General features: G+C 45.2%; 3 protein-coding genes and 1 long non-coding RNA gene across 8 annotated transcripts; 1 reads left to right on the top strand and 3 right to left on the bottom strand.

The window, feature by feature from the left end:
- Positions 1-11,040: 11,040 nt before the first annotated feature.
- Positions 11,041-13,961, bottom strand: LOC135370481 (zinc finger protein ZFP2-like). The gene is made up of 4 exons (XM_064604230.1): positions 13,890-13,961; positions 12,655-12,784; positions 12,403-12,534; positions 11,041-11,876 (listed from the first exon to the last, which is right to left on the bottom strand). Exons 1-4 carry the CDS (start codon positions 13,959-13,961, stop codon positions 11,041-11,043), a joined length of 1,170 nt encoding a protein of 389 aa, XP_064460300.1.
- Positions 13,962-37,150: 23,189 nt separating this feature from the next.
- Positions 37,151-37,912, top strand: LOC135370177 (uncharacterized). The gene is made up of 3 exons (XR_010415237.1): positions 37,151-37,284; positions 37,626-37,766; positions 37,879-37,912. It is a non-coding gene; the product is annotated as an uncharacterized LOC135370177 (long non-coding RNA).
- A 1,519-nt stretch (positions 37,913-39,431) lies between these two features.
- Positions 39,432-65,542, bottom strand: LOC135370176 (zinc finger protein 883-like). Of its 5 annotated transcripts, none has more exons than XM_064603880.1 (6): positions 65,209-65,540; positions 62,333-62,414; positions 61,971-62,203; positions 60,308-60,460; positions 46,737-47,732; positions 39,432-40,331 (listed from the first exon to the last, which is right to left on the bottom strand). In XM_064603880.1, exons 3-6 carry the CDS (start codon positions 62,104-62,106, stop codon positions 40,267-40,269), a joined length of 1,350 nt encoding a protein of 449 aa, XP_064459950.1. In that variant the 5' UTR covers positions 62,107-62,203; positions 62,333-62,414; positions 65,209-65,540; the 3' UTR covers positions 39,432-40,266. The 5 variants fall into 5 exon arrangements, with proteins under 5 accessions (XP_064459950.1, XP_064459948.1, XP_064459949.1 ...); XM_064603878.1 differs by lacking the exon at positions 39,432-40,331 and adding an exon at positions 41,216-43,067 and having other exon boundaries at positions 65,209-65,542; XM_064603879.1 differs by lacking the exon at positions 39,432-40,331 and adding an exon at positions 42,910-43,063 and having other exon boundaries at positions 65,209-65,541.
- A 2,220-nt stretch (positions 65,543-67,762) lies between these two features.
- On the bottom strand, positions 67,763-68,341 carry LOC135370479 (uncharacterized protein K02A2.6-like). Its single transcript, XM_064604228.1, has one exon. The coding sequence runs from the start codon at positions 68,339-68,341 to the stop codon at positions 67,763-67,765; it is 579 nt and encodes a 192-aa protein (XP_064460298.1).
- Between the last annotated feature and the right edge of the window lie 3,166 nt (positions 68,342-71,507).

Genomic DNA, 71,507 nt, shown 5'->3' with positions numbered 1-71,507 from the left:
ACTGTTTTCATCTCGGTTTTCACTCTTTTTCCTCAAAGCCGGGAGACTTTATGTCTCTATCTATATGACCAAAACGAAGCAACTCCCATGCTTTATCACTCAAGGGGTTGGGGGCTATATTCATTCCTCCAGCAAACAGGGCGCTCTCGAGGTTTTCGCAGTGGCTAGCGTTACAACAACAGTAACACGCAACAACAACGGGAAAGCGAATTCTAGTCACACTCTCGAACAACTGCACGATGCATCGCACCGTGTCGTCTGCATCCAGAAACTCGGACGCCACTCAAAAAAATATCCAAAGCACTTAAAAGCAAATATAGTTAGCTGTTGTATTTTGAAAATACCAACAAAACGTTGTTTTCGTGTACTTTCAGTAAGAAAAAGCGTGATTTTGCTACATTACATTCAACGTTCACAGACTTGTTTATCGACGTGCACATCACCGACAAAATGCCCTCACGGATACCGTCTGGCAGCTCCCCAGAGCTTAAGGCCGTATGTAACTTACGGCCATTTCTTAATGTCGTAACTTTAAGGGCCGTATATGTGCCCGTCGGACAGAGGTATTAGTCAGTAGAGTTCGCTGTGAGCTAGTTACAGCCACACGTCAGTGATTACGTCATATCCGTTGGAGTCATGGCGCCGGTGGCGCTTGCATGGTTGCTTGCTGCCGTACGACGTCGCTTGTGTGCGTATACCAAAACGAAGTTTAGGAAGTCGGTACCACGGTTTTGTCAGAGGTGCCACAGGAAATGAAAATGTCCAGTAGCATATCGAATGCATCGCATATTCTGCATGGAGGCATATTCAATATGCATATATGCTGTATAGCTCATGTACATATTTGTGCCTGTACACACATAAAAGTTGTGCTGTTCATTCATACCATATTCACGCCACATTCATTTCAGTTCAAACTTATGTAGTACATTCTGCATGCATGCAGTAAAATTGATTTTTTGTTGTGGCTCATAGGTGCGGACAAGTATTTGGGGCAACAAACTGCGAGCAATACATGACAGGGGGCTTGCAAGGCTTATCTTGCTGATACACTGTCAGCAGACTGCAATCATGATACCCCTGTTCTCAGTGGAAAAAGAATGGCTATGCCTCTTGGTTTTTTGACATAGCTCACTGGTGACCACCGTAGAATTAATTTTGTGGCTACACCTTGCGCGTGGGATCGGTTCTCTGGTACTGTTCGAAATCTGCGATGTCACTTTAGAAGCGCTGCTTTAGAAAGTAGTCAGCAAAGGCAGACGACAAACCTAATCCAATCTAACCTCACAAACACTCAGCCTAACCTTGCCTAACCTTGAATGTTTTTATAATATATTGCACTTAAAAAGAGACAACATAAGGAAGAAAAATCAGGCAACGGAAATAGTGGACGTTTCGTAAAGTTGGCTTCACCCACATGCACCCCGGAGTTAGGTGAAGCCGACTTTCAGAATGGCAACGCCTACGGGAGGAATGCCGTGGATTTTTGTTGCAACTCTACAACGACAATTATTCCCTTTGAAGTTCTGGGTTAGAAAACGCAGCGACGAAACAAACAAAAATAGTATCGATGTCATCCGCCCCCCTCGCCTATTTTTACAAAAGATGCACTGACGTTTGCTCGAGCGTACTGTTTGCGGCGGTTGTTGCGGACGCCGCTACTGTTGTCGTAACAAGCGGTTACCGTTGTTGTAACGCTAGCCACTGCGTTTTTTTAAAGATATAGATTAAAAAGTTGTGCATATAGTCACACATACTATACAAGATATTTGATTGTGGCTAAAGTTAATCGATTCACATTCAGGAGAAGTGGTGACTACCACACATCAGTAAGAGTTTAATTAAAATTTGAACAGGTCTTGCGATTTACGATCACAATAAGCAAGCTTTAGCTCGCTCACTTTGACGAGCACTCTTTCATGATGACAGAGAATTTAATCGAATGGGTTGATATTTTCTATATACACTATAAGATAATGCGAATTCTCTATGTCGTGGACATTAAAAGTTACGAATATTTTCCGAACGAAATTTACTTACAACTCGAAGAAAGGGTCATCCGCGTCCTCGAAGACGTTTCGGCAACACGCCGGGCCGCGTTTCCCCAACGCCGTACCAGAAACCGAACGCGATTCAGCGCCCGACGCGTTAACGCGGTACCGCACGCGAGCGTGTTGCTTTTTCCGGAAACGGGTTCGTCGACGCGGATGACCCTTTCTTCGAGTTTTAAGTAAATTTCGTTCGGAAAATATTCGTAACTTTTAATATCCACGACGTAGAGAATTCGCATTATCTTATACCATAGATTGAGAAGTTACCCCTCAAAAAGAACTCGTTAGAAGTTAAGTTACCGTGCGCAAAATGTAACTAAGTTAATAACGAAGTTCTTCAGCCTGAAATGTAACTTGCAGTTACTGAGTTACTTAAAAAAATGAACTGAGTTACTTCCAAGTTACTTCAGACACAAAATAGCATTACGCAGATGCAGCGCGCATGAGCAGTTGAGTTAGTTAGTTGCCTGCGGAGGAATGCAACACGCTTAGATCGTTTTCGTTTATGTCCAACAATAGACCTCTCCTTGTTTGTAAACAAATGACTTCATAGTGTTCAACAGCGCCAAAATTTGGTAGAATTGAACTACGTTCGTGGAACCAGCCCTGTGATGTGATGTGATGTGAATAAAGAAAAAAATGGGGATGTAAGTTTCGACGAAGTCAAAGAACCAGCCCTCTCCTTCCGATTTGTTTCGGTTTCAGTCTGTCTACCAATGTCATGGTGACATTTCTCTGGTAGAGGTCTATTGAAACGCTTTGCATCTTACTTCCTGTGGGCGCACAATGGTTCAGCTTCATTTCAATGGCAGCGGTTCTCACTTCCTGAATAGAATACTGTCATTGATTGAATATCACGTTTTATGGCAAAAAAAAAGCCACGAAGGAACCGGAGAGAAAGCAAGCAAATATGTGGACGTGAGCGAAAAGCGAGTTAAAAGTAACTTGGAACTTCACTTAAGTTACTTTGGCAAAGTTACCTGAAAAAGGAACGAGTTCCTCTGAAAGTTACCACGGCGCAAAAGTACCGAGTTAAGTTACAAGTTACCAAAAAAAGGAACTTAGTTACAGTAACGAGTTACTTGTAACGAGTTACCTCGAACTCTGTCTTATACTGTATATAGAAAATATCAACCCATTCGATTAAATTCTCTGTCATCATGAAAGAGTGCTCGTCAAAGTGAGCAAGCTAAAGCTTGCGTATTGTGAAATTACATATTCTACAACACTGATCGTAAATCGCAACACCTGTTCAAATTTTAATTAAACTCTTACTGATGTGCGGTAGTCACCACTTCTCCTGAATGTGAATCGATAAACTTTAGCCACAATCAAATATCTTGTATAGTATGTGTGACTATATGCACGACTTTTTAATCTATATCTTTAAAAAAATGCAAGAAATAGCGTGCAGTTTTGACTAAAATGATCTTTAGTGTGGAGTTTGCATTTTACAACATTATGAGCTAACAGCTTATAATATTAAAGTATGGCCTTTCCATTTGTAGCGCCCGGATGCTATGACACTAAAATAATGTGATAGTTTTTCAGTATGGCTACGGGAAATCTCGAGTATATTTTGTGAATTGGATCAACGTTTATGTGTGGCCTGTGCTGATCTGCTTATTATAATTTATATAACATATATTCCATTGTGTTTATGCATAATGCTCATCTTCATTGTATATTGGTTAAGCATTTCTGATGACGGTTGTGTGACCCGCTTCTCCCAAACTCTGATTGCCACTTGGAAATTATTTCATATACGTTTGTGTGCCGTGTCTTATGAAGATTACGTGATTAGAAATGTAGACTTCGCCTGCACATCATGCTTGTAAAATCCTCCATTTGCATCGCGGCATTTGATAATATATTCGCTTTTCGCTAAGGCTTCGTATTATCTCGCAGGCACTGAACCCGAATGCAATTGTAAAGGTTGATGACAATGTGTCGCGAACGCTCTTGCTTATCCCGCCGCAATGGGTTATCTTGCCTTATTTCCCCCTTAGCCCTATCTCGGACGGCTCCTTTTTCCTATCCAGTCGTACAAACGGACAACTGTGTTGACGAAAATATTTATTCCGCACTCCAATCGAGTTGCTTGTCAAAGACGCCTTTTCTTCTTCTTTTCCTACGTCTGGGCTAGTGCGACTGTTTGAGAAATATACATGCACTGTGGAATTTAATTCATGAAATATGATAAGTTTTCACAAAAGATTAGTGATCCTTTTTTTTTTTTTGTAGTCATAGACTGATGTAATGACCGATCCTTCTCCGGCAATTCTATCCTTCGGGTGTTGAACATGTACAGAGTGTAGTCGGGTAAAACCTTTTTGATTGTCAGCTCTGATTCCATATGAGAATTCTTACACACAGTGTGGAATATTCGTTTCCTTAGCGATCACTGTTCTCAGTCTAGCCATGCTAAATGCAAAGTGTTTTTCATTGTGATGCGTAGAATTCATTATAATGATGACAAAGATTACATTTATTGTTTCAGTTATATGCTTGTTTATTCCGATAAATTACAATTGTCCTATTCCAATCTTTGAAGTTTTCGTTCGTTGTCTTGATTGATGAATTAGGAATGTATTACATAATGATGTCTTATTATCGGTCGCGTGAATCCAGCGTTGATTAATGCAATTGTTAAGTTGTCGCCGCACTTATATCGCTTCAGTAACTTGCACTTTGTTGCGACGAACTTGCACAATCTCTTATTGATGTTTCCTTCCTTTGTATGAATGTTCTTGAATGGCGTACAAGACAGTATTAGAGTGAAATGGTCCACCGCAGTTGATATGTTCGTTGAGTTTCAATAAGTGATGATACATCAGACCTTGTACAACAATATTGAACTTCTGCTCATTCGACATCGTTGCAAGAACTGGCAGAAGAAAATAATTGCGTTGCCGTGGTAGTGGAACATATCATGTGATAGGTAGAAATCCAGCGAACCGGTAGAAATGTAGGAAGGGAGTTTCCTTCCTATACCATGTGATAAGATTTTATGTACTTTCCGTCTCAGATATGTGTGATTTCAACAAATCTGTAATGAATCGTGCGATATAGACCACTTGTATATGATAATTTGATCTGGCTGCTTTCTTGATGAACGCAATGCCCATTGCAATGATTACAATTACATCTGGTCTAGTGTATTTCAATTCTTCGTTAGCAAACCTCAAAAACTCCGCCATCAATCCCAGTGGCCCTTCCGACGTTGATGTGCAGATATTTTTATAAGTATTGTAGATTCGGCATATAAATTCTTGCACCTTCAGTTCTGTAGTTTGTACCATATCTCCGAATACGACCATGTCTAGGACGTATTGAAATGCAGCGATAATGGAATCGTTTCGCGGCTCTTGCTTTTCGAAGCAGTTTTTTATCACATCTTCCCATGACTTATGGTAGCGAGTACAAAATCTGTCCATCTCTTCAATGTAGAGGAATTGTCTCTTCTGTTTTCAAGTGCGCGTCTACACTTAATTAAAAGCATATCTATGCTCATTTTATTGTTTAAAAATATACTATCTGGTTTAGAATGTTAATAATATGAACCTGCCATGAGAATTATAGAAATTTTAAAAAACGATGCGACGTGTAAGAAAAAAACGTGTGCTTTCAATGATTCTGTATTCACGCTGCTTGCTTAGAAATGATTTGTCTGAATTAATTATTGTTTTGTTTCAGGTGTTCACTCGATTGATATTCTGTGAGTTGGGAATTATGTATGCAGGATGTATCAGTTGTACCTGTTGATTTCCTTTGTAGGAAACTTTTAAATATTTCTCCCTTGATTAGAAAATGGCTGCCTGAAATAATTGTTGCCTTGTATGTGTTTCAGTTGTTCACTCGACTGATATTCTATGAGTTGTGAAGTTACTACCTGAAATAATTATTGTCTTGTATTTATTTCAATTGTTCACTCGATTGACATAAGTAAAAATAATCTCTAAGATGGGAATGCCTCACAACTCTGAGTTGCATTTCACATTTGATATTTCTGTGTGGTTCATCTATATAGAACTTTCTGTTGCAAGATATTACAAAAATTGATGTAATTAAATGTGTTTCTCGTTTTTTCATTGAGTATTGTTGCTATCATTTAATAATTTGGACTTTCTCTACATGTTCAATAAAAATATCGCATCTGTACAAACTTAGCCGACTTGTCATCCACTTTGACGAAAGACTTCCGTTTCAAGGAAAAGATACGAAAAGATCGTGATCCCCGCGAATAATATCGGCATCTATTTGCGCTGCACAATGCAATATATCGCCTTTGAACTATCTTATCTGACCTCGAGAGCGCCCTGTGGAGGAATGAATATAGCCCCCAACCCCTTCAGTGATAAAGCATGGGAGTTGCTTCGTTTTGGTCATATAGATAGAGACATAAAGTCTCCCGGCTTTGAGGAAAAAGAGTGAAAACCGAGATGAAAACGGTGCATATTTTCTATGTCTTGGATACCTCCATCAAGGTTTGCAGCGTGCGTTAGAATGAAAATTGTATCGTGTTCAATTAGATTAAGTCATCAAGATGATTTTATGATGGTTCAATGATAGATGATTTTCCTCTGTTGTTGTTTACGTGGCGCCGCTTAGAGTGTTCGTCTGTTCTTCAGCGTTAAGTCTGTATTAGATTGTAATGTTTCTTGTTTTGATGGCTGGGCTTTGATGGCTAGGCTTTGAGGCTTTGATGGCTTTCTTGTTTATGTGATGGCTAGGAGCTGCAGGTGTGGCTCTCTATTAATGCTAGCTGTTCATTGTGTTGTTTCTCATTATTTCCTTATATCTATGTCTATTCCTTTCCTATGTCTATTTCCTTATGTAATAAGAAATTGATTAACTAAAAGTTGTGTAATGTTAGAATAATCAACTTATCTTCCCTATTGCGCTGGAAATGTTCATAACTGTCACAAAATAGGCGTACGCCTCCCGTCTTCGACAAATCAGGGCAGACATTATTAGAGCTGGTTGTTGGCTAGGAGCGTGCTATGCGGTGAAGTTCATTTTTTAATATATCTATTTTCGGTGTTGGATTCATAAAACAAAGTAATGTTTGTAGTGTCTCTTAGAACGAAAATTGTATGGTGCTCGACTAGATTAAGTCACGAGGATGATTTTATGATAGTTAAATGATAGATTATTCTCCTGCGTTGTTTGGTTAAGAATATCTTCTTTGGTTAAATGTGGTGTTATAGATTTTATTTCCTCTTGTGTTCGTGTCGTTCGTGTCCCATGGTCTTCCAGGGTCTCTGCTGTTCACAATTAATTACATACATCTATCAGAACTTGTAATTAAAGGTCCACTATGGGGTCACGTATAGGAATATTAGACTTTTTATAATAAAATTTGTAATTTTGATTGCAATTTTGTTTAAATGTTGTGTTATCTATTTTATTCCTCTTGTGTTCGTGTCGTTCTTGTCGTTCGTGTCCCATAGTCTTCCAGGGTCTCCGCTGTTCACAATTAATTACATACATCTATAGGCACTTGTAATTATAATCCCGCAAACGCAATGACGTTGGTCACGCTCTCGGAAAAAATTGCGAAAAAAGTCGGCGCAGACGCGCTAGGCTGTTGCTAGCGGCCGGGGGGGGGGGGGGGGCGTTGCTATGGGCTAATTGGACCAGACCTATCACTACTCTCAAAACGTTCAGTACTTCCACGGTCTCTTAAGACCGTGGTACTTCTGTTATATTGAGCTTTTGTCAGCTCAGCGGGAATGTACATTCAACCTTCTCCTCCTCCTGAGAAGTGGAATGCAACAATGCCTCACAGATTGTGATGTCGACGGCGAACTCCTCAGAAAACTCGAAAGGTCAATGTTGCGGCCCCAAGCAGCACAATGTACCGAAAGCAGAGTGCAACAGGGGTGGACGGGTAGGTGGAAGGCCTTGAACAGACTCGTGATGCTAAGTAACTTTGATAAGACACATACCGTCCACACCTATTGCACTCGACTTTCAGTACATTGTGCTGCTTGGGGCGATTCGGCCATCCGTTCCCTATCAGTGGCCTCGCTATCACAGCGTCCCTGTTAGATTCCAGAATCTGATGATAGTGGAGCACGTTCTGGCAGGAAAAGGGCGCAACTAAGGCAATCTTTCTGGCAGATCTGGTGGAAAAATACTGCGAGGAATCTGATTTGCCAACGTCTGCCTCTGGGGCGGAACCCCCACTGGGATGTCTAGCCCACCTAGCCGGAAGACCACTCTACGTCCCAGTTTCTCGCTACTAGTTCCGTACGGGCTGAGTGTGCCACGCGCTACCTGGTTCTTTTGTCGTGCCCTTTCCTGAATCTGACAGACTGTTAGGGTTCTGGAAAAGCAGAACAACGTGAACTTCCATGGCTATCGTACAGCTGGAAGCAGACTTAACTGGAACGCCGCTTCGACAGGCGGAGCGAGAAGAGAGCCACCCAAGCGGCGCTTAGGAGATATAAAGGGAAGGAGTGTTTCGACTGTCCCACTTGTGCTGCGGGGGTGTCCGCCTTGCCATGAACTGTTCAGTCGGCATTGTGGTTATCATCGTGACGTTTGTTTGAGTCCGCGGCGATATCGCACGGATGCGAGGCCGTTATCTCACTGGTACACGCGAAGGTTGTCGCTTTCGCTGAGTGGGGCATCTTCAGCATTGTGATAACACAAATGAGGATGCACGGAGTCTAGTGGCAAATTTATTGGATTTGCTGTCCATCTTCGCGTGCATCAATAAGATAACAGCATCGCATCTGTACGATATCGACCAGCATACACCCTTACATAATCGCCGCGAACCCAAACAAACGTCGAGACGATAAACGCAAAGGTAACACCGAGTCAACAGCTCACGGTAAGGCGGACACTCCCGCAGCATAAGTGGGACAGCCGAAACACTCTTTCCCCTTATTTCTACTAAGCACCGCTAGGGTGGCTCTCTTCCAGCTCCGCCGGTCGAAGCGGCGTTCCAGTTAACTCTGCTTCGAGCTGTACCTTGCAAAAAAAAGTACTGAGTATTCCCGCGACAAGCACCCCTAAAGCGAGCGTGTTTTCTCGATCGCTGGGCTACTTGTGCAAGCGAAGCGGGCAAGCTTGCACCCACTGACTCTCGACAAGTTGATTTTTGTTCGTGACAACTATACCGTCTGTAAAAATTCCTTCTGAGGGTACAACGCGTGTACAACCACGTTACTGTGCACAGGTTACGGGCTTTCACGGCTTGTTCTAGTCAAAATGTGATCCAAGTAGATCTATTGTTTGTGATAAATTTCTTGCAGTTAGTCCTTTCTATCCGAATAAAAGGTGGAACCTCTTTAAGATGTGGTTTCGACTCTAGTCTAGGCACATTTAAACCACGCAGTTAGTAGGGTCCATCTGTCACCTTTCCACAGCACAATGGGCCATCGGGGACTCGTGGGCAGCCGTTGCTATACTCTGTCAGGCTCTCCATTACCTTTTAAACCGCTGTGACCTGGAATCCGCTGCAGGAATTGTGATATCTGTAGCGATTACGCGATAGCGTGTTGACGGTTCAAGGCCTTCCGCCGTCTCAGCGTTCCTGATAAAAGGGCGCAGCTTTCTTGTGTACGCGTCTTTTATGTCTGCGACACCAACCTGTCAGTATGCAGACAGCGGTGCTGCCTGTCGTTTTTGTCGAGCAATAAACATTGCTGTTAAGTACGCTTTTGCTGGCTCTCTGCGAATAGAAAGACACTACATATTGGCGACGAAGAAGATGGATTTTTACGCCAGCATGGATGGACGCTGTTAAAGAAGATATCGTCCAGAAGAAGGAAGTGGTGCCCTACACGGAACCAACGGCAGGGACGAACATGGCAACTATTGGGCAAGTGGAAAATTTTGACGAGACTATCTCAGATTGGATTTCCTATGAAGAGCGACTCAGTTCATTCCTGAAAGTGAACAAGATAGGAGATGATAGGAAAGTGGATGCGTTTCTCAGCATCATAGGCCCGAAAACGTATACGTTGCTAAAAACGCTGCTCGCACCTGAGAAACCGTCAGACAAAACTCTCGATGATTTGATGAAAGTGCTACGTGATCACTTGTCCCCGAAACCATCAGTGATTGCGGAGAGGGCGAAGTTCCACAAATATATACAAGGGGAGGCTCAGACTATCGTCCAATTTGTTGCGGAATTAAAGCGACTTGCGCAGGACTGCAAGTTCGGAGCGAATCTGGAAGAGACTTTGCGAGATCGGTTTGTGTGTGGACTACACCGACTTGATATCCAGAAATGCATTGCTACGTGGCTCTCGTGGTGTTACCCTGCGACCGTGATCTGCTGCTCTCAAAATCCAGGATTCCACAATAGCGGTGCCCAAAAGTGAATTCGCAGCGACTCTCCTTTCGACCCGGTTTGCTGTAGTCTGTGACGTAGAAGGACTCACATACGATCACGACCCCAGCTTGCAGGTGTCACGAATTCAATAAACAGAGGAAGTCAAAGGAACGATGACTTGGGCAAAGAACCACAACCGCTGCCTCTCGGAGAGCAACAACCTGACCAAAACCGGCTCGGCCATTCTCCAGGTCCAGCCAAAGAGCAATTCTGTAACAAACATTGTTTGCCACGCTCGAATTCACCACCAATTTCGGTCTCGTGGTCATTCTAATGCGTGCTGGCTTGCATGGTGCACAGTGGAGTCTCGTGTGAAATGAAAATGCCCTGTGACATCGCTTGTGTGTGTGCGTGCTTGCTTGCGATGTCACAGCTTTTGTGCTGTCGCTGAACAACTCGACAGGTCAAAGGTCAGACTTTGGGGCTTTTCGCCCCTATGTTTTTCGACTGCGATACAGCAGGCTAGTGTCATGCCCGAATTCTGCAGGGCCGAGGTCACGTTTGTACGGCTCCTCGACCCCGTGACTACGCTTGTGATACGACAGGTTAAAGTTACGGGTGAATTCGGCAGGACAGAAGTCGCACTTGAAGCGCTTCTCGCCCGTATGTTTTCGCCTGTGACACGACAGGTTAGAGTTACGGGTAAGCTCGGAAGGACAGAGATCGCACTTGAAGGGCTTCTCGCCTGTGACGTGACAGAGTTGTGCTATTGCCGAATTCTTTAGGACAGAAATCGCACTTGTATCGCTTCTCGCCCGTATGTTTTCGCCTGTGGCACGAGAGGTTTGTGCTTCGGACGAACTCTGCAGGACAGACATCGCACTTGAAGGGCTTCTCGCCTGTGTGCAGTCGCTTGTGATACAGCAGCACTGCTCCTTGGGTGAAGGCTGCAGGACAGAGGTCACACTTGTAAGGCTTCTCGCCCATGTGTTTTCGCTTGTGACACGACAGGTTTGCGCTTCGGCTGAACTCTGCGGGACAAAGTTCGCATTTGTACCGCGTGCCTGTGTGGGTTTGCTTGTGATTCCAGAGGCTCGTGTGGTGGCTAAACTCTGCAGGACAGAGATCGCACTTGTAGCGCTTCTTGCCCATGTGTGCGCGCTTGTTACGCCGCGGATAGATACTGCGGCTGACCTGTGCAGGGTAGAGGCTGCACTTGTAAGAGCTCCCTTCTCCTGAGTGATGGTGTGCATGCACTCGCAGAGTCGACGCACGACAGACCATTGCGGAACATGTGTTGCAGGTAAATGTCTTTGTTTTTTGAGTTTTCGGGTCAACTTCCAAGTGACCAACGTCAATGCACGTAACTGGACAAACGTCGCACTTGTACAATTTGTCTCCCTGTTGAGTCTCAGTCTGATCTGATGGTTGCTCTGTGGGTAGACTGTTCATAGTGATTTGTGCAGTGTTTTTGAATTGTGGCTCAAATGGTGCTGTGCAGATCTTGAACTGTGCATCTGAAGACGTAGAACCTGAAGACGCATCGTCACAAGCGCTTCTGAGCTTGTCCTTAAGAGGGAGCCTACCAGTGCTTTCTTTTGCTCCCGAAATTCAAGAAATCGGACATTAAGAGTGCAGACAACTTTGTAGTCTACTATACTAACGCAAGTACAATATTTGCTCACAGAGTGAAAGCACAATACTACGGCACAAAAATGGCCACAAGATTAAAATGGACAAAACAAAAACTGCTATGACGTATACTCTCAGACCCCACCCCTTACAATTTCTATCGCTGACGCATGCTTCATCGCCTTATAAAGTTAGAGCTCTTTTATGAGCAGTGGAGAAAAATGTCGCTGCATGGCTCCTGTGACGTCGCCCTCTGACGGTGACTTCTGCTGTAAAATGCCAGGATTCCACACTCTGCTGAACTCTTCAGGGCATAGGTCACACTTCTACAGTTTCTTCCCCGTGTGTTTACGCTTATGGTACAATAGGCCAAAGTTACGGCTGAACTCTGCAGGACAGAGATTGCACTTATATAGGGCTTCTCACCCATGTGTATTCGTTTGCGGCACACCGGGCTTTTGTTCTGGCTGAATTGCTTAAGACAGAGATCGTACTTGTATGGCCTTTCACCCATGTGTGTACGCTTATGAACCCACAGCTTTGTGCTCGCTCCGAATTCTGCGGGACAAAGATCGCACGTATACGGTTTCTCGCCGGTATGTTTTTGTTTGTGATACGACAGGCTAAAGCTATTGCTCAACTCTGCAGGACAGAGACTGCACTTGTAGGACTTCTCACCCGCATGTTTTCGCTTGTGATACGACACCATTGTTCCATAGCTGAACCCTGCAGCACAGAGATCACACTTGTAGGGCTTCTGGCCCGTGTTTTCGTTTGTGATACAACAGGCTTGTGCGTTGGCTGAAGCCTGCAGGACAGAGGTCGCACTTGTATGCCCTTTTGACAGCGCATGTTCGCTTGTGATGCCAGAGGCTCGTGCTGTGGCTGAACTGTGCACGACAGAGATCACACTTGTTAATGTCGCAGGCACATACTATGGTTGACTGCTGCACGGTAGAGACTGCACTTGTACTTGCACTTTCGATGCAGGTTCTTGCAGTCAATGATGTACAACGTCTCATATACGATCACGACTCCAGCATGCAGTTTCCAAGAGTTGAACACACGAACGCAGCCAAAGGAACGATAGGACTTGGACACTGCGGGGAAGAATCACGATTGCCATCTCTCAGCGAGCAACAACCTGGCCCAAACCGGCTCGGGCATTCTCTAGGTTCTGCCAAACAGCAATACTGTAAAAAAAAAACATTGTTTGCCACCTTCGAATTCACTACCAGAAATTTTGTGGTCATGGTCGTTCTAATGCGTGCTGGCTTTGGTGGGGCACAGTGGAGTCTCGCGCGAAATGAAAATGCAGCAGACCCCACCGTGCTACGTTCCCCACTGTGAAGCTTCCCTGGGACCGCCACTGGAGCGAGCGACCAAGTGTTGTAGATGTTGAGGACGGACGCCTGAGGGTGTGTTTGTCTTATGAAGGCAGCACCAAAAGGGCGTTCCATTGGGTCAATCCATTCAATTCCAGTTCCATTCCGAGGAGTGGCCGAGAGTCGAAATTCCACTCCTTTTAATTCCTCGGAATGACGACACAAGGCTCGTTCTCATTCCACCCAAGAAACGGACATTCCCATTCCCACTCCGGGGCTAAAGTGGTTCACCACAAGTTATTAACTGGTGCACCGATCAGTGCAAAAAAAAAAAAAAAAAAAAAAACACGTAACGGGATACTAGATATCCCTCCAACAGCCAACGCACACAAAAACCGTATACTGCTTTAATTTGACAAATTTTATATTCCTCCGTTTCCGACATCAACAACCTAAAACAAGAACGACGAGTGTTCACGCGCACGTACAGTGCACCTGCACGTACAGTGTCGGAAGTGCGGCCGTTTTTCTTGCGCTCTAATCCGAAATTATGGACGACCTTCACTTGAATGGTTGCCAGACACTTACTTTGAGTGGCCTCCGCACAAAACCCAGCGTGCAGGAGGCCAGCAATTTAACACCATTCGCTGGCCATTCCATTCCGGCCCCAAACAGGTCTAATTCCATTCAAATTCCATTCCCAACTGCCCATCCCCATTCCGTTCCGGTGCGCTAAAAACGCGGCATCACTCCGGAATCATTCCAATTCCGCAACTCTGGTGCCGACACTCTACGTAGCATGATTTCAGACGCACGTTTCGAGCGCAAGGGACAGTCAACGATCTACAGCCGACTATTTATGCTAATAAAAGTTGCGGAAACCCAAGTTCTCACAACCTGGGGTGTCAACCCGTCCATTCCGCGTGCAGAGGAACAAGCAGCACAACAACCAAGTCAATGCAACATAGAGCAAGGTTTATTTTTACCTTAGAGAAAGCGTGCCAACAGTCCAACCAACAACCAGGCAAAAACTAGACAGTTTTCCCTTCTGCACCACTTTTTACCGCCTGTCCACGAGGAAACGCTTCCCCCCAAACACAAGAGGTTCCTACCGGTGCTGCCATCTAGGCTTCTGCCGCAGGACTACGCCACAAAGTGACGTTGGCCTTGTTGACCTCGTTATCTGTTCTTTAAAGGGGCACTGAAATGCAAAAACAACTCGCTCTCAAATCAAGGTCTATGTTTCAATTAGCGCAATTCAAATAAAATGAGTTCACGCAACAATGCCATTTAGAAGAAAAATGCAATGGAAACAGAGCTGCCTTTGCCAGCAATGAATGGGACCCCCAGGGGCAAATATTGGCGGCAACCAATGAGATGTTAGGAGAAGCAGGAGAAGCGTGCGCATATACCCATCTTGGATGTAGGGATTTGGAACGTGTCCTATCGTAGTGTTCCATATATGTGCGGTGTGATGCCAACTGGGGCATTTTTCCATACTGATTCACCGAATTGTAGCCCACAACAGTTCTCACAAATGTCCCACTGACAACATTTATCTTCACGTCCTTCCAACAGTGACGCCAGTCCTCTTCACAACACGCACCATGTTTTTCACTAAAAAAAAAACACCAATGCACGAGCCGAAGCAAAAGCTCTCTGCTTACAGCTATCCTGTATGACTCTGATTGCATAGCTTCATAATGGAATCAAAGCTCTCAATTATAATAACAAGTACAAAATTAACGAAGTATGTAAAACAATTTTGAGGTGACGTTGTTTTTGCGTTTTAGTGCCTCCCAGTTTGACCACAATTTGATATCAACTTTTGCGTCGCTGTCAACGTCAAAGTAACGGAACCCTACTGTGATTGTACATCTAATGGATCCTTTTTTCCCGGCTCCAAAGACCGAATGAAGACTAACGGCAGTTCTCGTTGACATTTTGGCTTTACCAGTGATGGCCAGTAGTTAACTACGTTAAAACTACCTGATTGTAGTTAAAAAGTAGTCCAACTACGTGCAGAAATGTAGTGGCACCTACTAGTTAATCTACTATTTTGAGTAGTTAACTACAGTAGTTAGGTTACTGCAGGCGCCAACTACTTCCGACTTTGCCGCAAGCTTTACTTGTCTAGCGAAGCTTCATTTGCTCTGAAATAATTCCGCAACTCAGCTTATCGGGTAGACACAGCAAGAATCCCGCCGCAAGCTTTGTGTCTGACGATCGTAGCAATGGCTTGAGCCGAAGTTTTATCATTGCTCGATTCATATTTAGGTGTCCAAGAACGCAACACGAGACTTATGTTGATGGACAACGTCAAGTAGTTATAGATGTATAGTTGAAATACGTTGCAGTAGTTAAAGAAGTAGTTTTAACTACTCCACTGAAAAGTAGTTGAACAACTAGTTAAACTACTCCATAGTAGTTAGTAGTTGTAGTTAAACCACTGTAGAAGTAGTTAGTGGCCATCACTGGGCTTTACGCTGACTCCTTGTGCGTCTGCAAGAGGTCTCATGTCGTTTTTTTGTAGACCCGAAAGTTAGTCCTTGGACTTTCATGACGAACTAGCACTGGGAACGGGACAGAGAGAAGAGACGACAGGACAGGTGCAAGACTTCCAACAAAGGAATGTATTGGCAACGTAGTACAGTCTTTAAATATCGCACTCGCACGGCTAATACAGTGGACTCCTCTTAAACAAAACTCCAAGGGAATGGAAATATTGTTCCATTTATCGGAAGTTTCATTTAAGCAAAGTACACAGATGTAATGAAATGCAACTTTATTTCAAGATAATCAACTTCCACTACTGTAGGTAGCAAGGAAAAAAAGAATTAACAGCTGTTAATTAAACAAACAAACAAACAAACAAAGTTAACAAAATATACCGCATGCCTGAGGCTTGGAAAAAATTTCACGCGCATCTCAATCGTCTGCAATGAGGTTTACCTTTCTGTTCTGCCGGGCAAACTGTGCATCCTCTTCCCGCGTCCAGGTTTCCGATATTACCTGTCACTATCATGTGTCATCATCCACATGACCATTCAACGCACGGCCTGCTATGACGACAGCGTTGACTTTGGCATATCAAATTTCATGGTTTCTATCGTTGATTTGCTCCCGCGATCATGTCCCCGAATTATCCGCAACATTGACGCAAGTGAAACCTCTTCATGTGGCTGTTTCTTGAAAGACTTGATGAAGACACATGTGGATGCAAGCTAAGCCTAACATTGTACGAGTGGACTGATGGACTAGATTGCACTGGCTATGACTTCCGCCCGGGTTGTCAGACGTGGATGGTAATCTTCCAGGTTCGGCAGCATCTCGGTACCTCCACTTTATTCCACTTACCAGAAGTACATAAAACGGGTTGTTTCAATTATCCGAAGGTTTTTATCATTGCATATATAGGAAACCAACCAAAGGTGACCTGGCTGTTCCGTTTATCCGTAATATCCGTTTAACCGAGTTTCGTTTAGTGGGAGTCCACTGTACGTCATCCACACACTCGGTATCCTTTTCCCTGTCCTTAGGAATTTTACTTCATTATGAAACAAAGTGATAGAAGCTGTCGTCTCTTCTCTCTGTCCCGTTCCCAGTGCTAGTTCGTCATGCAAGATCCACGCCCGGTTTTTCGCTCTCATGTTAGTCCTTGAAGCTGCCAAAAAGGGATCCGTTGGAGGTACAAAGTTGCAATCGACGAATTTCGTGTCCTCGTATTCCCTGCCGCAAGTTTCTCGTTGACACCTCGGCTCATAATTAAAAACTGACTAATTAATTTCGCTTAATTCATTAATTACAAAACAGTTTTTGTTCGCATCATTTTCTCACTTAATTCCTTTGGTCGCGTCTAGCGTTAGTCGTCGTCGCAATTACAAACATCATGCACGCGGCCAAACTCTGCACAAGTTGAAAACAACACGAAACTTGGTAAAAGAGTCTGGGTGTGTACTTTGCTTTGCTTTGAGAATCTTCCACAGGAGTGAGCACGTGCTGGAAAGGTGATACATGACGAACGGACAACGAAAAAGCAGAATTTCTGTTGCATCCCTTTTTTTTTTTGTCTGTATCGCCCCATTCAGTTTGGCGTTGACTAAATCTCCTCGACCGATTCGTATTTACCTTCTGATGTTGAATTGCAGTTGTGTCCCATCTGGTCCTGCTCTGAAAAGATTTCGACGTTGTAAGGCTCCGTTTTCACTTCTAGGATTGGATGCTCGTTTGAAGATTCCTCTTGAGGTTCTTCTTTAATGTCACCCATCCCAGCTGTCAGGCCTGAATGTAAAACAAGAGCAGGGGAGAAGTCAGCCACACTGTAATGTATCAACTCATGTAACAGCCACCTCTACCATTTCTGAACCTAGTTGTGCTCTATTCAGCGGCGTAGCACGGGTTCCCGATGGGTTCCGGGTGCCCGGGACGGGACAAGTATCACACACCCCAAACACACAGCCCGTTTGTGCACCCCTACGCCGTCCTCCTGGTAGTAATTGAGGCCCTTACTTCCGATCATGCACATTTTGTGGTTGTTGGTTGTCAAACAGCTGAACAAGGATGCATCACGTCCCATAGCTCCCCCTAGTGATTCATCCAGACCCACCCACCCACCCCCAAAATGTTCAGTGACACTCGCCTTTTTCACTGCGTTCCCCCTACAGGGGGCGCCCTCGCGATTTCGGCATGCGCCTCGCGCATCGCGATTCGCGGCGCATCGCGGCGCATCGCGATTCCGACGCATGTCGGTACTGATACGTTAAGCTGAAATTTTTTCCAACGCCCCTCCATGGTTGGGATTCTGGGTAAACCACCGTGGCGCTTTTTGGTTGCTTTACTTTGTTCGCCGCTGTCTAAATGCGCACACTCCACTGCCATGCACGCAGGACACAATTTTACGCCGGCGTGGTATATCGGACCTCGCTTCAATCACCTTCGTCTTTGAGGCACACGGGTCATTCCAACAGCGCCCGCTGTTAAAAAATTGAGATTTTTTTCCTAGCGATAAACAGTTCCGCTGTTTTTATATTGAACTTTTCGTTCTCGCTGTCGATAATTTATGAAAAAAACAAAAAAAAAACTCTCGTGCCTGGGGTGACTGCCCCTATGAGTATGCCACTGGCTCAATTGCAACTAACATGTACACACTGCATACAAAAACATTAGCCGACAAGACTAGGAATCTTCGTTGTGGCGATATGATGCGGCACAGACAGACGTACGACATCTTCTGTAGAAACATATGGCAACAAAATCTTACTATACGACATGTTCCCTGGGGACATTCTATAAATACGGTCAAACTTTTTTCAGGTGAAACACAATTCGACCCGATTATCTGTCCCGAACCTGTTTAGTACCAATTCGGGTCACGCCGGATTTCTCCCCGAATTCCAACCATTCCTCAGGTTGTACCACGTGCACTATTTACTAGAAATTCACGCGAATGTGTGATGTAGATATTATTCGAGTGCAATAATGAACTATGCAAAAGTGAGTTCGTGTTACAACATGACATGCTGCTCCCTGTAAATCGTGAGGTGTGCTATGAGCGTACTCTTATTCGATAGATTAATTTTTCGCGAATCGCGCGTTCAGTCGTTTGCAAAGTTATTCGCATGCCTTTAATCTCGCGATTCCGGTGCGGTTTTACTTTTCACGGGATAAACGTCAAGCTGCGTCCACAACTACAGCTTTGAGCAATTTATTACTAATCAATAATTCTTATTAATTACGATTGATGAATTAACAGAATCAATACACCACGATGAAAATACCTTTACAGTATACGCTTGGCCCCTATAACCATTTTAAGAGGCCATACCAGTCGGGGAGCAACTCCGATTCACGATTTTCCCGATTCTAGATGGCGCCAAGCTCGCCGATCCTTATCACGCCGTTCGCCTCCGACTCACGAAATAATCTCCATTGCGCATGGTTGACCTCGCGAGATTAAGGCGGCCCGCGCCCTCTGCGCTGTTTGTCGAGTGGTAATGTGTCGGATTTTGCCACGAAAGGTCCGCAGTTCGATTCGAGACATTCACGTCTTTTTGCTTGTCTCCTATTGCTACATGAGTACTTTATTTTTATTTTTTTGTTCTTATATATTCATGCTACAATTATTGTTTTCACAAGTCACTACCGCCTGTACTGACTGATTATGGAATTTTTAGCTGCTCTTCGTATTGTTTTACTAGTGCATACTTACTGTATGCCGATATACAAGTGTGATCGGATAGTACGGATGCCGGTATCTCGGAGGCTCTCAATTGGATCTACCAGCGGCTGTAAATTAGGCTATAAACATTGCCTACACACAGCGCTTACAATGCCAGTCTGGAAAATCTGCTCGAAACGGTATTCCTTTTCTTTTTTTTTTTTTGCACTCGCTTACATAATAATAATGATAATAATTTTACTCAAGAAAGCAAACTACAAATATAATAAAACAGGCCCGTCTAAGCGGAAAAGCTTGTGGCACTGGGCCTGAAGCAGTCAGCGGCATACAGTTTGACAGTACATGAACATATAAAGGTACTACATCCTATGATAAAGTTGCCGTAGCGCTTTTTTTAGTTTGTACTTCGATTGTCGAAGGGGAGCTCATTAAAGATACGAGGTACATAGCATTGCCTGCGACAAAGTCCATAATTTGTGTGTCAGAAATGCACAACAGGGCAGCATTCGCTAACCGGGGTCCTATATGAGGGGTCCCAAAAATGTTTTTACAACATGCAATTTACCTTGATAATAACTCTATTATTCATGCAAAAATGACATTTTGATATATATATTTCATGTAAGTAAGCATTATCAAATATCTGAATTCATTTACAAGGCGTTTGTGCAAAAGACTTTTCAAAATTTCCGTCGTAGAACAGACTTCTTATTATTACCCGAAAACTTCAGTAACATATTTGGAAGGCTCCTTTCCTCCATGTTCTCCCTTCTTTTTCTTTCACCTTATACCCGCTGAGAAAAATGATGTCAGTCGACAACCCCAGTGACAGGGGGCGAACTTTTACTAACCTAATAATCAACTAACTATCGTGCTGTTCCGTCGCGTCCGTTTCATTTATCTCCTATTTCTTAATTTTATTTATTTATTTATTTATTTATTTTAAGTATTTTTGGAATAGCAAGCCGACGTCCCGTTTGGCTGACCTTTAGCCGGGTTCTCTTTTTTTTTTTCCTTTTCGTCTAATAAATATATTCCCCTCCCCCGTCGCTGTCGTTGGTTGTCGTTGGTTTTCCTTGCTACGCGAACGTGAATTTGGGTTCCGGAAAAGACTGTTGCTCATTGCGTGGGCGGAAATAATTGTGCAAGCGGCCGCTTGATCGATTTTTCTTATTGATTCACGTGGAGCGTCCATGAAAAAAAAAAGAAAATAATAAAGATAAAAATAAATCGATCAATAAAAGAAAGAAAGAGAAACAACACACAGCGCTTACAATGCCAGTCAGGAAAATCTAGTGCTCAAAACAGTATTCCCTTTTTCTTTTTTTTTTCGGGTGTAGGACAAAATGTCCCCGGACAAAATGTCCCCGGACGAAACGTCCCCGGACAAAATGTCCCCCGAAAAGGCCCCGGACAAAATGTCCCCAGCTGCCGTCACTCAGCCGTCTGCCAATCCTCAACTGCGTTCTTGTTCGGCGGATTAAAAAATCAAATTATTCAGATTTTTTCATTTAAATATGATGAATATTGATTAAATCACTGAGTTGATTTTTGTCTTCTAAGACAGATCTTCACCTCATGGCTTCCGTGTGCCACCTCGTAGTAGCGAAATCACTTTTTGAGCACATACAAAGAAGGGCGTCTAGACTTCTAACAGTGCGGCTAACAGTTACTAGCTAATGCAAATGGAGATCCATTTGAAAACTATATATTATGAATTACACCGAATAGTAATAGGAAAAAGAAATAACTGGAAAAGTTCTACGCTCGTGGAATGACCACCCGCCATGTGTAACCAAATTGTTTGCCAGTGTGCCGGAGAGCCACTGAAGGGGTCACGTGACGCTGTTTGTGCTAAAAGTCACTGAAGTATAATATATTTCAGGCTGTGGTTCATTTCCAGGCTCAGTCTCATCTTCCCCACCGTCTCCAGTTTTATGTTACTATTCGAATTCAAACGTAACATAAGGGAGGTGATTTAAATCTTGATTAATATTCATGACTTAAATCACGATTAAAATCGGTGATTTAAATCTGGCTGATTTAAATCAATCAACCCTGCACATGATAGCATGAAAAACATTTGTCACATTTGAGGTACCAACGGCTGTGCAATCGGACGGCATCTGGGGACATTTTGTCCGGGGACATTTTCGGGGACGTTTTGTCCGGGGACATTTCGTCCGGGGACCATTTGTCCGGGGACATTTCGTCCGGGGACGTTTTGTCCGGGGACATTTTGTCCGGATCCCTTTTTTTTCTGCACACGCTTACACGCAATTTACCTTGATAATAACTCTATTATTCATGCAAAAATGACATTTTGGTATGTATATTTCTGGTAAGTAAGCATTATCAAATATTTGACTTCATTTACAGGGCGTTGGTGCAAAATACTTTTCAAAATTTTCATCGCAGAATAGACTTCTTTACCAGAAAACTACAGTAATCCTTTCCCCCATGTTGCCTCTCCTTTTTCTTTCACATCGGCTCAGAAAAATGATGTCGGTCGACAACCCCCAGTGACAGAAGACTCCCTTCTTCTCGCCTTGGTGTGCCACTTTGCAAAACCGTACAAAGAACATGAAGGGCGATAAAGGCTTCGGGTCGACCCAACCAAGGAAGATACGGAAAGGTCGAGCGGCGAGACCTCGCAGCGGGAGTCGCGATATTCCCAACATATACTTTTTTTTCTGGACGCCAAGAGGAACGATTCGACAAAAAATAAAAGGGCACACAATAGAAAAATATTAACAATGGTCACCTGACAACATAACAGGTTCTTGTTTGAGTGTTGCAAAAAGTGCAGCTCGGTCTCCTTATCATGTGGGACAGGAAAATCACCATTCTTGTAGGGCAACACAGTTCTTGTAGGGCAACACGTTCGAAGCAGATACATACTCTAAACAAGATTGAACTAGTTTTGTATGGCTGTTAATACAATATCTTTATTTTATACTATGGCGAAATTTCCTTCTTAGCATTCAGACTTCGAGTGCCTTTCGTCCACATATCACTATCCCATTTAGCGTGAACCACATGGCCCGAAAAGCGTCCGAATTCTTTCCGAACCGAATTCGGGACCGGACTTTTTTCGGGGAACAGAATTTCGGGCCGAAGTCGGCCCGATCTGACCAAGCCAGATTTCTCCTCCGAAATGGGAAGTGACGCCAACCGAAAAAGGAGAAGCATCCAATGGCTATTCAGCCGGAAGGAGAACCATAGCAACGATGACGTAGCAGTCGGGTCGACTGTTGCCGTGTGTGCGATTTCTACTTCTATGAATACAGGGATTATCTCATTGAGCTGGATTGTTGAAAGGCGATGTTCCCCAAGGCCAGAAGTCTTCGGCCGAAATTTGGGGTGCATTTCGGTAGCACGCGGTGATGCACAGAAAAAGTTCGGTCCCGATTTCGGTTCGGCCAGTTTTCGGACAGTTTTTCGTGCCATGCCCAGAAGAAGCACATACTATTGGCTGCTCCCAACTTGAAGACATTTTGTTGTTGTTGTTGGTTGGTTACATAAATAAATAACAAGGGGAGGTTGAATTCGCGCAAGCGAATTCTGCTACCCCCCAAAAAAAAGAAGAAAAAAAAAAGAAACCATACGATCGTACGATCGTGAAGACATTTTCTTCGGTATGTGTCCCACTGGTTCGCGGGATACAACAATAACTTTATTTCAGGATGATGGGTAGGGAGTTCATCGCCGGGGGATTGAAGTAATGGGTCCCGTTACAATTTCGCGGGATACTTCCACATTGTTCTATTCAATTTTATTTTATTTTCAGATGGGAGAGAGTAAAAAGCCAGAAGGCTGTGCTGTTCGTGAATGACAAAGGTCTGCAAATAACCAGTGGGGTCTTTAGCTGAAAAAAAAAAGAAGCAAGAAACAAACAAACAAAAAAGGAGAGGACACTGATTGCCTGCTCCATATGTTCGAGTCAAAAGTTACAGAAAAAGAGGTGCTAAGGACACGCTGCGAGCTTCGAACTCCCTTCGAAGAAACATCTTTCGAACAAACGGCGTCGATCAACCGGCTTGCGATCAAACGGCTTTCGACCAAGCGGCGTTCGACCAAACGGCGTTCGATCAAATGCTGTTATGCTGTTTATGATGTTTCTTACTCATGTTTGTACTGTTATCAATTACTTTTCTTCAAATAACAGCTTAGGATTTCGGAATATAATTTCGGTTATAATGTGATCGGTGTGTTTTTCATCTTCGCTGGCTAATCTATTTGCGACCACCAAATGCTATGCATTCCAGTTATTTGATTTCTAATACAATAGCCACAAAACTTTTTCATAATCAACATCATCCCATTCAGTGGTCATTCACTGGAGTGCTCACCCCGTGTCTCTTTGGCCTTTCCATTTTCAGCCTTCTTATTTTCGGCCTTCTGACAGTTCGACGTTATGATTTTTTGGTCTTTTGGCTTCCGGCCTTCTGATAGTTCGACGTTATGATTTTCGGCCTTTTGATAGGCTCAATACTTACACTCAGTCAGCCTAAATAAATGCATTGCATTTAGCAACAGCTATTTAGAAAAAAAAGAAATAAGAAAAGGAGAAGGGAAGCTCCTAAAACTCTTTGAACTCCGTCTTTATGTACGCGAGGAGGTCTCGGAGCACAAATTACGTCTCATAATGAACTGATTATTACCCGGAAACTTCAGTACTATATTGTTAGACACTCCTTGGTTTTCACAGGGTACTTCACATTACACCAGACCTTTCGTTACTAGTTTCGTCACTAGTTCAGTTGAGAATCCCCAGTGACCCAGAGTTCCTTATCTTCCTCAGAAGGCTTCCCTTTGTTTGCGGTGCAAAGAACGACGGGTACAGGTTTTGGGTCATCCAACGGGCAACCAGCAAGAAGTGTCGAAAGATGGAAAATCCAGGGAACCGGTATCGAAAAATTGGCCGTATCTCAAAATAACGTGATCGAAGTCGCCGTTGAAAAATAAACAACATGAACATGAAAATGCAAACACCGACCTAACGTGCTGTTCCGTCGCGTCCGCCCCGCTAAGCCTAAGAGCCAAACATGTGGATCTCGTTCGCTAAAATGACTTGGACAGATAGCGAAATTTGATGCATGATGTAAAACCCCGAGACTAGGGAACACGAAGGGACAGACACAAACACGAAGTCTCAAAAACACCTGTTCGTGTCTGTCCCTTCGTGTTCCCTAGTCTCGGGGTTTGACATCATGCATCATCTTCAGCAGCTCGCTTGCTTCCTAGCCATTTTTTCATCGGAATTTGTTGAGTTTGTGTGGTAAATAGTGATGTCGGACTTTTAAACATGGCATATCACCGTTCGAAGCAATCGAGCATTGTCATTAGTTTTCCTTTTTTCGCGAACGTGAATTTGGGTTCCGGAAAAGACGGTTGCCCATTGCGTGGGCGGAAATAATTGTGCAGCAGTCGCTTGATCGATTTTTCTTATTGGTTCACGTGGAGCGTTGACGAAAAAAAAGAAGAAAATAATAAGATAAACATAAAAATAAATCGATCAATAAAAGAAAGAGAAGAACAAAGAGAGCTGCAGTTCTAAATGCAGTTATCCTGAGGAACATTTATCTGTGTGTAATCCGCTTGATCGCTGTTTCAACATTACGAACATTACAGGGCAGTCCTGTTGAACGTCACTGGAATGTTTGTAAAGTCGGCCTTCCACTAATCGTAAATACGACAGATTCTCGTTAGCCTTATGAGACAGTTGACTGAGTAAGCACAAACCCGAAACGTCAAAATCGGGCAAATTGATGTTTCATGTGAAGCTAATAAACTCATCTCAATTCTCTATACGCGCACCGAAAAAAGAAGACGGTTGTTGGTCTCTGGTTGTTGGCGACAATGCCTCAGGCTCAGGCAATAATCCCTTTACGAGCAGCTAAGTAAGCTTTTGTTCTGGTCTCCAAGGTCATGCCCTAAGTCAGCGGTCCGGGAAAGTAAAGAGGACAGAGGAGCCAACAGGACGGTCAGGTGCGCACGCGCACGCTTGCTCGGCGGAAGAATACGATCCGCGCGGTTTTGCTGTCGCGTCACCAGATGGCAACACAGAATGACGCCGTTCACGGGGCTTTGAGTGGGCGATTTTGCGTACTCACGTTTCATGCTTTTTTATAAAAACTATACGTGGTAGACATATAAATTTGATGTCTATCGATTCCTGAAATAATTCCAGAGAGAGTAATGGAAAAGTTTTTTTCGAAATGGCTATAGAAGTTTAATAAAACCTTTTCAAAGAGGGAGGAGAAAAATTGTGTATTTTTTTCGCATTCGTGACGTCGCCGTAAAATACATACGACATATATGAGAAATCCTGTAGTGCAATTCTCTTCATCTCGTCTTCCTCTTTGTGATGAAAGCACCCGCGTCAAAATCTGCGCGGCGGTTACCGAGAGAAAGCATAAAAACTGTCCCATAGGAAATACATTGGGACGGAGAGCTGGTATGCCCTCTTAACCCCGAGAGCCTTGCTGGACAACGCCTAATAACGGACACTGCAAACGTATTTTTATTCGCGATGTACGAATTTTCGCGAATCGTATTTGGGAAGTTATTCGCGAGTATTTGATTCCGCGATTCCAGGTCTGTTTCCTTCAGCGGGATCGACGTCAAGCCGTGTTCGCGAGTACAATTTTTCGCGATTTTTTAGCGGTAGCGAAATTTACGAAAATTAATACATCGTGAATAAAAATATCTTTGCAGAATAGACCCGAATATTAGAATAACCCGATAGGTTATTTTAATGACGGATAATAACATTTGCATTTGTAGCACCCGATATCAGCCATAATTAGAGACTTCAAAGCAGTGGCGTCGCCCGGTGCGGGAGCTCTTTGCGTCACCCCACCACCACCACCCCACGACCCCAATAACGGATACCAGGATTTCCGTAACAGGCGATTCACGATAAATAAACATATTACACCACACTCAGAAAAAAAAAAGTGCCTCGGAGAAGGCTCCTGATGTTGTTTTTGGCGTCATCGTGCCACAGAGAACGGGAGGAAGCGGCAGTGTTGGTGGGGCGCGTCACCCCTTCCGTCGCTTCACCCGGTGCGGACCGCACCCCCCTAGTGACGCCACTGCTTCGAAGTAGTGCCATCCTGAGTCCGCTTCGGGCAGCCAACCAGAGAAGGTCACACCCTATCTATAAAACATTCACCACCTGAGTACATAATTTATACAGGGACTTTACCACAAGCATCACCTCCTGATGGATACTGACTGCAGCGCTGTTGCCGAACCTGGCCCTGTTGTGGCAGGCATGGTGCATCAAGAGGCTCCGATTTCACTCTCACGGGCTGACTACCCAACTCTGGGGAGAGCTGCATCTCTTGTAGCTGCGATTCCAAAGGGCCTGGTAGGTGACTCTCACTTCCTCCTTACTGCGGAGTGCTGTCCTCATCCCATGCTGGTTACAAGAAAGAGGAAATTGACTCTGGACGTGAAAGAAATACCAGCGATGGCCAGTAGTTAACTACATGTAGTTACACTGCTAGTTAAACTACCTGATTGTAGTTAAAAAGTAGTCACTAGTCAACTACTTGCAGAAATGTAGTGTGCGACTACTAGTTAGACTGCTATTTCGAGTAGTTAGCTACAGTAGTTAGGTTTCTGCAGGCGCCAACTACTTCCGATTTTGCCGCAAGCTTTACGGCATGACCGTGCTTCCAACTTTTGCCTCGAGCTACTTGTTTGACGAGAACGGAGGTGCAGAGCAACTGTGCCGTGCATGCGGACTAAGACTTTACTTTCATCGCTGCTTGTCTTCATACTTCGGTGTCCGAGAACACTATAGAACGGGATTGGTGTTGATGGACAACGTTAAAATACATTGCAGTAGTTAAAGAAGTAGTTTTAACTACCTCCCCTGAAAAGTAGTTGAACTACTAGTTAAAGTACTTCATCGCAAAGTAGTTGGTAGTTGTAGTTACTGGCCATGACTGAGAAATACAGCAACGGTTCCAGTAAGCTCGCACATTGTGAAAATGCTGAACAGTGTATAGATTAAAGTGCTGACTCACTGTTCTTGGAAGAGTGATCCGTGTTTAGTTCCTCTGTGTCTGCATCCATTCCCATTTAGACAGAAGAGGTGACAGGATTTCTCGTCAGGAAAGAAACACGACGCTTCTATTAGGACAATACTTCCTAGTTTCAAACACGACCTACTAGATTATAACGACCATGTCGTAGGCACACCTTCCGAGCGCCGCATTTTTGGAAGGTAGCGGTGGCGCTACTCATCGTCCCAGTTATTGCCTCGTCAACTTGTACAATACTTTGTTCTTCAACTTACCTTATTATTTCTGTACAAGATGTGGATATCCCACAGATGTTTCAATCTGAGATTGATTATCATCATCATTCTACGCGTTTAAGTAGGAGCTATCGCTGTCGTCTGCTACGGTAGTCGTACGTAAGCTTCTACGCGTTCAGAATTCAAATTTCCATCGCCCAATCGTGATGCAGGTATCGCGCGCCGATGAGTAGCGTCCCTGGCGGATCGTGAGGACGGGCTGCTCATAGGGCCTGCTGATGACGACATGGTCGCTATAATCTAGTAGGTCATGGTTTCAACACATGACACTTGGAAGATATAAACGCCAATGACTAGAGCCAGGGTGTTTGAGCAAAATGCACATTTTTAGAATTCAAACTAACCGGCAAAAATGGGAGAAGTGTAACACTCGCAAGAGAATAAAATCACATGGCTAATCACAGAGGGGCAGACCTACGATATTGCATATTTTGGCACACTTGATTCAGGCGGTCTCTGTATTGCCACCTATAGGACAGACAAGCTTGCCCACATCATGCTTCAAAAATAGTACTACCTTCACCCTACAAACTGAAGAGCAGGCATGCAGTGCTTTGTCTCCCTTCGTGGCGATCATTGAAACGCCGATATGACGGGTTTGGCTCTCATCGGCTGTCTTAGGACAGGTTCACACGAGGGACGCAACCCCAGGGTAAATCCATGGATGGTGTAAACATTGCAGCCTAGGTCATCAACACGTGCGTCTTCTCTGGAATCCCACTGCGTGTTGGTGGGGGACTTGAGGACGGATCAGCGTCTTTTGACAGTTTTTTTTTTTTTTTTTCGTCAGGCTGTTTACGTCCCTAATCGCTAAAACGGAGGGGATTCGAAGAACAGCGTAATAAAAAAAAGGAAGAATCGTGTACGGGTCTTCAAGAAGCGAAAAAAAATATGAAAGACGAGGATTTTGCTACGAGCAAGTGGATTCCCAAATAGGATGCCCACAAGAGCAATGTGTGGAGCAAGGTGGGCAATACAGTCCTAGCGAGCTGGATGTAACGGGTGACGGTTGTATATTTCGGCACCCTCGTCATATGTTCCTCGGCAGCACTTGCTCAGTATGCTCCGAAGTAACACTTGAAACTACTTTGTCATCACTATAGGAAACACAAAGTTCGGGGTGCCGAACATTTTTGTTTACTTACCGCCATGGAGAATAATATGATGCCGATGGCGTTGCATAGCACCGAGTGTGGTGATAAAACATATTGATACGTCTAAGGACAATAAAATCGCTGTTTCGGGCACATATCTGGAAAAGTTTAATTTCTAGTATCACTGAACAAGTGTTAATTTTCGTGTACGCAACTGAAGCAAGCGTGTTGACGACGATGGTCAGCGTCGTCTGCTACGACCATCTGCTGGAGCCAAACGTGCTGTCAACAGATGTATAATGCTGGCTGTGTACATTGAAGACAGATCGGTTATGAATTTCAAGTGACTAGTGCATGCCCACAACGCTTGAAATGATAATCGAGGAAGGCGCTGTACGATGGAAGGTGGTGAAGGGCATGTGAACAACAACAACCGAAGAACAAATTACAAGTCGTCTGAGTTGTCTTCTCACGTTGCGTATACTATTTCGGTGCAATTAGTTAGAGCAGATCTCTTCACGTCATCGATATATCTATTGAATTTTGACAGGCAACGTCAAACATCGTAATCATCACGTTTTTTCTGTTGCGTACACGAAAATTAACACGAGTTCCGTGATATCGGGAATAAATATCTTCAAGATACATGCCAGAAAACGCGATTCTATTGTTCTTAGACGTATCATAAGGTATTATCATATTTTATCTCTTTTTACACTTTGCGCCCTGCAACGACATCGGCACCATTCTTTCCTCCTTTCTTCTATGGCGGTAAGTAAACATCACTGATCTCAATGTATAGACCATGGTATAGACCGGTGACACAAACCCGTCATTGTTGTAACTACCCTCAAGCGGGTGCTTTTGGCAAAACTGCCATCTTGTCCTGGTCGCACGTCATAGAAAACGTCATTTTGAGGTCATGTGACTTTGCTTACATGTCGTTTTGACGCTTACCGACATATTCCCGTCGTCATAGCGAGAAGAGATGAACGTTTTTGCCAGCGTAAACTATGCTTCTTCCGCAACATTGTAGCATATTCCTCCTTAGTTTAAGTACATTGCATCGGCTCAGTGAGTTTTAACACGCGGTCGTCATCACATCTTTGGAAGTCGTCAACAGTACAAGGCCTTATGTGCAAAACTGCGCGTTTTAGTGCGAGATTATCAGATAAAAATAATTACCGTGATCGAAAAACATCCAAAACGTCGCGCAGAAACAACCGCATTGTTTACAAACGGTTTGGCCGCCGATCACGGGCGCCGCCATCTTTAATGTCACGTGTGCCGTGACGCTTGCTGTGACGTGCGACCGGGCTGTCCAGGATGCATTGCGTTCGCCCAGCACGCTTTCGTCTACGGAGCAATACCCACCTACCCACCCATGTATAGACCACAGGGGTGACACAAACCCGCCATTGTTTAACTACCCTCAAGCGGGTGCTTTTGTCAAAACTGCCATCTTGTCCTGGTCGCACGTCATAGAAAACGTCATTTTGAGATCATGTGACTTTGTTTACATGTCGTTTTGCCGTTTACCAACATATTTTCACCGTCTTAACATCAAGAGATGGCCGAATTTTGCCAGCGTAAACTATGCGGTGCTTCTTCCGCAACATGGTTGCTTATTTCACCTTAGTTTAAGTACATCGCATCGGCTCGGTAAGTCTTAACGCGCGGTCGTCATCATCACATCTTTGGAAGTTGTCAACAATACGAGGCTTTATGTGGTTACAGCCCATTGGAACGCATGTAAGCTGTGACAATTTTTTCTGTTTGTGAGCGCTTCCCTTGCTGCTTCGCTAAAATTTTGCCACGGATCGCTGCAGAAATCCCTCGTGATTGGATTCCTTACGTTTTTTGTGTGAAATCCCGTCACATACATGTTATTTCCTGTCTATTTTGTACTCGTGTGAGGTCGTGTCGTTCCAATTTTGTACTTTTAACTTCGATTATGTGATTTGCTGGTTTTGTGTGGTATTGTATTTGTTGTGTTACGTTTCCTTTGTCGTCTGTCAGCGTGTGCAGCGTGTTGCTTCTCGTGTTTCTCCCATTTCCTTTCTGCTCAGGGGTGTGGAATGCCAGGGAATGTTTGGCACGTTTGTTTATGTAACCACATTAATATGCTTGGGTATAAACATTATGCTTTGCACAGGAAGTTTAGATATGACTAGTTATGACACGAAATGCCGAACGGCACTAAAGCACTTCCAAAGGACTAGAATGATATTATGTGATATAAAGGCTGTGTGACGGTAAAAACATATCGACTAGAAATATGTGTACTGGGGAAGTAAATGGCGGTAAAGACAGTTCAAAATGGCTAGAGGTAGAGTGAATAAGAAAAAAAAGGCTAAGTAGCAAGGTCTTGTGGTAAAAGCTCCAACATCAAAGTATCACAAGTCCAGTTGCAGCAGCAAGTTTGAAGCAGTCAACCAGGTAAGTGGGCAGAGTGCATTACTGGTTGTTGAATATGATCAACATTGACAATTTCTTTCGCAGATGAGGCCTGGCTGTCACCTTCTCTGTATATTCTTTGGCAAGGTGGTACAGTCCGATACTGCTGTAGCACTGGGAAACTTCTTTGATCAGACAGATCACATTGTTTTCATTTGGGCTGCATTCAAACATATGTTGTCGCAAACTTAAGCAGGGAGAATAAAGAGTAGACATTAGAGGTTGAAAAATTATTTATTTTCTCTAAGTAAAGTAAACATGCTGGAACGCACCAAAGAGACATGTGGCTGGTGTGTTTGTATGTCCCACTAATACGAGTTTGTACGTTAGGCAAAATTTTCAGGCAATACTTTTTTCTTTATATGCTTTTGCCCATTTTAGTACTGTCCTATCCAATATGTAGTCGCTTTTAACTGCATATGAATGCATAATTCAGTAGTGTTTTCATATGTTGGACTAGTTGCAGCTTTAAGGTGCCCTTCGTGCAGTACTGATTCCAATCATCAACCATCGCTTGAAACTCGTAACCAGGGAACATGATTCATAGAGGCTAGACTTTCATGCAAATACACACTTTCAACTAGAGTTCGAGGCAACTCATTACTGTAACTAAGTTCCTTTTTTTTTGGTAACTTATAACTTATTTAACTCTCTACTTTTGTGCCGTGGTAACTATCAGAGGAACTCATTTCCTTTTCAGGTAACTTTGCCAAAGTAACTTAAGCTAAGTTCCAAGCTACTTTTAATTCGCTTTTCACGCACGTCCACTTGTTTTCTTGCTTTCTCTCTGGTTCTTCCTGGCATTTTATGTCATGAAACGTGATGTTCAGTCAATGACAGTATTCTGTTCAGGAAGTAAGAACCGCTGCTATTGAAATGAAGCTGAACCATTGTGTGCCCACAGGGAATAAGATGCAAAGCGTTTGCATTGTTGGACATAAACGAAACCTCAACGCAGGCAACTCAGGGTCGAACTCAACTGCTCACACGCGCTGCACCTGTGCAGTGCTATTTTTGTGTCCGAAGTAACTTGGGAGTAACTCGTTCTTTTTTTTTTAAGTAACTCCGTAACTGCGAGTTACGTTTCGGGCTGAATAACTTCGATATTAACTTAGTTACATTTTTCACACAGTAACTTCGGGTTCCTTTTTGACGGGTAACTTCTCGATCTATGCTTTCAACTCTGCATGCTTTTTGTACACTGCATAAAGTAAGATACTTTTACCCCAGTGAATTTGTTGCGTGTTTTACATGCATGCAAGTGAATTTCTAGAGGTGCATATTTTGAGCAAGTTTAATGAATTTTTCATGCATGTGTGTTCAACCAGCTTTTAGTGCATATAAATCCATCCTCTCCATATGACGTATGCACTATTTCTTTCTGGAGGTGTTCTGGGAAGTCGAACTTGCTGGGCACAGCGTCAGACCTCAGTCGACCGGTTCGCCCCGTTCTGTCGAAGCACCTGTCTTTAAAATGTTTGCTGCAGACCAGTGATGTCCTCGACGGCGTTCAGTCCTTTCGCCTGACATTCACCACACACTTTTTTTTAATGTTGTGGGCGGCTGTGAGGGAACCTGCATTGAACAATTTATGCCATCAATTACGGCAGGGATGACAAGGCTGATCCAAGCAAGCAATCGTCGATACCGTGACCAACAAACTGAGCCGTAGATACCACACCTGACAAGCGCACTTCAACGCCTGCTGCGTGCCGAGACCATACCCGTGAACTGCAGGAAGTCGGGCCTATCACAATGACTCTATCCAGATAACGTACTGCTTAAAGTTTAACGATTAGATCTTGAGATACGAGTCACAAAGTGCCGCGCACATGCTTCAACAGCAACGTTTTGTCGCCCCGCTCGTGGACTAATAAATCACATTTATTTGTAAAACTAAGTCACTTACTTGCGAAATGTCGTCCCCGGTGCCTTGCCAGCACGGCCAGTACACCCATAACCACAGCAGGCGGGCATGACACCACAAAAATGCTACGCAAAGGCGCATGCAGAATATGCAGCTGAGTCGCGGACGGCAATGTTTTGAGTTTCGCAAGATGGCGGTTGCTCCCTCCCGCTATCCAGCCTATTACTATAGTGATCAGTGTTTCTCCGACGAGAAACTGCGTCTGCTAGCTGCGCTGCGTTCAGCGCCGTCCTCCGTCGCGTGTTTGAATAACTTCCCCACCGTTACTCGACGTGGAGGAGGAGGAGGAGGAGTGTCGTTGGAAGGAACCCGAGAGGTCTGCCTGCCTGATTAGGCGGCATGTTTCTCGGGAAGGGAAGGGTGGTGAAGGGAGAGTAAGAGAGGAAAGGGTGAAGTGGAAGACCGAGCGGAATCCGCTCGGGGGGAGGATAGCTGCGTCCATGGGCCGACTTCAGGGGAACTGTGCCGGCATACGCCTATTACACATCTGAGGGAAACCCAGGAAAAACCCCAGACGGCACAGCCGGCCCGTGGATTCGAACCGCGGACCTCCCAGTCTCCAAGCGCACGCGTTACCGCTGCGCCACCGGAGCTGGTGTTACTCGACGTCGTTCAGATGCGCTTAGCATTTCTTCCGCGATATCTCGTTGGCGCGTGCTTTCCTCCTCGCTCTCCTTTGTCGACATCTCGCCGGATAAAGTCGCTCGTACGGGTACCCGGTGGTCGATGGGGTAACTTCGCCAATAATCCTGGTGGTTACCGTGGTACAGGGAGCTTCCCAATGAAGACTACTGAGGGATGCTCGCATGTTTTCTGTGGTGGGTAGTCCTCTTGGACTACCCAAATCCCAGAGCAAGAGGGATAGCACGCCTCTCCTGTGCCACCATCATCTCTCCCCTCCCTCTTTCACCCTCCCCTGGGTGCACCGAGCCGCCACTTCAGAGCAGGCTGACCACACCTTCCCCCTACATCACCCCACCCCCTCGTGCGGGTACCCGGTTATGAGACAAAGATAAGTTGAAGATCGGACCCTCGGCTTTGCTTTGTCACCGTGGGTTGCAAGAGACGTACGACTACCTACGCGACACACGAGTAGAAGGAAAAGGCAAAGCTCGAACATCACGGCCGCATGCATCCTCTTCTCTGTCGTGTGCCGCAGGGGCAATCGCTGGGTCAAAAACTATTGCTCCTTGGAGCAAATTTTCTACCCCTAAAAATCAATAGACCTCTACTCAAGAAACGTCATCATGACGTTAGTAGACAGACTGAAACCCAAACAATTAGGGGGAGGGCCAAGTTCCACGAATGGACACTTTTTCGCTGCTTCTTATTGAAAGAAAAGAAGGACTGAAGGACGCGTCCCTTTCAGGGACTATCGGAATCCCCTCAAGACCTTTCTCTCTTTAAATACCTTTCGGGCGCGACCTTGTTCGTCTCTAGCTTCGAGCGTAGTTCATCTCTACCAAATAGTCGAGTTCAGAAAATCCCAGTGTTGTTAGCGTCGCTTTGAACTGTGGGAGTTTACTAATACGAAAGGAACGGGTGGCCTCCAAAGTATTTCGATTTCTCCTTTACCGGTCCATTGTCCACAACGTGTCATGGTCAGTGAAAGCGAAATGTGAAGGATTATTCTTCGTTCCCCCGCTCAGCAAGCGCCCAGAATGCAATGCGTGCGCAAAGCGCACTGGGATTTTCTCAACTCGTCTACTAGTGGCGCAGTCGAACACTATGGCGTCATTTGTTTACAAACAGGGAGAGGTTTATTGCAAAAACTACATCTGTGCCGATCTCATACCATTTTTTTTAAATTTTGCAACGAATTAAAAAAGACACCCTATATAAATGCACCCTTTTTTTTGTGGAACAGAGAATAGCATGAACACCTCTTCTAGGGCACATCTACATATGCCATGACAAAACCACCATTTACATGAAGAGAGCAATGTTCAACTTGGGCCGTAAAGGGCCTCAGGTAAGCGTCGACCTGAGTTCACCACGGAGGTACTCAAGAGCCACAGAGGAAATGACTTTGCCATGAAATGGAAGGGGAAAGCTGGGTTCCACGAATGGGCATTTGTTCGCTGTCTTCTATTGAAAGAAAACTAGGACCGAAGGTCGCGCCCCTTTCAAAGACCATGGTAATCCCCTCAAGACCATGACTTTCGGGCGCGACTTTGTTCGCCACTAGCTTTGAACGTAGTTCAACTCTACCAAATTCGTGGCGCTGTCGAACGCTATGATGTTATTTGTTTACAAGTAGGTAGAGGTCTATTTGTTTCGGTTTCGGTCTGTCTACCAACGTCGTGATGACGTTTCTCTAGTAGAGGTCTATTCGAGCGCTTTGCATCTTGCTCCCAGTAGGCGCACAATGGTTCGCTTCATTTCAATGGCAGCGGTTCTTCCTTCCTGAACAAAATACCGTCATTGAGTGAATATCACGTTTTATGGCAAAAAACGACAAGAAGGAACCCGAGATAAAGCAAGAAAATATGTGGACGTGAGTGAAAAGCGAATTAAAAGTAACTTGGAAGTTACTTTGGTAAAGCTACCTGAAAAAGAAACAAGTTGCTCTGAAAGTTACCACGGCGCAATAGTACCGAGTTTAAGTTACCAAAAGAAAGGAACTTAGTTACAGTAACGAGTTACCTCGAACTGTGCCCTCAGCCTTCTTTCGCCACCGCCTCTCCTTTGCGCAGCTTTCATAACCCACGGCGCGCCCACGCAGACATGTCTGAACCTGTTGACCACCACGGCTGCAATGCTACCCACGCGCCTTCTCCTTCCCTCTCCACTCACCGCGCCGTGAGGGTGAGTTTTCTTATTCAACTCTGGCAACTCCGAGTTACTCTCAGCCGGCGCAAAATAGCCAGAGTAGCCAAGGGAGTAACAACTATTCTCTACTCTGCTCTGAAGGGCAGCCGTCGTTCTGACGTCACACACAAGCTAACAGACTACGGTCTGCTACCAACCGTCCTGTTGACAGACAATATGGGTGGTGTTCAATTCCAAAATGTAGGACTGGTTAAAAACTGTCAAGCATTTTCAAAATCTGCCAGAGTGCACGCTTCTGCCAGCACTTCCATATCGTCTCACCCGTCAGGCCAGTCCGCCATTTTGAGCGCAAAGTAACTCTAGCCGTTCGAAAATTACGGTCAAAGGTGTCTACTCTGGAGTCACGTGATAAAGGTTCTGACGAAGTTACCGAACTCCCTGGCTACTCTGGTTGAATAATAATAAAAAGCGCGCCCAGAGACATACCACGGCCAGTTTTCCTTCGTAGCGAGGACTCTAACTAGCGGAAAATAAGTGGCTCGCGATGACACATGAAAGACAAGTATCAGCCCTTCTACGGTCGCAGTTGCCAAGGCCGTCGGAAGCAGCATCGACGATTAGATCGTTAACACTTGATACATATACTGCGGGACAACTGTTGCGGGAATCCGCGTCCGGGTGTAGGACCAGCGCCTCCTCTATTACTCAATGCCTCTCAATTTGGTCAGAGGTGCCGTACGGCGCATGCGCATTAGTTCACGTTCTCTCGTTTGACGTCGCCACTACCTTACACACCCGTGTGTAGGGTAGTGTATAGGGAGAGTTTGGCCATTCTTTGATGTTTCGCCGCCGTGGGAGGAGACAGAGTTTTCACAGTTTTCAGGAGACAGAGAGTTCCGTGACGTAAAACGCGTCATCATCCCCCCCACTTTGCGCCGTCCTGGTCGGAGCCGCCATTGCACGCCTCATCGCTCCAGCTGGTCGCATGGAGTAAGGCGCAGTCGTGCAGTGAAGAACTGCGTTCAGCTTCTATTTCGGTGATTTGGATCGCGGTTTAGCTGGACATGGGATGTTGCAGTGCTGTGGGATGCAGCAATTCCGATCAGAAAGGTTTCCGCATGTATACTTTCCCGAGAGACGCGAAAAGACGGCGTGAATGGCAATTGAGAACCAAGCGAGGTGGTGGCTGGACACCGAAGGCAAAAAGCCAGCTTTGCGAGGTAAGTTTTTTGCATCTTAGTGTTCATTAAACATTCCTTGGTTAGTGCGGCGTCTTCTTATTGATATTTGAAGCACATATAGCAAAGATAGGCCCAGACGCGGCCAGCTCGGTTTTGTGTTGTGGGCGTATCTTGCCATGAGCACGTGCATGATCGGCCAGGCTTTAACCACTTGCCGGTGCAGTCTTGTATGTGCCTATGTAGCCCTTTTTCTTAGCGTTTCACGTCAGAGCTGCTGAGGACCGTTGTTGAGGATACATGAAGCTGTTTATTTGTTTTTGGTGGATCGGCAGTGCTTCTTAACATCCTTTAATCACATGCTACTGATGACAACATCCCAGGTGCTTTTTGAGGCGAGCCAGTTTGAAACACACAGAGCAGACAGCTGGAAGAAGCTCAAGCCAAATGCAGTTCCAACCATCTTTGCTCACACAAAGCCAAAAGCCCAGAGGAAGCCCCCACGGGAAAGAGTTAGCAGCTTTGTGAGTATACGTATATAGCATGTCTGTTACTGCATTGCCCTGATTACCCATTCACGCTTCCGATGGAACGTTCACTGCCCTGTTGTACGATATAGCCTTCCCACTTTCCAAGGTTTCCCAGCCACGTCAAACACCTAAGACCCTTTCCACGGGCTGTACTTGAAATACATCGACAGGTGAGTCCAATCAATACAGCATGTCTGAACAGATGTGACCTGTCAAATATTTTCAGAATCCCCCAGACAGCTTGAATCTGTCAACAAGTCACCATCCTTGTGACAGTGATGAGTTCCCAAACAGTCCCCCCAATGCATCATCAGGTAGCTGCACACAGGTTAGTGAAATCATGATGATTGTTCGAACTTTAATTAGATTGTTCGACCCTGAGACGCAGAGTACAAGGTAACAGTGTTGCTTGAAATTGGCGTCTGTGCCCAGCCTGTTGAACCCTCCAGTTGACACAAACTTTTCCTATGCTTTCTCAGGAATTAAATTTCAGCCAGGCATTCTGCATCATGTCTTTGAACTGTTGGATGCCCTTTGAGTGGCCGGAAATGACGGTAAAGCTATTGCTACTCATGACTTAGTTTTCATGCTGTGTGGAATTGCTACACAGTGGAAACAGGTTGTGGCGCAGGTGTTTATACAGGGTGTCCCAGAAAACGTGTCATTGAATTATAATAAAAAACTACGCCACCTAGAATCATGCGGTCAACAGCATTTGTTCTTATAAGGTTTTTGCCACCTCCTAATGTGAATGTCATACTCCAAGTTTAATTATGTAAATATTTGCGAACTGAACTCGGAAATTTGCCAAGTTAAGGTCACTTTTTTACCCCACCAATAGGAAGAGCGTGCCGAATTCACTCAAATTCATGATAGTTCACAGTGATATTCACGAGCTATCCCATCGGAAAAAAATAGCCGAATATCATGCTTTTCGGAGCACCGGACCATAGCGCTCGATGACTTTTTGAGCGCAATCGCTCTCAATGCGACGAAAGGAGGTTCCGAAGCCAGCCTACAGAATGATAGTAGAAAAAGTAACAGTTCCTAAAATTAGGAAAGGGAAAGCATTATCCCAGCGAAAGTCGGACGTGATATGCCGTGCCTGTTTTATCTCTTTCTGCGATGTCGGGGAGGGCTGGGTTTCCAACCTCCTTTCGTCGGACTGACAAAGATTGCGCTGAAAAATTCATCGTGCGCTATTCTGTGCGACCTCCGTAGAGCATGATGTTCGGCTATTTTTTCCGATGGGATAGCTCCTGAATATCCCTGTCAATTATCATTAATTTGACTAAATTAAACAGGCTCTTCACATTGGTGGGGTAAAAAAGTGACCTTTACTAGGCAAATTTCCGACTTAAGCTCGCAAAAATTTACATAAACTTACGTTACACGACATTTACATGAGGAGGTGGCAAAAACCCAGTAAGAACAAATGCCATTGACCGCATGACTCTAGGTGGTGTAGTTTTTTTATTATAATTCAATGACACGTTTTCTGGGACACCCTGTATTTATTTATTTAATTAATTTTTTTTCATTTATATATATACCCCAAAAGTACTCCAACAAAACATATGACTGTTTATTCTTTGGTGCTCACAGCGACGTACTGAGAGACTGCGTCTCATAATGTCTCTTCATGTGTTCCGTGTATAGCAGCGGTTATAGCATGTGATTTTATTTTACGTAGGCGATTCATTCAGTGGCGTGGACACTGGAAATGTTGCAGTGTCTGTGATCCAGAAAAGCAATAGTATTGGTCTCAATGTGCTTGCTATCACTACCGACATGGGTCCCTGCAACAGGTCAATGTGGCAATTTTTCAAGGTAAATGCAGGGAAACACAGCCTTGTTGCAAATATTGTCCAACACCCAGCCCTTTCGGACACTTCAATCCGTGTAATTGCTGCCGTTCCACACATCATCAAGAACCTCTGCGGCCATCTTATAAACCGGCAAATGATCGTTCTTCATCCAGAAGATGTAGAGAAGAACAAGCTGCCTGGATGCGTGATCTCTATTGAGCCTGTGAGACGTCTTGCTGACTTCCAAGAAAACAGCACTTTCAAGCTTGCACCTAACTTGAACAAAGTAGTCCTCGAACTTAATCACTTCGACAAGATGAAGGTGTCAAATGCCACAAGTGTCTTCAGCCACTCAACCGCTGTTGCTCTTCGTACTATGGTGAAAGAACAAGGCTGGCCAGAACACATGCTGGTGACTGCGTGGTTCGTTGAGCAGGTCATTCACTGGTTTGGCCTCATGTGCAGCAGGCACCCTGTGATGGCCCTGAGTCTTCACAACCCTCAAACCCACCAAGACGCTGTCGACTTTCTCCAAAACTTCATGGACATGTTTTCGCGTGTGAAGATTGGTAATGGACATTTCAAGCCTTGCCAAGCGGGTGTCCTGCTCTCCACAACATCGATACTTCAACTGCAAAACCACTTACTCCAGGACCTTTCGTTTGACTTTGTCCTGATGTCAAGATTTACACAGGACAGCCTTGAGAACTTCTTTTCCGCTGTTCGGCACCGCATTCCAATTCCCACTCCACTGCAATTTAAAATGGCATTGAAGATAATCAGTGTATCGCAATACCTCAAGGCGTCGACATCAGGCTCCTATGACATTGATGATGGAGCTTTCTTCCTCGCTGACTTCAACACCTCTACAGCTCCACGGGATATCGAGCAGGACCATGACAATGACAATTTACTTTATGGAAGGGCCCACCTTAATCAAGCTAAAGCAAGTGCCTTCTTCTATTACTGTGGCTATATTGTGTCACGTGTGGTAAAAAACAATGTGACGTGCGCCAAGTGTGAGAGTGATTTAACCAAAAAAACTGCTTCAGTATCTGGACCAAGTGCCTTCACCATGGAGAAATGCTACAAGACAGGTGCCTTGGTTTGTGTTTCTGATAAGGTCCATGACATGCTGCTGATCTGTGAGGACTGTTTTGTGAAGAACATTAATGCCTGTACCGACAAGGAAAACATTGTCTCTTTCTTACATCCAAGATGTGTGCAGCTGTAAGCCATGTGGACATTGAATCGTGTCATCGCATCAAAGATAAACTTATCCAGCGTTTCTGCCATGCGCGTCTCCAGCTGCACCTCGGCGAGCTTAGCAGGAAGATGTCAAAGAAAGAAAAGGACATGGGAAGCAAGAGCATGTGTGCTCCTTGACGCAACAAATGAATCCCTGGTGTTCTCTTCCAATGCCTGCAACCAGACACCTAGAGAACGTACAGCATTTCATTGGACGCAGTTGTAGCAGACATCTAGAATGAATTGTGACAACTGTACAGTGTAGCAGAGTGCTACAACACCCTACTTACAGAGAGGTGGGCTGTTTTGAGACACTATTCTGTAAATCCATGTGTATATATGCCCCCCCCCCCCCCCCCCCGCACTGTATCCCCACCTTGACGTGGTGCTGGGACTTGTGTGCTCCTATGAAGTACATGAGCTATGTCAGCTGTGGCATTTGTGCCACTTCAGGGTCACCCATGCTGAACAGGTCATGATTGAGGGGAGAGACTAAGTGGGATACAAATTTTAAGTCTGATTATGATGGCTCTCAATAAAATTGTTTTCTTTGTGACAACAGTGTCATTTTTGTGCTCAATGTGTGTGTCATTCATGTGGAGCCGGCTGGCGATTCAGGTAAAGAAATAGTTGAATCATTTACTTTTCAGACACGATGAAAGATTGTCAAATGTCCGTAGCGTAGCACCACTATGAAGATATCCCGATATGCAACGGTCCTGCCGCTCACCTGCAACGTTGTTCACATGGTTCATTTGTGTAAGTTGTGATGTCCGCACATTCCACGGGCAGTATTTATCGAGGCAATATTGAAAACTCTCATACAGTACTTCGCCACAGTTCGTACCCCCGATTAGCTACATATCCTTAACTTTAACCCGTAGTTTCTCTCGTTGCAATAGTTACTCGAATCGCCGGTTATAGTTGCTACTGGCATAGCCGGTATGTGGAATGAAAGTGCTGGTCACATAAGAACTGAACAACCAGACGGCATTATAGAACGGAATCTCGCCGGACATGAAGTTTTAATCGCCTTTTCGTCTAAAATATGCTCAAGATGTTCGTGCCTGAGGCGTCTGCGTCGTTCACCCTTCATACCGATTTCATCACGGCAAGGCGACAGGGCAAACATGTGCTGTTAGTCATTTCAGAACATCCACACAACTCAACATTGCACGTTTGATTCTGTTGCGGCAGAGCTCACCAACATCCACAGAGTCCCAACTTCATACGATTCAAGCATACACGCCAGTGCGAGTGAGGCGCCTAATGGCGGACGCGCCCGGACGGATCGCCGACCTGTCAATCAACTAGCGCCGGGGCGCCTCATATGACGCGGCTTGACATTAGGCTCCTCCCAATGGCCAAACTCTCCCTATATACAGCTCTGACACACAGGTCTGACGCGCGCTGACGTCACCTGCCGCACATGTTCGTGTTTTGATGTTTTCTTTGTAATCACTCGCTAGGAAGTGCTTGCTGCACACAACGGGACAGTTGGAAGTAGTGTTCGGCTCCCCAATCTTTCCTCGCTATCGCTTTCTACCACTCCTTTCGTAACGAGAGTTCCGCAGGCACCTCGTGAAACGATACCCCTTGCTCCTTTTTCTTGGTCCCAGAAGTAAAAAAAATGGCATAAAGCAGTACCGCATTTTTCGAAACGTTCCAAACCGCACTTATCGAAATCAGACAAGAGCGCATAGCAGACAAGGGGTATAGGGAAGTGGCGCCCTCTATGTGCCCTCTGCGGGAAAGGGAAGCGACTCGGCGCATCTGCAAATGGACAGGCATTGAGTAATTGAGGAGGCACTGGTAGGACCCGTCAAACCCGGGACCCAGGGAACACAGATATCGGCCGAATGCAGAACAGACAAACCAAGTATAATGCCAAAGCACTACTCCTACCAGTACAGAAATAATTCATACAGACTTTTCTCCTTGCACAGTATCTTAAAAGTGACTTAAATTTTTCTGCCTGCTGCCACCCACCCACTGCTGCAGCAGGCGAAGTGTCCCGTCCTGTCACTTCAGAGGGAGAGATATCAGATCTGCATCTGCGCAACGTTCTACGCGCCCCCTACCAATCCCCTTTGGACTTCAGCGATGCAAGATGTCATCATCGGAGTCGTGACATGTGGTTGTTCTGGACGAATGAGATCGAGATCCACTGCCGCATGCATATCCTGAGGGTCCAAGACGGATGGGCAGGGCGTCTGGCACATGGACAGAGTATGCCTGCCTTGAAAATGTTTCAGTAATTAAGTTTTCTAAATGGACAATAGCACCATCAATTGAGAACACGTTATAAATGTCTCTCTTTGCTAACAAAATAACCAGGCAACCTGTTGTGCTTCGCTTGCCTTCTTCACAGTAACCGTGTGGGGGTTCCACTCAGCTCGCCCTCTCAATCAGGCACAGCCTGGCGATAAAGATCCCCATTCGTCATCTAAAATAGTTTTGTTGTCATATCGCTGACAGAATGGCTTCACCGCACTGTCTCCCACTGTATGCGTCAATGTAACCCTAAAGAGCACTATCACTGCTGTCAAGGTTGGCTTTGGCAAGTAGCGACCTCAGTTTGTACAGCGGCACAACGTTAAACGGGTCTGCATCGGATCAGGTGCCTCTTTAGTCATTAGTCCTCTTCCGCTTCGTTCTGGCCATCCTTACGTTCATGACAGTAACAGGAAAATGGTCACGTAGTCACCGCATTTTTAAGTTACTTTGGTGACTTGACGGTTTGAAAAGTGATACGACTGTAATCATGGGGTGAACGATTTCAGGGGCCATCTCAAATCTTGACGCCCTATTTTAACATACATCACCCTCTGAGCGTGGCATCTGGTATCTTTTCCCAAGGGGATACTTTGAGGGTCATGTGATATACGACGACATAATGAGACGACAATACTTGTGTTTGGACTTAGTTCTCGATCATTGTTCGAAAAACGGATTGTCATATTAAAGAGGGTAATTTACATGCGGCAGCGTGTCTACAGAGAAAAACGGATGTCAAGTTAACAGGAGTCATATTAACTATAAAGAGGGCTCATTGCACATGTATTCACAGGTGCTCCCCAACAATAAATGTTACAGCACAAACCTTCCAAGAGTTTCAATTTGCTTGAAGACGACATATTCCCTTTTACCAACACATACCTATTGCCGCATCGCCACCCAACAAAGACGTATCAATTCTACGTACAGTCGAACCTCGTTAAAACGAAGTCGGTTATAGCGAATTTTCGGTTATTACGAAATTTTTTCTTTACTTGGTTGGTCATGCTTTGGTTCAGTGGGAATTTTTTTTCGACACCGAAGTAATCTCCTCTATTTTCATCGCAACCTCGGTTATTGCGAAGTTTTTGCCCCGAATTTCTTATCGCGGAATGACTTATCCACGGAGATTAGCGCCGCCGCCTACGTGTCACCGATGAGACGAATGACATCAATGAGCGATCGCGTCCTGGCCTGGCGCTGCGCCAGCATTCTCTCGCTTCCTCCTCGCCACATCTCCACCTCCGCGTCCAGTCCTCCTCCACCCACGTGACCACGCGTGACGTGATTCATTCCCTTCTGGCAGTGTGGACAACGTGGGTACACCTTCGGCTGGTACGCCATATCTCGCAAACGGAAAGCGTTGTCTTTGGAAATGAAAATGCGATTGAGATGTTGTTCGGGGCGTGGAACGACGTCACGCACACCACAATCCGAAACTGCTTTGCGAAGGGAGGGTTCGCGGCCATCGCGGAGGAATTTGACACGGAGGCGACATCGGTAACAAACGAGGCTAGGCACCAAGTGGAAGCCAGCGTGTGGAAGCATCTGCAAATGGTGAAGCAGGTGCGATTTTGTGTCGGCCAACGACGAGCTCGTGGTGGCAGCTGAGCTATCAGACAGTGACATAATCGCTGCCGTCACCGCGCAGAACACGATGGTTGGAGCTGACGCAATCAGTGATGACGACAGTGGTGACAGCGAAACGAAGGCACGGAGAACTCTCGCGTAACCAGCGCCGAGGCGCTTAGCATGGTACGAACATTAAAGGACTTCCTCTTGGAACATCCGACGGCGTCAGAAGCAGATGTTTGCAACGGATTTCGTTGTCTTGATAAGGTGAGCGACATCGTCGTGCGCAATGCTATCGCGACGAGGCAACAAGTGATTACAGATTTTTTCAAATAAATATGCTGTTTTGAGTGCTCATTTTGTGTTGTAGCCCGACTGTATCATACCACAACGTGGTGCACACACTTGTTAGCAGCTTAGTGGCAATCTCCTACAATTTCTGGAGGTATTCTTTTAGTACGAATTTCGGATACAACGAACAAATTCGCGGTTCCCGTGAGACTTCGCTATAACGAGGTTCAACTGTACTTCATTTGTATGGCTTCACACACACGTAGGTCATACTTATGCAGGTTTGCGCTCTGTGTGAAGTTTACAGGACAGCGAATGTTCCAGTGTGGCTTCTTCACCTGTGTGCACTCACTTGTGATGGCCCAAGACTACGCTACGTCTGAATTCTTCCACATGTCGCACTTGTAGGGCTCCTCTCTCTCATGTGTGCTGCTTGTGACCAGGGTTGGTTACCGAAAATATTATTGTTTCCGATTCTGTTTCCGGTAACTGAAAAACTCTGCCTTTCGTTTCCGCTTCTGTTTCTGGACGATTTTCGGTAGCGGTTTCTGTTTCCGTTTTCTTTTAAGAATTTCCTTTCTGTTTCCGAGGTAATTTCGGTACTGGTTTCTGTTTCTCATCCGGAACTCGTACTGTCTGGTTTTGGCTTTTTCATGTCAGATATTCTAGTTACATAATGGATGCAAAAGGACAGCCGCACCAAACAGAAACACTAAAGACTTTAATGCAAAGTTCGTCACGAATCTTATACACCGCAAGTAGATGCCTCTCTAGGTTGCGGAAATACATTACATTAAGTTTCAAAAGTCTCCGCTCGTGCGCAAAAATAACACGTCATCCAAAACTTTCGCGTCCATCTTGCTGCGCAGTGGGCTCAACACGAAAGTAAGTCCCGAAGACAAACGAATGAATGAATGATGACTGAAAGAATAGTGCGGATATATATAATTTTCGTATTAACGCGAAAACACTAAGGGAAACTTCCAGCAAATTTGGTTTCCATTAACGTTACCACTTTTGAATTTTGTTTCCGTTTCGGTTTCCGGTAGTGGAAACTAAAACAATTTTGCTTCCGTTTCCAGTTTCGTTTGCTGTTGAATTTCGGTAATTACCGTTTCTCGTTTCTGGTAGCCAACCCTGGTTGCGACACTGCAAGTTCATGCTACAGCTGAACTCTACGCAACAGAGATCGCACTTGATAATGACTGGGTTTTTCGTGGCGCATCGGCTCCTAAGGCCAGATCGCACTCGAAGGCTCTTCACCCGTGGGAGTCCGCCTGTGACGCACCAGTACCGTACTCTGCCGCAGCTCTGCAGGACAGATACGTTCACTTCTAGGGCTTTTCGGCCAGGTGTTTTTGCACGTGATTAGACAGGGTTGTGCCGTGGGTGAACTCTGCAGGACAGATATCGCACTTGTAGGGCTTCTCGCCCGTGTGTCTTCGCCTGTGATATGACAGGCTCGCGGTATGGCTGAACTCTGCAGGACAGAAATCGCACTTATAGGGCTTCTCGCCCGTGTGTCTTCGCATGTGGGACAACAGGTGTGTGCTCTCTTTGAACTGTGCGGGGCAGAGACTGCACTTGTACGGCTTCTCCCCAGTATGCCTTCGCTTGTGACGCCACAGGTACGCACTCTGTTGGAACTCAGCAGGACAGAGGTCACACTTATAGGGCCTGTAACCCGCGTGTTTTTGCTTGTGGTACGACAGGCTTATGCCCTGGCTAAACGCTGCTGGACAGAGATCGCACTTGTAGGGCTTCTCACCTGTGTGTGTTCGCTTGTGATACCGCAGCTTCTGGCTCTCACGGAATTCTGCATGGCAAAGATCGCACTTGTATGGCTTCTCTTCCGTGTGTGTTCGCTTGTGACGCGACAGGCTTGTGCGGTGGCTGAACTCCGCAGGACAGAGATTGCACTTGCATGGCTTCTCGCCCGTGTGTGTTCGCTTGTGCTCCCGCAGCTTCATGCTCTCGCTGAACTCCGAGCAGCAGAGGTCGCACTTGTACGGCTTCTCGCCTGTGTGCGTTCGCTTGTGACGCGACAAGTGTCCACTCTGGCTGAACTCTGCAGGACAGAGGTCGCACTTGTATGGCCTCTCACTCGTGTGCGTTCGCTTGTGTTGTTGCAGCATTGTGCTTTTCCTGAACTGTGCACGGCAGAGATCACACTTGTACGGCTTCTCGCCCGTGTGTATTAGCCTGTGACGTGACAGGTTTGTGCCGCTGCTGAACTCTGATGGGCAGAGGTCGCACTTGTAGGGCTTCTCACCAGTGTGTGTTCGCATGTGACGCTGCAGTTTCGATCTCTCGCTGAACTCCGCACAGCAGACGTCACACTTGTGTGGCTTCTCGCCCGTGTGTGTTCGTGTGTGACGTGACCGGTTTCCGTTAACGCTGAACACGGCAGGGCAGACATCACACTTGTACGGCCTCTCACTTGTGTGTGTTGTCTCGACAAACTCTGCACAGCAGAGATTGCCCTTGCACATGCTCGATATACATGCCATGCACCTGTAGAGCTTGTCGCTCTCTTCGCCGAACGTAGACGATTTGCCTGCCACTTGAGTCTCCCTCAGGTCTGAAGGTTGATCGGTGGGTTGACTGTTGGTAGTGACTAGTGCAGCGTTGACGAACTGCGGTTCAACTGTTGCTGTGCAGACCTTGAACTGTGGATTTGAAGAAGTGCAACCTAAAGATGCTCGATCACAAGTGGCCCTGGGCTGGTCCTCATTGTGAAGCATACAACTGCTTTCACCTGCTCCTGAAATTGCAGAAACAGACACTGAGAGCACAGCCAGTTCGGTAGTCGACTAACGTTAAGTATAACATTTGCGCTTAGACACGATTTCAAAAACGTAGTGTCAAACAGGGGCCACATTATTTACGGAAGATTGAATTTCAAAAGTCATGTGCCACTCTGTTCCAAAATGTACATACGACACTGTGTTATTAACTTTCCTTAAAGTGCCACTACAAACTAAATCCCATGTCTTCAGAATCCTACCAAAGCAATGTTAATGACATCTTCTTGGTCACTTTACATTCCCGCAAAATACTTTCGCTTTTTTATTAAAACTGAGGCGTCATATTATTCTCTCGACGGAGCGCCCAGCTCTCATCTGGCAACATTGTTGCCCTTCAAGTCGTCCGGGGGGGCTCACTGTTTGCACTCCGGTAGCGAAGCCCCATGTGACATACAGTCCAACTGCTCCGACACTGAAGAAAACACAGAGGAGGCAGAAGACGTCTATCCCATTATTTTCCTCCTCTTTTGATCAGCCTCACATGACCTCTCCACCACGTTACTTCCCCCCACCCCCAACGCAGTCATCGTTGCTAGGAGACGAGTGCCCTCTCCAGAACATGACATCACTGCAATTTGTGAGCTTATGATTACGCCACTCGCTCATTGCAACTTGTGGAGGCTCAGCAGATCTTCAAAAATTGACAGAAATGCACCACAGCGTTCATAAACAGGATCGAAAGTTTACATATAGAATCTTTGAGGCGCATTCATTTCATAGAATAAATAGAATAAACGCTACTTTATGAGCCCGCAGCGGCACTTTAAAGGAGTACAGAGGGCCATCAAAAAAAGAAAATCTGATTAAAACGTTTGATGAAACTGTGTGTGCCATTTTACCGAACAGCGCGAAAGGTTTTGATGTGTACAATTTGTTTCCCAGAAAAAAACTCACATAAACCTGGCTCCGTGCGTTCACACTTAACTCGCCACTCCGGGTATAAAGGGATGAGAAGGTATGATGCCACGTCACCGAAGACGTTATAACGAGAACTCGTTCTGGTTCGCCGGTCAGTGGGGGTCAGCGCCTTGTCCCTTTGCCGCCGTAAACCAGTTTTGGCAGTTCTCCTGGAGAATTGGGGATAGAAGGAGCGGCCGAATCCTTACCGAGCCAGGAGAAAGGCTTTTTCGAAACCCCGAACAGCTGAGTAGCGGACAACACTTCGCTAGAACAAGCAGCAAGCTTTCTCCTTATAGCGTCAGCATGAGGTTCCAGGCGGATCACAGGCTGGTACTGCTCTTCACCACCGGTGCGCACGGTCGCTTTTTGCGGCGTATTTTAAATTCACTTTCCGCGATAATTATGACTCTGAGGTGTGAATTACTTGGCATGGTGCACCTTACTGGCCTACTTAACAGTTTTATAGGAAGGAAACAGGGTGCTAAAAATTACTTCTGCGCTACTTTAACACTACGGAGGTTGCCACCTTCAAGTCTGCTACGGTATGCGGATGGACGGGCGGCGACGTTAGGAGCAAACTTGGAAGTTCACAACAACACTCTACCCGTGTATCCGCACCAGCGACATTCCCCCAGAAGCGGAAGATGCGAAAAGCGTTATAGCTCTCTGCTGTCACGCGAGCGCAATGTCATGTCCCCACGTACTCCGCTAACAGTGGGGAATATCCTGCTACACAGCCACGAGATATTCCGTAGCAGAGGACAGGAAAACACGCTGACGTTGTCGTCTGCTAAGTGTCGTCTGCTAAATGCGCAGTACGCCACTCCCGGTAATCTGCACCGTGTGAATGCTCAACGTAACACGAGACAGAACTTTGGCTCTGTGAGCAGTGTTTTCGCTTTTTCTTCCACTAGAGTATTCCATGAGGACGTCGCTCGTGTGAATACACGTTACGTGGGACGTGTTGAGGAGCACATTTTAGGTGCAAAGGACAGCCCATGATCGCTGACAATTTTTGCTACAAAAAGGACATTGAACCCGTTGATTTTTCCACCTACCATTCTGTAGTTCGACTTTCAGATAATTCGATCAAAGTTGGCATTGCCTACATGGTCCAATTTGTGGTCACTCTATTATCAAAGTCAGCCGCCTTGGGCTTCCATTGAGAATTTTACGGTCTTCTGAAATTTGGAGTCCACTCAAGATGTAGCGTAATTTCCCACTGCAGGACGACAACAAAAAAAAAAAAAAGTACAAAAAATGCACTTAATCGTTTCAATTTATTAAGGTGGGACGTGGGGATGAATCCAAACTTTTCATTTCTCGATGGATTACGACGAGAATTTGGACAGATGTTGATAACGGCCTCAAAATGAATGAATTAGCTAGAAAGAAACAAAGATCTCTCAAGAATTTTTTCGCGCATTTTTTAATCTTTTTGTTTTGGGAAAGGCATGCAGAGTCCAAAAAATGTGATAGAACACTGCTTGGACTTGCAGTGTATTAAAAAATGTACGCTTGAGGTCATTAGTGCTTTTTGCAATTTCGACAACCACGATTTTCAGTTTCATTGTTCTGCGTGTGGTTGGAACCGATGCATCTGGCATAGATACATATGACGATTGTGTCAATTATAAATTGATTTACCTGGAAAAATAAAAATGTCACAGCCTCTAGGAATGTTCAGTGATTGTAGGAAATCAGACCGCATCAAAATACACCAAGTGGTTGTGGAGACGTCAGTTTCACAAGCGGAGCAGGTAGAGCAAAAGTTGTTTTCAGAAAATGTAGTAGTGCTTAGGCTCACGTTATTTGTACTGCAAATTAGAAGGCCCCAGCGCTGTAGTAGTACGTGGCTGGTAGAGGTCAAGCAACCAATGGAGCCTTTTTTCCCAGTAGCCTGTCGTTTTACGTGTACTTTTTGATGTCATAGAACGTGAAGAAAAACAATGTGCAAGTTTCAATCAAAAATAACAAAGACGGTTAAGAGCATCAACTGTTTACTATATACATATTAAAAACTAGACTTTCGTGCAGTAGGCTGCACTTCTTCAGGTTTGGTCATCTTAATTTGGTCTATTTTGGTCTTTGGTCCTATTGGTATCGTAATTGGTCTATTTAGTTAATTTGGTAATTCATGTTTGGCCATTTCTTAATGTGTATATAGCAAACAGTTGATGCTCTAAACCGTCTATGTTATTTTACTTTTTGATGGAATAAAATGAAATGAAATCGAATAATCTTTTGTGTTCTTCTGCACACAGGTTCTCTTGCCATTGTGGCTCTTTGTTTGGCGCACTTTGGCTGCCTTTGACCAAATGTCAGTCAAGGTAGTAGACCTTGTGCAATGCTTTTGGGCTAGTTCCATCTCAAATCGAACAATCCGGTACACTTGATGTCTCGAATGAACGGGAAAAAAATGTATGTTGAAGCCATCGGTGAGTTAGGAGAAATAAACGCTTTCCGAATTCTCTGCGCTGCGCGGTTCGGGAAGTAGGAGAGGAGGAAAAAACTGCCTCTCAGAAGACGATGTCGTCGCGCGCGGGTTTGAGCGTTCGCTACAAGGCTATTTCTTGTCGCATTATAGAAATTTCTTGATCTGGCTTTAGACCACTTACGGCGCAATAGGATCCTGCGTTGGCAGCACTGTGTCCGTTTTTGTTTGTCTACAAAAAAATATCAAAGTTGACCCAAAGTGTCGAAAAGCACCATATTCACTGCAACTTTGCGGACGATGTACAAAACGGACAATATTGAGCTTTATGCCGTTTAATTTGTCATTCATGTGGCTATCGAATGATGTATAATTTGTTGCTCTACTCTGTCAGGAACGTAAGCGATACCTCTTTCAGTAACACCATACCACCGAAAAACGACGAACTTTGGAAGCCTTTATCTAAAAAACCCCACCAAAAACTTTCTTCGAAAATTTTATATGTTGTAGGTAGTTCCTTAGACTATGCACAGAAGAAAAATCAAAATTCGGACTTTATCGGTAGGCGCACTGTGAATTTTTTGCCAGCCCTATACGCGGAGCGCATTCAAGCCGTGGCACCGTGTCCCGCGTGTTGCAAAATTGAATTTTCCAAAGGGACTTTCAACTTCTGTCTTCACATAAAAAGTAATTGCTATCATTTGAAACCGTTCTGAGCGCTTGCGTTCATAATAGTGTTGTAATCGCTGAATGTAGATTGTGGAGCAACCATATGTGCTCACATTTTTTGCGGGATGACACACATGCATTGCAAGTGCTGGGAGCCCGTGAAGAACAGAATGCTTTAGAATACTTTTGCGTCTTTATAAGAGGTATATTTGTCCACGGTGATCATATCGAAGCATATTTACAGTACACAGAATAACAAGAACTTGACAGCGAAGAAGACAAGGTGACGAAGGTAAGAAGGTTACGTAATTTATGCAGAGCATTCCGGGTGGATGAGAGTGCTCGTGTCATGAACTGCTTTAGGCCGTTGTGGAAGCCACTCTTCTTAACGTTACTTTTGATAGCAGGTTCTTCTCAGATTTTCTTTCAAATGTGGGCAACATTGCTGCGTGTTGTGATTCAGCCACCTTTGCTGTGGAGTACTTGAAGCAGCTTCTGCATAGCTGGCCCATTTCTGTTACGCCTTCGGCTTGATCTGCTGGAACCACAGTCTTTATGGCAGCTACGCCGATCTTCGAAGCAAAGCAAAAATCCTTTGTCTATAGCACTTTTTTCTTGTGTATGAGGCGGTAGTCAGCGAAATCCACACGATCAGTACTGTACAATGAAGAGGCCATTGAGGTAGGTGTGATACCAGGACGACACACTACAGTAATGCAGATGTCGTCGCACACTCTGTATTAGGGCACTCCATGCACTTCTGTAGTCGAGATGTGAGTGAAGCGTCTTCTGTGTGTAGGCGAAACTTTGCGCAAGGTGTCTTCAGGGAGTAAATGCGATCAGGACCTTCCCATGGTCGCAGCATGTCGAACCGAATAACATATTGGACAGCGGCGCCAGTCGGGCTGTTTCGGCAAGGTTCATAAAAGGCACCATGAATTAGCCTTGAGTGTGTGCGTATGGCACTACACAACAACATTTTCCTCAGTGCAATTTCCCCCGTCCGAGGTCATGGGGCCGTAGGAAAGGCAAAGTTTCAAAGAATACTGGAAGTCACTGCGTCCCTGCTGCCATAATGCGTACAGTAAATATGCTTGTTTAGAATAACCCTGAACAGATACGCCTCTTACAAAGATGTAAGATCATTCTGTTCTTCCCGGGCTCCCAGCACTTGCAATGCATGTGTGACATCCCGCGAAAAAGGCGAGCGCATCTGGTTGCTCCACAATCTAGATTCAGCGATTACACCATTGTTATGAAAGCAAACGCTCGGAACCTTGAAAAGGAAACCTTGGAACCTCAGAATGGTTTCAAATGACAGCAATTACTTTTTATATGAAGACAGAAGTTGAAACTCCCTTTGGAAAATTCGATTTTGCAACACGCGGGTCACGTTGCCTCCGCTTGAATGCGCTCCGCGTATAGGGTTGGCAAAAAATTCACAGTGCGCCTACCGATCAAGTCCGAATTTTGATCTTGCTTCTGTGCATAGTCTAAGGAACTACCTACAACATATAAAATTTTCAAGGCAAGTTTTTGGTGGGGTTTTTTAGATAATGGCTTCCGAAATTCGTCATTTTTCGGTGGTATGGTGCTACTAAAAGAGGTATCGCTTACGTTCCTTACAGAGTAGAGCAACAAATTATACATCATTCGATAGCCCTATCAATGACAAATTAAACGGCATAAAGCTCAGTCTTATCCGTTTTGTACATCGCCCGCAAAGCTGCAGTGAATATGGTGTTTTTCGGCACTTTGAGTCAACTTTGATAATTTTTTGCAGACAGACAAAAACCGGTACAGCACTGCCAACGAAGGATCCTATTGTGCCCTAACTGGTCTAAAGCCAGATCAAGAAATTACTATAATGCGAGAAGAAATGGCCTTGTAGCGAACGCTCAAACCCGCTCGCGACGACGTCGCCTTATGAGAAGCAGTTTTTTCCTCCTCTCCTATTTCCCGAACCGCGCACCGCAGAGAATTCGGAAAGCGTTTATTTCTCCTAACTCACCGATGGCTTCAACATATATTTTTTTCCCGTTCATTCGAGACATCAAGTGTACCGGATTGTTCGATTTGAGATGGAACTAGCCTTTGGCAACTCGAATAGTCAGCTGATGTTCACTTCACACACCCTGCTCCCTTCTTTCCATGGTAATAAACACCGAACTGCAATTGTGCCGCAATGCTCGAAGTTGAGGGTCACCTTTGTAGCGTCTGCAAATCTGGTTCCTGGAACTGGAGAGATCCTCGCTTTCAAACATTTTGGGTATAATGTCTTACCGAGCATTCTGTTCAACATCGCGACTTCGCAAAGCAGATGCTCATAGTGGTCCCGTTGTTCCTCTGGGTTGAGATCCTGGGTGTGCCAACCCCGAGGTTGGGGGTACTGTGCCCTTCTCTTCCCGTGGAGCTTAAGGCAGGGGTCGCCGCGATTATCCTCGGATTTTATATGAACCTCTAAACACCCACACAGTCGCAGCGTACGTCTCCAGGTAAAGAGGTGGAGGTGAGGGTTGCAAGCTTTGCCCCCTCCAGAACACCTACATGCTACTTGACACGCCTTTCGAAACAATCCTGGGTATGCCCATGGCCGAGATCCTGGCTAATTAGCCTCATTTTAGGCTCAGTGGCAGACACAGAAGTCAACGACGCTTGTACTGCTGCAGCCCAGCTCCTGCAACACAAACGATAGCTCCAAATGGACTTGGACAGTACGACCTGTGCTTGTGAATGGCACAGTCTCCAGAACATGACGAGAAGAAGTGCTTGGTAGTGCTACGACGACAACGCCAAACAAAGCACTTGGTCTTGCTTTGACAGCGTCACCACAGCTAACAATGTCAACAAAGCGCTCACTTTCGAATCCTCTGTCTTCTCTGTCATCGGCGGCTCCCGAAATAGTGAGCGGTGCTGCACTTTCATCTAAAAAGTCACTTGACAAGGTTGAATATCGACCAACAGCCAAGAGAGGTCACGACGAAAATAGGTGACACACCGGCTTGACACAACAGGCAACAAAATTTACTCGTGGGTCATTCCAGCTCAAACGTCCAAATGGCGTGGATCGACAGTCGCCGATTTTTGTGAAAAAAATATATGTCCTTCTCACTGACTTACATAGGTTCTGCGTGAAATATTTCTTTCGGGAACAGCACGGAATCGCCGCTAGGGGGCGTCGAACTTCCGCTCCGAACCTAAAACCGTAACTTGTTTGAGCAGGCGCAGAAGGTGAACGGCTTTACTTATCTGAAAAATTCAAACGGGACGCGCTTCCGAAAAGTTCAATCTAGTTATCACAAGATTTGCAATTGCCGCGATTGGAGAAATAGCGAGCTACGCTTCCGCGAAAGAGGCGTAAAATCGAACGAATTCAACATTTTTCTAAAAAACACCATGAGCAAAAATGGCTACGTTACATTTTTTTTTTTTTATAGGGGCCTGCCAGTACATTCCACCAAAAAGTTTGACGGCAGAAAATTAAACTGTTAGGATCTAAAAAAATGCGAAAGTCGGTAGTTTTAGGAAAAATTGCAAACTTCGCCGAAGAAAAAGTGCAATTGGCGGACGTGCTAGAGAAACGAAATTTCCGCACAAATGTAGCATAGATTCCCAGTTTTACGTAAAAAAAAAATTTCTCCAGGGTGTTTTTTTGTTATACGACCGCGACAAATTTTTAAGTTTACCCTGGTGCGCCTCTCGCGACGCGACGCACGGGATGGGCTTCCTTGCGGCGCCCTCCTCCTTTCCGCACAAAATTCAGAGCAGAAACACTGGCCTTGACAAATTTCAAACCGTTACTCAACTCTGATGCACGATTAAGCATTTATGACACTGACGGTGGTCCTGACCAGGGAATAATAATAAAGCGAGCAAGGTTTCCCCAACACCCATCTGCGGCCCCCATAATAGGGGCTTTGGCGGCTAACCCGTTCCAAAGCTGCGGAGCGCTATCTCTGTTAACCCTCTCATAGGAAAATGATCATGTTGCCGATTTCCGTTTCTTTTTATTTACTTATTTTCTTGGCCCCAAGTGAAATAACGGATCATTAGGAAAGAGAAAGGGAAAAGAATACATAATTCACAGTTCACAGCGTGATTCTGCTTAGAGCAGGTGGACAGCACCCATTCATGCAAGAACAGTACAAGAGTCCCACCGTTCTATGAGAGGTGTCTCCGCTTGTCGCCGGAGCATCTGTGTACCCATGTCAGGGACACCAAGCACTTACTCCTAGCTTGAGGAAAGTGACGTACGGCATTCCTGTACGTTCGGACCTCAGAAGTGCATAACAGACCAGGAATGACCATTCCTCAATTTTTTGGAGCTTCAGGAAGACGAACAGTTCATTATATCATAAAGATCATGACGCTACGTGAAAATTATCACCAGCATATGCAAGTACCATTACGACCTGTATTTCCGCAAGTACCCTCATTCTGTGGCGTCAAGAAATTGTGCTGACCACTTTTCTTCCCGCCTGAAGAACGTAAAGGGAACAAAGTACATCTCTGTTACCTTGGCCCGAAGGCCGGTTGTCGCGGGGTATGGTGCCTGGTGATCGCTTGTGTCCAGCGTGCTACAAGAAGTGCCTGTACTTGAAAGATGAGGGATCTACTGCGAATGTCCAAATCGAAAGTTCTTCAACTTCGGCCTGATGACGGTGAGAGTCTTTCCATTTTAAACGCTTCATGTGAGGTATAAAAAGGAGAGGTCAGTGGCGCAACGTGAAATAAATAAAACGGAAATCGGCAACATGCTCATTTTAGTATGAGAGGGCTAGCGCTCCACAGCTTTGGAACGGGTCAGCCGCCAAAGCCTCCTTTTATGAGGGCCGCAAATAGGTGTTGGGGAAACCTTGCTCGCTTTATTATTATTGCCTGGCCAGAACCACCGTCAGCGTCATAAATGCTTAATCGTGCATCAGAGTTGAGTAACGGTTTGAAATTTGTGAAGGCCAGTGTTTCTGCTCTGACTTTTGTGCAGAAAGTAGGAAGGCACCGCAAGGAAGCCCATCCCGTGCGTCTCGTCGCGAGAGGCGCACCAGGGTGAACTTAAAAATTCGTCACGGTCGTGTGACAAAAAACACCCTGGAGAATTTTTTGGTACTTATAACTGGGAGACTATGCTACATTTGTGCGGAAATTTCGTTCATTTAGCCGTCTGCCAATGGCACTTTTTCTTCGGCGAAATTTTCAATTTTTCCTAAAACTGCCGACTTTCGCAATTTTTTACAGCCTAACAGTTTGATTGTCTAGCATCAAACTCTTTTGGTGGAATGTACTGGAAGGCCCCTACAAATTAAAAGTATGACTTAGCCTCTATCAGAATGCTACAGGCAGAGCCGTATATTAAAAGGGAGTCAGGCCACTGGGAGGAGTCAGAAAAAGAGGCTCGACCTGTCAATCACAGTTTCGCTCCTCTGATTGGTTTGGTTTTTACCAAGGCGGTCGCCATGACGCCATACTGCCACCCAAAACGGTGACGAAAACAAACACGGTGAAGCGGGGATTTCGTGAGAAAAAATTTTCACAGACTATCCTGATTTTACTCTGCAAATGTACATCCTAATTATACGTTTCTCAGAAATCAGTTTCAACTTATGCTCATCCATCGATATCTAACTGAAAATAATACGTTTTGTCGCCGCTGTTAGGTCTAGTGAACACGACGATCACAACAAAATCATAACAAAAACGGTGCTGTGCTGTACAATCTTGTATTTAATTGGTGGATTTCACGGATATAAACATTCTGGCCTCTTATATTCCAACTATGAAAAGGAACGTGACGAAGGCGTAAAGCTGATCTCGGGTCTGTACAATTTTGTTTTGCGTTTGCCTGATGAGTATGCCTGCATAGGCGTCGAAACGTTACAAGTAAATTTTGATGGCAATTGATGTTCTGAGGCTGGAACACATAGAAGGGAAGACGCGAGTCCTACAGCTGACTAACCTGACTTCCCTCTTTCATGAAGCAAATTTTGTTCGCTGATGCGTCAAGCCGGCGTCTCATCTTTTTTCATCATTTAAAACTGTCATGTGTCCATCGTAAGAACTGTCCATGTTCGGAAACATTGCAACAAATAGAAACTGCAAGTTGAGAGACTACAAGTTGAGATTGCAATCCCCTGGTGAGAAAGAGCAGATGCACCGGTGGCCAGAGGAGCTGGTTTGCAAAGGCAATCAAGGAGCGGCCAATCTTAAGGCACGCAGAGAGAACCACTTTGGTATCTTGGAACTTTCCCTCTCTCTCAGAGCGCTTCTCCTAAGAGAAGTTCGGATACACAGGAACTTTGAAGAGGACTGAAAGCACTTTTGATTGCTGCAAAGATGGTGTCGCCTGGTGATGTCACTCCTGAGGTGCAGCGGTTTGAAAAGTGACAATTTTTTCGTCATTTTTTGCGACGTTGCCTGCTAGTATGCCTCAGGAAAGACGATTTTTGTGGCACTTTGGGGAGGATTTGAACAAAAATACTTTGGGATCCCCGTAGAAGACAGATTTTTCCCGCCAAAAATGTCATTTCCGGCAAATCTTTCCTTTTTTTGTCATTCTTGGCCGGTCCATCCCCACATACCCCTTAACTCTGCATGTGATGTCTAGTATTATCAAGTACATTAAAATCTCATTAACTCAAAACACCCACCATCAAGACCAGTTAGTCTGACTTAAGCACTATTTTGACTTATCAAACGACCGCCAAATTCTGATAGAAATTGGCCCCTAAACTGTTGCAGAGTCCACAAATGGATCAGTATCACCTTTATCTGTAGTTATAACTTAACTCACACAATACTCTGCAGATGAACTGCGCGTATATTGCGGAAGGATTGCAGACATAGCCACTACTGCTGCAATTACTACAAACCACTGGTTGTGGTTGCGCTCTAACAATAGTCTGATGTCTTTCCTTGCTTCCTATACATTTTATGTGTTACAAAAGCCCTGAACCCTTCTTCTGTTGTTTGGGCATGCTCCGCTGCTGGCACCTAACAAAATCTTCGACTTCTTCGCCAAAATTGTAGATAACGTGCTCTTTGGTGTCGGGAAGTCCACGGCAATCTCTCCTTTCGATTTTGTGCCGGCTTCAACCGCTGCTATCAACTCGCACTTTTTTTGCAAACGTGAGAGTCTTCAACCTGCGTTGCCTCAGCGTCGACAATGACATGTCGCACAAAACTTAGCAGCGCGCACAGTACACACAGTTATTGACTTTCCCCGCGTCCTCATCTAGCGTCTTTGGCGCCGAACAGCCTAGCCCGCACACAGCATCTCGCGCTAGTTTTGGAATCATGCAAGCCTCGACCCTGTCAACTCTCGATCAGGCGGACTTGGATTGGATTGTGTTGGCTGGCTTGAAGAACTTGGCCGAACATGGCGATCAATAGTCGAGAAAGGTGATGTTTACTGATACTTAGTGAAATTAGACTTAAACGGATGAAAAATGTCGCCTGGGACGAAACATTTGTTCGGCTTGGCCGCGGTTTCCACTTAAACGATTTCGACTAAAGCAGGTATTATTTACATTTAAAGCCTGAAGTTTTCGGGAAATATTTTTTTCTAAATTCGGGGGGTAAAAATCGGGTAAATAAACATGTGCACTAAATTCATGCGAATTCAGGTGAAAAAAACTTCCAGTATGCTAAATTCGGGGAGAAATCAGGCTCAGTTACTCAAACTAACTGTAGTGGTTTGGTACAAATGGTGATGTAACTGCATTTGCTGCCAAACAAGTAAGTTAGTGCATTCCTACAGACATCCCAGTGAGGGGAATTTGCCGGGTAAAAATCGGGTTTCGCCCTAAAGAGTGAGCCTTCAATTCGGGGTGCAAATTCGGGGAAGAATCGGGTAAAACCCTAAAACTTCAGGCTCTATTTACATTACGGGAATACATGCCGTGCACGGGACATCGTGGGCGTTCGACTTAAGCCTAATTTTGTTCTTAACCGGCGTTTGACTTAATGAGATTTTACTCTTCTAGCAACAGTTTGTTCGCTCATCGTTTTGTACTTGATGCTGTTGTTTGCACCTGCTGTTACCCATCTTAACTCGGCTAGAAATGCGATACATTCGGTTGCACACGTTTGCGTTCATTCTGCAAAAGTTGCAATAATGCGAAATTGGCCAAAGAATCTCCATGTATGCTTTGCCTATACTTTGAGAACCTTCCGCAGAAGAGAACATGTGCTGGAAAACTAATACATCACGAACAGAAAGCTGAAAAGTGTTGCTGTTGCATCACTTTCTTTGTCCATACTGTGCCATTCAGTTTGGCACTGACTAATATCACTGTCACACAGGCAGTCTTCAATCATCATTGAAGCCAATGGCCATTGAAAATGTGCACAGTGCCACCAACCGTATAAAGCGTCAACTTCTCAAAGAGCATTGGATCCTATTTATCCTGACAGATTACAGACCTGGTGGCCCTACAGAGATGTTCAATTGTCCTGGGTTTCAATGGTGATTAAGGAGTGCCCGTGTGACAGCCATATACAGGGTATAAGTACCCTTGAGCATTATGTACTTACTTTCTGATACCGAGTCACAGCTGTGTCCCATATGCTCTTGCCCTGCCAAGATTGCAACGCTGTAAGGCTCTGTTTTCACAACTGTAATTGGATGTTCAGTTGAAGACTCCTCTCGAGGTTCTTGCTTAATGTGGCACATCCTAGTCATGCCTCCTGAAGTTAAACAAAAAAAGAGAGAAGCCAAGTTATGACAAGTTATGAGCATAGTTATGCTCTATTGCACCTAGAGGAGTGCTCCGGCAACGAAAGGTTCGCGCGTTACCGCTGACAGTTCTGCACGAGTTGAAGCGTGGGAAAGGTTTTTTTGGGTTTGGTGAATCCCGACAGTCACACCGGGACCAAGCACCAAGGAGAACACAAGACAGAGCACTAATCATTAACTCATCATTAATTTCTTAGGCACTTGAGGCCATATATGCATTTGTCCTTTCTATGTCTTCCAGCCTCAGAGCATCAATTGCCATCACGTACAACACAGAGCACTCTATGTTATGTTGTCTTCAGTCTAAGTGTGAACATTGGGTTGTGGTAACAAAGACATGGTAGCAATACCATGTCTTTGTCGCCACAACATTGTCACCATGTCCTACCACCAACAAAACCAGAGTGCTTTATTGAGAGTGTTCTGCATTGTGTTGTATTCAGTATTTGATCAAACTGCGAATGTCGGGCTTTTATCGGGGTTTTAATGTCGGTGTTTTATCTCACCATGTCTTACTACCAAGTTCCAACAAGCCCAAAGTAGCGTTGTATTGAGAGCACTTTGTGTTCTGCTGTCTTCAGCGTTCGGTCCACGTGTGAATGTCGGGTTTTTATCGCTTTCATGTCATTGTGCCGAAGCTCAGTTCTTGTGACGCGTCCTTTGTTTTGTCCTTGTGTTAAAGGAGTACTGAGGGCCGTCCAAAAAATTTTCAGATTAAGACGTCTGACGAAAGCCTGTGTGTCATTTTACTGAATTGCGCTAAAGCTTTTGATGTGTGCAATTTGTTTCCCAGAAAAAACTGACATAAACATGGCTCCGCGCCTTCGCCCTTAACTCGCCACTCCGGGTATTACGAGGATGAGAAGGTATAATGTCACGTCACCGATGACGTTATAAGGAGAACTCGTTCTGGTTCGGTGGTCAGTGGGGGTCAGCGCCTTGTCCCTTTGCCACCGTAAACCAGTTTTGCCAGTTCTCCCGGGGAATTGGGGATAGAAGGAGCGGACAAATCATTACCGAGCCAGGAGAAAGGCATTTTGAGAAACCGAACAGCCGAGTAGCAGACATTTCTCTAGACCAATCAGCGAGCGTTCTCCTTATGGCGGCAGTGCGAGGTTCCAGGCAGATATCAGGCTGGTACTGCTCTTCGCTGCTGTTTCGCACAGTCTCTTCTTGCGACATACTTTAAATTCAATTTCTGCGATAATTATGACTCTGTGGTGTGAATTACTTCGCATGGAGCATCTTACGGGCCTACTTAACAGTTTTATAGGAAGAAAACAGGGTGTTAAATATGGCTTCTGCGCTACTTGAAATGATTTTACCCAGCACTGAGGTATTTTAATGCCTTTAAAAATCCTACCTAATTTTCCCTCCCAAATCCCTTTCAGGAATGTAACCCCCCCAAAATCGGACCCTATCCATAAAACATTCCACACCTGAGTATGTAAGTGATTTTACCGTAAGAATCACCTCCTGATGGATACACGTCGCAGTGCTGTTGCTGTACCTGGCCCTCTTCCTGTAGGCATTCAGAACCAAGAGGTGCCAATTGTACTCTCACGAGATGACCACTGAACTCTGGGGAGAGCTGCATCTATTCCACTTGTAAATCAGAGGTGCTGGAACGTGATGACTCCAAGACACGAGTGTCTCTTGCCTCTTCCTTAATACGGAGCAAACCATTTGCCGTCCTCGTCCCATGTGAAGTACAAGAGGGAGACAAGTGAGCTCGGAAGCAAAGACATATACAGCGATAGTTTCCGTAAGCCTTGCAGAACGTGAAAGCACAAAACAGCGTATTGATGAAAGTGTTGACTCACTGTTTGCCTGAGGGTGAGCTGTGTCTGCACGAATTTCCGAGAAAGACTGAAGGGCTGCCAGTGAGAAGTTCCTGATGAAATCCTGCATAGGAATTGTTCCTTTCTGAGAAGGAACCATGATACCTCTACTTGAATACTTCTTAGTTTCGACACATGGCATTTAGAAGACGCAAAGCTTGACTACGAGGGACCCTGAAGTTCATGGATACGCACATTTTTTTACGTTTTCAAACCACTGGTTCTAACAGATATGCTAATGTTGTTCTACACATCACCCATCGCAGCAATATAAAACTACCATATTTTGTGTGCGTCGTATTACTTTTGTGTATTTCTTCCTGGTGGTCGTATCATATGATGGCTGCAGATGTCATATTTCGATGGAATCATTTATATACAGTTAATATGACCACCACCGTCCCCGCAGGTTTTGGTCATAAAGTGAATTGTCGTACTAACGAGAAACGCATAATCCGCTGACCTCAGAGACCGCTTCGGTGCAGAACAGCAGCAGCAGCAGCACAGTGTGACCTGGTCACGTGGTCACTGCTGTTCTGAGCACTTTGGCAGTCCGAAAAGCGGGGAAAAAACAGGTTTTTCTTTTTTGTTTTGGATGTAGTTCCGTAGACGGGCTTATGGCATTTTTAAACAAACGGAAGTAGACATCAAATAACAGATGATTTTACCAGAAAGATGAGAAAATTACGGATGAAATGAAACGAAAATCAACAACGTATAACGTACCAAACATACAAAAATTAAATTTTATCGCTAGTTTCTTCCAGGCAATTGGCCATCTGGGCTGAGGACCTTCTGACCTAACCCGATGCACAGTCTTGACACCCGCACCGCCTAGTGCGTGCCTGGGAGGGGGGGGGGCACCCCCAATCTGTAGAACCTAACCTAACCTAACCTCACTAAAGTGAGGTGATTTAGCCCATTTCAACGACCCTACCTTTCGCGGAATGATAAGTTTTAAATCCGTTAGGCTTAGCACTCCCATGTTTCTCTAGCGCTAGAAGTGCATCAGGTGGGGTTGTTCAGATGCATATAAAAAAACTTCTAGACTACACATTCTTGTTTTTTTATATTCGCTATACAGTCTTCTCTCACTTCAGTACATTATTTTGCTTTTGAACACTCCGGCTAATTAGGAAAAGCCATAAGCCCGTCTATGGAACTACACCCTTCGTTTTTTTTCCTCGTCTCTGGAAAGATAGCCCAAAATTTCCAGGCGAAATTCAACAATGTAAATTTTCGTGCCTTTGACGCGTTCCAACCCGCCAACGGAGCCTTGGGTGCCTCTAATCCGCCAACAACCACCAACTTAGAGCTCCGTCTGGCGGCTCCAAGCGATCGCCGGCGCATTCCTATAATGTCGGAGTTCTGGTCGGAGTGGACAGGTTGTTCCAATTACCTATCGCTGAGTAGACAGCAGTCTCATGGGATGCTCTGCTCCGCATTTATGCCTAGAGGGTGTACACTACTAAAGTTTCTAGCTCATATGATGCTGTGGCTTGGCCAGCAATGCTTCGACTCAGCAGTAACTGCATTTGTTTCCATTTTATTAAATTTTTCGGAAAAAAAAAACGAAGAAAGGAACTTTTTTTTTTCGAGAGATTCAAAATTTACGGAAATTTTGCGTGTCTCCCGCTATGCATTTCTGCTTGTATTGGAGACACGGGTTGTGAAAGATGCTGCATGAATCGGCCACTTTTGGAACAGGTCGTGGCATAGGTGAGATTAAAAACGGTCAGTTTTGAACTCTCGATGCTTCGAAACCGGTTTCGGAATGGTAACCAAACTTTTCTAAATTGTTTGCGTCCGGTTCTGCTCAATGAGAATGAAATGACCTCTCTGTAAGCAAGCAAACAAAAATGAAGTAAGCAATTAAGCTAAGTAAGCTTGCAATGGTGACTTGCAAGTTGAAAGTGTGAGGGACATTTTTGGATAAACATCTTCATCTTAGCTGTTCAAAAACAAAAGAAGACACATATGAAGAAGAATGGCTGTTGTGTACACATATCCCCAATGCTCTAAAAACAAATTTCAAACTATGTATATAAAGGTAAAAAGTTTTGTCACTGTCTCAAAGTTACTAATAAAAATAAGACGCAAAACAACAAGAAGGAGAATTGGCACGCAAACGGTAAGAGCAATGGTAGTAATGAAAAGTGAAACGGGAGCAGTAACGGAAACAAAAATCGATTCTGTTACATTTCCCTGGATGCTGCCCATCGTGTCCGCTGGTGTCGTGATCATGTTATCTCTGTTGTTTGGCGTTTTATTCATAATGCATTGATTTTAATGTTTTAATGAGGGTATGACCATGTGTGTGTGTGTTTGGATCTTGGTTCTTAGAAATACAAGAATACTGCGATTGGTGGCTACTGGGGAAGATAGCCTGGCAAACATCTACACAAGAGTTCCCAAAGTCTTCCATGAAGATGATGTCGTCCAGACAAGACCACCTTCACTGTCACATGTGGATAGGTCAAATTCCTTGCAGAGAATCAAGCTCTTTTCTGGTCGGTTATTAGTTTTTTTCCTCTCTTTTTCTTTTGTTATGCCGAGTTACAAATACTAATTGCGCAACATATTGTTGAACACTGCAGAACATGTCAGCATGCGCAAGTTTTATACAGACGGTGGTGCACATTCCTTGATCTGAACGCATTTCGTCTTATTCGTTCGCTTTTTTCTTAAAACAAAATCAGTCCTTATGATTCTCCTTTCGAAGTATCACGTTTAGACTTTATCGTATTTTTGAAAATGGGTGAAAAGTTGCAACCCTCCATTGTGGCACATGTTATAACATTTCGTTATATCCGAGGCTATTTCTGCAGGATAATGTCACACGGCTAGATAGCACTCACTCTTTGGAGATAAAGGCGATAGCTTTGTGGGTGAAGTCTTGTTGTTCTCAATCTGCTTGAGCATAGAGTCCGTGTCTTGCTCCTTGAGGTTCCTCTCTGGGTGCTTCTCAAATTCTTTTTCGTCCCGAACAATCCAGCAGCACTAAGGCAGCACGGAACAAACGACGAGATCAATAATAATAATTCTAATTCGGAGTAGATTTACACGTAAGCATGTCAGCCTATTAAGTGAAGAGCAAATGCTGCTTCTGAGTAACACTTGAAGCTACTTTGCCACGACTAGAAGCGTGCTAAAAAGTTTTAAAGTTTGTGACGAACAAGAGTTCACTTACTGTTTACCGCCATTGAAGAAAGAATGGCGCCGATGTCGTTGGGGAGCGCAAAGTGTAGAAAGGGATAAAATACCGTAATAATATGTCTAAGAACAATAAAACCCCAGTGTATAGCACTAGTTTTAAATACTTTAATGCACTATTTCTGAACTCGCGAAAATTTTGACATGCGCAACAGAAAAAGTGTGATGACGATGATGGTTTACGTCGTCTGCTACGACAATCTGCTAGGGCGGCTGGGGCATAACGTGTCATACGTCAAAGTGCAATAGGCATGATGGCATTATGTCTATAGTGAAGTACAGCATTATGATAATGCTAACTGTCTGCGTTGAAGACACAGCGGTAACGAATTGACCACGAGTGGTGCACACACAACGCTTGTATAATGATATCGAGGGAGCCGCAGCGAAGAAATGTGATGTTCTGTACGTTGACCCGAGTTGCTATGGCATACTTTTTATCTTAAAAAACTAGCAGAGAAAAATATATGCCGTTTTAGCAAGTGTGTGATACGGCCAAGCGAATATCCTGTAGGACGACGTTTACAACTACTTTGACGAGTCATTAGCTAAAAATTCATTAATAACTTGTTCAGATTTTTATTTTTATTTTTTTTTAGAAATGCGAAATTGCAGAATTGGAGCCAGCCATTGTTCAATCCGTCGTCCCTATTAAACACCCAATGAAGCGAACGTACTTTGAGATATAAAATGTGAAATTTCGCTGTCTCAATGAGCGGAAACTACAGTGAACTCTCGTTAATATGACCAAGGCCTTTCCCACCGATTTTGGTCATAATGCGAATTATCATATTAACGAGCAACATGGATGATGATCGAAGTAAGCCTTTCATAAAGGAACTCTGTTTGGCTCAGTCTTATTTATAGAAGGCGCGGATATTTAAATTCAATTTATTTTGTTTTACCGACACAATTTATTATTTAAACCCTACTTTTTATTTACAATTTACGGATGAAAGAAATCCGTTAAAAGCGCCTGCTGAGAAAAACTGTCACTATGTTTGTAAACAAATGACGTCATAATGTTCGACAGCGCCACGAATTTGGTAGAGTTGAACTACGGTCAAAGCTAGTGGCGAACAAGGTCGCGCCCGAAAGCCACGGTCTTGAGGGGATTACGACGGTCTCTGAAAGGACGCGACCTTCGGTCCTGCTTTTCTTTCAATAGGAGCGAACGATTGCCCATTCGTGGAACCCAGCTCTCCCTTTCCGATCTGTTTTTGGTTTCGGTGTGTCTACCAAAGTCATGATGACGTTTCTCGGGTAGAGCTCGACAAACGTCATCATGACGTTGGTAGACAGACTGAAACCGAAACAGATCGGAAGGGGAGAGCTGGGTTCCACGAATGGGCGTTTGCTCGCTGCCTCCTATTGAAAGAAAAATAGGACCGAAGGTCGCATCGTAGTCCCTTTCAAGACCGTGGCCTTCGGGTGCGACCGCGTTCGCCCTCTAGCTTCGAGCGTAGTTCAACTCTACCAAATCGGTGGCGCTGTCGAACAGCACGACGTCATTTGTTTACAAACAGGAAGAGACCTATTCCAGGGCGTGAAACCACAAGCGCGAGGCCCTGATATACGCCCCAAGCGGTTCCAGCATCCCTAGGAGCACATATTGTGGCCTCGACGTTGCTGCAACATTGCGAATGTTGTCCAATGTGGGGCAACGTTTATCAACATTTCGCAACGTTCCTGCAACATTATCGAAAGTGGAACAACGTTACTTGACATTCAGCAATGTTCAAGCAATATGGAAGGTCAACATTTGAGCAACGTTGCGGCCCAACGATCCTACAGCACTGTCCAAAGTGAACCAACGTTACTTGACATTCACCAATGATTACGCAACATTGCAGAGCAACGTTGGAGGATCATTGTGGCTCTACGATTCCTGAACGTTGTGTATTGACTTTCCAACAACATAACTCCGCGTAACACTCTTACCCATAAAGGAAATGTTACATGGAGGTCCAGTTTATTACTTTAGAGAATACATAAGGTACGTGTGTACCGGCTGATAGTTCGAAGGAGACTGCCTTTTAGCGTTCGTCTCACGTTTACACTTGAGTGCGGGAGAACAAAGTTCACTTGACAGCGTCAGGCCTCAAGTGTTTCGGGCAGGTGTGTGTGTCTCGAATAACCGCTCACATGATCGGTTGCTATGCGGCGTACGCAGCACTCTTTCCCACCCATGAAAAGTGGTCAGTGGTGTGACCTGTGTCGCGGTCGGAGCGAATATCGATGTCCTTCGGTTTCTGTCGACTCCGATGTGTCATCTGTGGCGTCATGGGCCGCGTTGGATGGGTCGGATGCGTGAGCTGTATCACTTTCGGAAACCGCGGTATCTGCGCCGTAGCGGGTTCGCATCTGGTCAAGGTGGCGTGTGACAATACCCTGGGCCGTTTGCACTTTAGCCATGCGACTTCCTACGCCCTCAAGCACGATACCCGGCATCCATCCCGGTCGATCGCATTGTTTGCGCACGTAGACAGGTGCTCCAGGTTTCAAACGACTGTCCACGTCTTGCTGGGTTGTCTTTTGGTTTTTGAGCACATCGGCCTTGATTATATCCAAGCGACTACGTGGCAGAAAATTGAATAACATTTCCGCAGGAGCCTTTCCCCCATGGGCAGCTGATGGTGTCCTTCTGTGGTTATGTAGCCAGCGTTGGAGCCGGATTTCCAGGGGTCCGTCCGTCAGCTTCTTAAGAGCTTCTTTTCCGCTTCTAACAGCCCATTCTGCAAGTCCGTTTGACTGCGGATGATAAGCAGCTGTTCGCATGTGGCGAATCCCATTGCTCTTTACGAATTCTTGGAAGGCCGCACCTGTGAATGTGGTGCCGTTGTCAGTTATACAATGCACGTTGGTATTCCGAAGCGGGCACAAATGTCTCGGAGATGAACAACGGTCACTTCTGCAGTTGCAGATTTTACCGGGATAGCCTCTATCCAGCCAGAATGACTATCCACAACGACTAGTATCATTTTCCCTTCAATGGGGCCCGCATAGTCCATGTGTATGCGAGTCCACGGTTCGGCGGACGATGGCCATGGCAGTGGCTCTTGAGATGGTGGTGATGATGCCGCCTGCTGGCATATCGGGCACGAACGTACTCGTTGTTCCACGTCTCGGTCGATTCCTGGCCACCAAATCAGGGTTCTGATGAATGCTTTGGTTGCATTAATTCCTTGGTGTGTGCCGTGAAGCGAGCAGAGCGTTTCTTGCTCGCTCTGGTATCACTATATGCGCTATCCACGCAGTGTCGCGTCTTTTTCAACAGATAGTTCATGACGTCTCGGCCAGTATGGTTCTAGATCCGGGTCGTCCAGTTTTGCAGGCCAGTCCTTCACAATCCTAGCTTTCAGCTTCTGCATAATTGGGTCCTTGAGTGTGATGTCCACAAGCTGCTTCCCCGATATTGGGCTCACGTCGAACATGTCGAGAGCATTGATTGCTGTGTCACTTGTTCCATCTGGGTGCACGTTATACTGAACCGGAAGCCGGCTAAGAGCGTCAGCGTTTCCATTGTTTGTCCCAGCCTTGTACTTCAGTGTATATTGGTAGCCAGCCAGTATCAGAGCCCAACGCTGTATCCTTGCTGCAGCTACCGTCGGTACAGGCTTGTTTTCACCAAGAAGTCCCACCAGTGGCTGATGGTCAGTTTTCAGGACGAATTTTCTTCCCAGTAGGTAGTCCCTGAATTTTGTGATGCCGAAAATGATAGCTTCTTTTTCCAGGTGAGAATAGTTCTTCTCTGCATCACTTAGTGTTCTTGATCTGAACGCGATGGGCCTGTCGACGCCATCAATGTTGTGTGAAAGTACTGCTCCCAAGCCGTACGGTGATGCATCACATTCGAGGATGACGTCCCTCGACGGATCAAAGTGTACGAGGAACTCCGCTTCTACGAGTGTTTTCTTGGCATTTTCGAAAGCCTTAGCTTCTTCTCTTCCCCAGCGCCAGCGGGTATTTTGTACCAGCAATGCGTACAGGGGTGCTAGTAGCGTTGACATGTTAGGCAGGAAACTTCGGTAATATGTCAACAGTCCCAGGAAAGAACGTAGTTCCGTCACATTCCTCGGAGGCATAGCCTTGGAAATTGCATCAACTTTTAGTTCTGACGGATGCAGACCATTTCTGTCGATTGTGTGACCCATGTACGTCACCTGTTCTTTGCCGAACTCGCATTTCTCACGTTTCAGACGGACACCGTACTCCCTGAATACTTGGAATACCTTCTTTAGAGTCTGACCGAATTCGTCCTTCTTCTCAGAAATTAGGACATCATCCAGGTATACCTGACATCCTGGTATGCCGCGTAGCATAGACTCCATTTCCCTTTGAAACAAGGCGGGCGCCGATGCAATGCCAAAGGGTAATCTGTTGTAAAAGTACAGTCTCTTGTGCGTGCTTATAACTGCAATTTTACGTGACTCTTCGTCAAGGGGAACTTGCAAGTATGCATCGCGGAGGTCGAGTTTTGAAAACCAATAGCCTCCTCCCATTGAAGCGAATAAGTCATCCACCTTTGGCAGCGGGTACAGTCCAGTTGTGCATGCCGGATTAAGTGTAACCTTAAAATCACAACAAATACGCACTGAACCGTCCTTCTTCTGCACAGGTACAACTGGCGTCGCCCAGAGCGAGTGGCTGACAGGTGTAATGATCCCTTCATTTGACAGTCTGTCTAGCTTTTCTGCTACTTTGTCGCGCAATGCGTAAGGCAGAGATCGTTCTTTGAAGTACTTTGGCGTGGTTTCGGGACGCAGGTGAAGATGTACAGGTTATCCTTTCATCACCCCTGGGCCAGGCTCAAATAAGTCGCTGAAGTAAGTTTAGTAAGAAGTGAAGTAAGAAATAAGTTTCCGATCGTGGCATCATGCGGTGTTCGCAGGACGTTGATGTTGTGATCCAGAATACTCAAGGCGTCTATAAGGTCCCTACCAAGGCTGGTCCGGAGCAGTCGACCACATATAGCTGTCCGTCAACCTCTCTGCCCAGGTGTTCAACTGGTAGTCTGAGAACACCGAGAACAGGCAAAGCTCCAAGGTAGCACGACAGTTTAATGTCGCATGGCGAAATAGGCGGCCATGCCGTGGCATGCCTCTTGTAGACGTCTTCACTGATCACGCAAACTGGAGATCCTGTGTCGAGCTCCATATCTAACACAACCCCAGCCCACTTCAATTTGAGCATGATTGGCTTCACCTTACTTGAAGATGGTCCCTTTAGCGAAGCATTCTTCCTTAGGAGATGTCTCAGCGTGGTTGTCTTTGTCTTCTACCAGTTCCAAGGAGTTGGATTGGTGCTTTGAAGAGATCTTTTGCTGTCCTGTCTTACATTGACTAGCGAGGTGTCCGCGCTTCTTGCATCGGAAGCACTCTTTGTCTTTGAACGGGCAGTTTGGAGGCTTGTGCTCTTTGCTTCCACACCTGATACACGAAAACGACTTCTGTGAGCCTTTCGGCTGTCGTTCTTGCTTGCTTTGCTTGCGAATCGCGTTGACGGCTCCATTGACACCTGACGCGGATGCCGCACTCGGCTCAAGTTCCTTAGAGCTCTGAGCTGCAAGCTCCGCTGCCGTAGCAATCTCAACACTTTGTGCGAGCGTCAAGGTCTTGGGCTTCGTCAGCAAAACTTTCTGGACGCTCTTATCCTTAATTCCGATGACAAATCTGTCGCGCAAGTTGCATTCAAGCGCAGCACCAAAGCCACAGCGGTCAGCGATTTCACGGAGTTCGGCAACAAAAACAGTAACGGTTTCTCCCTCACCTTGCGTGCGGTTGTGAAATCGAAATGTTTCCGCTATTTCCGATGGCTCTGGACTGAAATGGCTTGTCAGAGTTGTCATGATTTCGGTATAAGGCACTTCCATTGGTTTTCTTGGGGCGAGAAGTCCACGCAGTCTGCTGTGTGTCGGTGCACCCACCGAAGAGATGAAAATGGA

The sequence above is a fragment of the Ornithodoros turicata genome, chromosome 10 (assembly GCF_037126465.1).
Source record: "Ornithodoros turicata isolate Travis chromosome 10, ASM3712646v1, whole genome shotgun sequence".
Lineage (NCBI taxonomy): Eukaryota > Metazoa > Arthropoda > Arachnida > Ixodida > Argasidae > Ornithodoros > Ornithodoros turicata.
The sequence above is the reverse complement of the archived record's forward strand: the minus strand, read 5'-3'. Positions and strand labels throughout refer to the sequence as shown.

Excerpts from the sequence above, each read along its gene's own strand:
- LOC135370481 (XM_064604230.1), bottom strand. The coding sequence starts at position 13,961 with ATGGAATGGCCAGCGAATGGTGTTAAATTGCTGGCCTCCTGCACGCTG. Across the intron at positions 12,785-13,889 it reads TTGTGCGGAGGCCACTCAAA|GCTTCAGCCAACGCACAAGC; the intron begins GTAAGTGTCTGG and ends TCTGTCCTGCAG. Across the intron at positions 12,535-12,654 it reads TCACAAGCGAAAACATGCGG|AATTCGGAGCGAGCACAAAG; the intron begins GTGAGAAGTCCT and ends TTTGTCCCGCAG.
- LOC135370176 (XM_064603877.1), bottom strand. The coding sequence starts at position 62,106 with ATGCAGCTCTCCCCAGAGTTCAGTGGTCATCTCGTGAGAGTACAATTG. Across the intron at positions 60,461-61,970 it reads ATCAGGAGGTGATTCTTACG|GAGGCATGACTAGGATGTGC; the intron begins GTAAAATCACTT and ends GTTTAACTTCAG. Across the intron at positions 47,733-60,307 it reads CTGTGACTCGGTATCAGAAA|GAGCAGGTGAAAGCAGTTGT; the intron begins GTAAGTACATAA and ends CTGCAATTTCAG.
- LOC135370479 (XM_064604228.1), bottom strand. The coding sequence starts at position 68,341 with ATGCGAACAGCTGCTTATCATCCGCAGTCAAACGGACTTGCAGAATGG.